We start from the raw sequence: 72,089 nt of genomic DNA on the forward strand, positions 1-72,089 counted from the left end.
TGATTTGAACCAAAGTGGGTCCGTCACATTCTGAGTTTGAAACTTTAGTTTGCCACTAGCCTTTTGTTATTGTTTTTCCGTTTCGTTTCGTTTCAAAGTTCTGGGGTATATGTGCAGGATGTGCAGATTTGTTACAAAGGTAAACGTGTGCCATGGTGGTTTGCTGCACCTGTCAACCCATCACCTAGTTATTAAGCCCGGCATGCATTAGCTGTTTTTCCTAATGCTCTGCCTCCCGACAGGCCCCAGTGTGTGTTGTTCCCCTTCCTGTGTCCATGTGATCTCGTTTTTCAGCTCCCATGATAAGTGAGAATATGGTGTGTGGTTTTCTTTTCCGGATTACTTTGCTGAGGATAATGACTTCACAGCACAAGTGCTTTTTTTTAATTTTAGAAAATAGTATTTTATTGAATAAGATTTATTCGCAGAAAAATAAGCTTTAATCTACAACGAATGCCAGGCTCTACAGCAGAAAGTAATTTTCTCAGCTTTCCGCACACAAAGGTTCCTACTAAGTGAAAAAAGCCATAAAATTTCATTCACAAATGTACTACTCTGTCTCAAAACATTTCACATAATCATTCACCGTGCTAATACAATTAGATCACATATTCAGTCAGGTTAAAGTATCCCTCTAATAACTGTTTTTTAAAATGCTATCAAAATCCACTCCCCAACAGTCTGCCACTGTTAATGGTGTACAGCATTATTGAATACAATGGAATTGATGAAGCCCATATCCAAGGACAAACCGTGACTTATCATGGTTTGATTTATGATTTTTCAACTTTGTGATGGGTATATGGGATATTAGATGAGTTTTTGAGTTACACAGTGTTTTTGAGTATTTGACCATGTACTCCAGAAATGGCTGCCTAAAGAAAAACAGGCGTACCTAATTAAAATATACTTAGTGGATGGGAAAAACCAATAGAGGTTTACAATTGATGGAGAATCATGAATGAGAGACAGCGGTAAATAGTAACAATAACACAATTTTCCGGAAACTGCCGAGGATTTCCCAAAAAAAAAACGCAGAATGTAGGATGCAGCTAAGGCCTATGAAGCAGAGAGGGCAGAAGGTGTAAGAGAGAAATAGGAGGAAGGAAGGAAGGAAGGAAGGAAGGAAGGAAGGAAGGAAGGAAGGAAGGAAGGAGAGAAGGAAGGAAGGAGAAAACACCCGGTGTTACTAAAACCAAAAAGAAAGAAAATGGTTTCCCACTGTGGGTATGGCTACAATGTGGATGAATGTTGAAAATATTGTGCTAAGTGTAAAGTCAGTCACAAAAGCTCACATATTGTGCAATTGTGTTTATATGAAATGCCCACAGTATGGAAATCTATGGATATGGGGTTGATCGCTCCATGTAGTTGTTACCTAGGGCTGAGGGTCAGGGAGAGGGTTTGAGAGAGAATGAGGAGTGACCAATGTTTACAGGGTTTTTCTCTGGCCGGTGGTGATAAAATGTTCTAAAATGGATTGCGAATTAAAATGGAATGTGCACAACCAGAAATACAGTAAAAGCCACTCAATTCATGACTTTTAATGGGGGAATCTTATGTGACACACTCTCATCGAGACCACGGCAGACAGAGTGAAAGAGGAAAAAGGTGAGTAAATATCTGAAACGGAGGCAGAAACAGAGAGAACGAATAGCCCTGTGAACGGAAGAGAGAGAGAAAAGGGGAAATGGCCTTATGTACAAATGACAGATCTGCAAGTGGGGCTCACATCAACAGTGTCACTGCCAGGGAGGAGGGTCGTGCTAGCCATGTCACCGGTAGTGTCGCCCGCAGGGACGCCGACATGCTGGAGGTTCGTGTCCGCATGATCTCTGGCAGCCACGTGGGCCAGCAGGAGGGTCCCGCTGCACAGCTGTGGGGTGAGGATAGCCTGGGTGGTGATATCGGCCAATACAGGGGCCTCTTCTGCTGGCAAGAGTGTGACAGTAGCAAGTAGATGGACAGGCCTGTGTGTGAGGGCGGAATGCAGGAGAGGCTCTTCTGCGGCTGGGTGTGGGGCCCGCACCAGAAATGTGGAGAAATGGCCAGGTAACTGCGTCATGTTGGCTAGTAGATTGGCCAGGGCTTCGAACTGAAGGACAATAACGGGGAGTAGCTGTCAGGCCCTGGGAGTGTCTGAGTGTAAGTGGAGATGGGTTTGGGGTCACTGAGGGATAGGTGGGAGCCATCCCTGTATAGATACAGGTCATAGGGAGATCGTCTCGTGAGGCCTGTGAGTGTCTAGGGTTCTCCTGGGTGCCTGGAGCTGACTGTGGCAGAAATCTGGGGAAGCCTGGAGAGAAGCTGGGAGACGCAGGAGAGTCCCTGAAGGCTGGGAGTGAAGAGGTGAAGGAAATGGGGGAGGGATGCAGTAAGGTCCGTGAGTCTGCAGGTGATTCCTGGGTGTGGGAAGCTGACTCCAGGTGAAATCGGGAGATGGTTGGAGAGTAGCTGAGAGAGACAGAAGAGTCCCTGAGGGCTGGAGGTGACAACATGAGCGAGAATGGGGAGTAAGTCAGTGAAATTGGTGAGTTTGGTGTTGTGTCCTGGGTGCCTGGAACCGACTCCAGCTGGAATCTAGAGAACTTTTGAGAGTAGCTGAAAGAGACACAAGAGTCCCTGTGGGCTGAGGGCAAAGACCTGAGAGAGACCAGGGAGGATCTCAGTGAGGTCTGTGAGTCTGTAGGTGACTCCGGAATGCAGGAGGCTGACTCCCGCTGGAATCTGGGCGTGGCAGGAGAGTAGCTGGGACAGACAGGGGAGTCCCAGGGGGCTGGGGGTGAAGACATGAGAGAGACAGGGGAGTAACTCAGTGAAACTGGGGAGTTTGTAGGTGATCCCTGGGTGCCTGGAACTGACTCCCGCTGAAATCTGGGCGTGGTTGGAGAGTAGCGGGGACACACAGGAGAGTCCCTGAGGGCTGGGGGTGAAGACATGAGAGAGACCGGGGAGTAACTCAGTGAAACTGGTGAGTTTGGTGGTGACTCCGGGGTGCCTGCAACTGACTCCAGCTGACATCTGGGCGTGGCTGGAGAGTAGCTGGGACAGGCAGGAGAGTCCCTGAGGGCTGGTGAAGACATGAGAGAGACTGGAGAGTAATTGAGTGAAACTGGTGAGTTTGGTGGTGATTCCGGGGTGCCTGGAACTGACTCCCGCTGAAATGTGGGCGTGGTTTGAGAGTAGTTGGGACCCACAGGAGAGTCCCTGAGGGCTGGTGAAGACATGAGGGAGACTGGGGAGTAATTGAGTGAAATTGGTGAGTTTGGTGGTGATTCCGGGGTGCCTGGAAGTGACTCCCGCTGAAATGTGGGCGTGGTTGGAGAGTAGCTGGGACAGGCAGGAGAGTCCCTGAGGGATGGTGAAGACATGAGAGAGACTGGGGAGTAACGCAGTGAAATTGGTGAGTTTGGTGGTGATTTCTGGGTGCCTGCAACTGACTCTCGCTGAAATGTGGGCGTGGTTGGAGAGTAGCTGGGACAGACAGGAGAGTCCCTGAGGGTTGGGGATAAAGACGTGCTAGAGACTGGGGAGTAACTCAGTGAAAGTGGTGAGCTTGCTGGTGATCCCTGGGTTGCTGGAACTGACTCCCGCTGAAATGTGGGCGTGGCTGGATAGTAGTTGAGAGAGACAGGAGGGTCCGTAAGGGCTGGGGGTGAAGACGTGAGAGAGACTGGCGAGGATCTCACTGAAGTCTGTGAGTTTGTAGGTGCTTCTGGGGTGTGGGAGACCGACTCCCGCTGAAATCTGGGCGTAGTTGGAGAGTAGCTGGGACAGACAGGAGAGTCATTGACGGCTGGGGGTGAGCTGCTGGATGATGGCAGTAGGAACATATGGTATATTATTGATGAATGAGGTGACTGTGAAGAATCTCCGGAGGAGGACACGGGAGAGCACAATGACGTGAGTGATTGTCCTGCTTGGTTAGGAAAGGGAAATGTAACGTTGTGAAATTCTGTGGATGACGGATGTGAGAGTGGTGAAGCCCTGCGGGATGATGTAGAGTACTTCCACATCCCTGGTGGGGAGCTGCCCCTTGGGTCTGAGTTTCTGGGAGGGGAGAGGGAGAAGCTGGGTGAGGCGGGCATGAATCCTGAGGCGTCAGGGATGGGGGACCGCTCACAATCTCCCGAAACCTGTGAGTCTCTGGGGGACTCCTGGGTGCATGGGGCTGACTCCCGCAGAAACCTGGGGATGGCTGGAGAGTAAGTGGGAGACACGGGAGAGTCCCTGAGGCCTGGGGTTGAAGAGATGAAAGACATAGGGGAGGAGCACCGTGAGGCCCGTGAGTTTGTAGGTGATTCCTGGGTGTGGGGGGCTGACTCCAGCTGAAATCTGGGGTTGTTTGGAGAGTAGCTGGGAGACACAAGAGTCTCCCCGAGAGCTGGTTGTGAGCTGCTGGGTGATGGCAGTAAGAACATGTGGTATATTATTGATGAACCTGGTGACTCTAAAGAATCCCCAGAGGAGGACACGGGAGAGCCCAAAGGCTTCATTGATTGCCCATCACGGTGCGGAAAGGGAAATGGGAGCTTGTGGGATTCTGGTGATGACAGAGGTGAGTGTGGTGAAGCCCTAGGGGATGGTGAATGGTAGCTCCGGATCCCTGGTGAGGAGCTTCCTCTTAAGTCTGAGTTTCTGAGAGGGGAGAGGGAGAAGCTGGGTGAGGCTAGCATGGATCTTGGGGAGTCCGGGCTGGGGGACCGTTCATAAGAAGAGCCAGACAAGACCCTACTGTTCTTAGGTGCAGACATGACTAGGAAACCTGTAGCTCCCAGGGACCCCTACCAATTTTCTAACCCGCAGAATGAACGAGTGTGTGTGTGTGTGTGTGTGTGTGTGTGTGTGTGTGTGTGTGTGTGTGTGTTTGTGTGTGTGTTGTGAGGTATGTGCTCCTCAAGAAAATGGAAATAAACCAACCAATGAGACACACAGACAGACAGACAGATAGACAGAGATACACTTACCCAAGTGTTCTGTCCTGTCCTCTGAATCCGCTTCCAAGTCGCAAGACGCTGTAAGCTCCAAGTCCACGCAGAGCCCGCAAAACGCTCCGGCCGCTGCTCCGCTCTGCGAAGATCTGAGTACAGGCCCGCCAGGGTGGGTTTAAATAGCCTCGGGCGCAGCCTAGCAGCGGAAAGGGCGGAGCTTCGCTCCTCCTTTCCATCAGTCACCCCCAACTTTCCCAGGCTACACCTCCTAGGAAACTCTTCTCCTGATTTGATTTCATGCGCCACATTTGGGACAATCTAAGAACTTACAAGTTTTCTTGGCCAAATATATTATGAATTAAATGCACTGAAACACTGAAAACCAACTAGTGGTTCTGTGGTTCTCACCTTGTGGTTTTGACACCAGCAGCGTCCTTGCAACCCTCAAACCCCGGAGATCCACAGGTCTGTGTTGTAACAAGCCCTCCCCCTGACCCTGGTGCATGGCAGTTTAAGAATTACCCGTGGAAGCGAAAAGACTTTGAAGAAAACGTGGAGATATGCCTTGTATAAACATTCCTTTGCTCTGGAACCACGTAGAGACTTGGGAGCCAGTTGGGTGGAGCATTCGTTGGATGAGGGTGCTCGGGTTAGGAACATCAAGGTGTGGCTCCGGATAATTCAATCACCTAATTAAGTTTCCAGCTATGCTAATCTCTTTTAAAATTCCGTTCATGTAAATTCCTTTACTCAGACTGAGAATGGCAAAGCCTCAACCCCAATTTCCAGGGAGGGTTGAGAGCCTCAGGTTGAGTTGCTCACCAATAGCCTATGGTTTAACCCATCATGCCTATAGAATGAGGTCTCCATAAAAACCCGAAAGGACTGGGTTTAGAGGGCTTCTGGATAACACTTCCAGGAAGGTAGTGCGCCCCTCCCCACATGCCGGGCCCAAAGTCTTTTTTCTGAATTTTTGGCAACATCCGCTATAATAAAATGGTAAATGTAAGTGTTTCCCTGCGTGCTGTGAACTCTTCCAGCAAATTAATGCAACTAAAACTGCGAGTGGTGGAAACCCGATTTATAGCCAGTTGCTAAGAAGCAGAGGTAAAACAACGCTGGGCTTCCCATTGTTATTAGAGTGGGAGGCCAGTCTTGCGGGACTGAGCCCTTTGGAATCTAATGCTGTGTCCCGGTAGATAGCGTCATCCTTGAATTACAAGACACACATAGGTTGAGAATAACTTTTCTAGTCATTTGCTGTATGTCTTATTTACAATATGTAACCAAATTCTTTATCCTGACCTTATGGCACCTGGGTTGAGAACCATGATTTGAACCAAAGTGGGTCCGTCACATTCTGAGTTTGAAACTTTAGTTTGCCACTAGCCTTTTGTTATTGTTTTTCCGTTTCGTTTCGTTTCAAAGTTCTGGGGTATATGTGCAGGATGTGCAGATTTGTTACAAAGGTAAACGTGTGCCATGGTGGTTTGCTGCACCTGTCAACCCATCACCTAGTTATTAAGCCCGGCATGCATTAGCTGTTTTTCCTAATGCTCTGCCTCCCGACAGGCCCCAGTGTGTGTTGTTCCCCTTCCTGTGTCCATGTGATCTCGTTTTTCAGCTCCCATGATAAGTGAGAATATGGTGTGTGGTTTTCTTTTCCGGATTACTTTGCTGAGGATAATGACTTCACAGCACAAGTGCTTTTTTTTAATTTTAGAAAATAGTATTTTATTGAATAAGATTTATTCGCAGAAAAATAAGCTTTAATCTACAACGAATGCCAGGCTCTACAGCAGAAAGTAATTTTCTCAGCTTTCCGCACACAAAGGTTCCTACTAAGTGAAAAAAGCCATAAAATTTCATTCACAAATGTACTACTCTGTCTCAAAACATTTCACATAATCATTCACCGTGCTAATACAATTAGATCACATATTCAGTCAGGTTAAAGTATCCCTCTAATAACTGTTTTTTAAAATGCTATCAAAATCCACTCCCCAACAGTCTGCCACTGTTAATGGTGTACAGCATTATTGAATACAATGGAATTGATGAAGCCCATATCCAAGGACAAACCGTGACTTATCATGGTTTGATTTATGATTTTTCAACTTTGTGATGGGTATATGGGATATTAGATGAGTTTTTGAGTTACACAGTGTTTTTGAGTATTTGACCATGTACTCCAGAAATGGCTGCCTAAAGAAAAACAGGCGTACCTAATTAAAATATACTTAGTGGATGGGAAAAACCAATAGAGGTTTACAATTGATGGAGAATCATGAATGAGAGACAGCGGTAAATAGTAACAATAACACAATTTTCCGGAAACTGCCGAGGATTTCCCAAAAAAAAACGCAGAATGTAGGATGCAGCTAAGGCCTATGAAGCAGAGAGGGCAGAAGGTGTAAGAGAGAAATAGGAGGAAGGAAGGAAGGAAGGAAGGAAGGAAGGAAGGAAGGAAGGAAGGAGAGAAGGAAGGAAGGAGAAAACACCCGGTGTTACTAAAACCAAAAAGAAAGAAAATGGTTTCCCACTGTGGGTATGGCTACAATGTGGATGAATGTTGAAAATATTGTGCTAAGTGTAAAGTCAGTCACAAAAGCTCACATATTGTGCAATTGTGTTTATATGAAATGCCCACAGTATGGAAATCTATGGATATGGGGTTGATCGCTCCATGTAGTTGTTACCTAGGGCTGAGGGTCAGGGAGAGGGTTTGAGAGAGAATGAGGAGTGACCAATGTTTACAGGGTTTTTCTCTGGCCGGTGGTGATAAAATGTTCTAAAATGGATTGCGAATTAAAATGGAATGTGCACAACCAGAAATACAGTAAAAGCCACTCAATTCATGACTTTTAATGGGGGAATCTTATGTGACACACTCTCATCGAGACCACGGCAGACAGAGTGAAAGAGGAAAAAGGTGAGTAAATATCTGAAACGGAGGCAGAAACAGAGAGAACGAATAGCCCTGTGAACGGAAGAGAGAGAGAAAAGGGGAAATGGCCTTATGTACAAATGACAGATCTGCAAGTGGGGCTCACATCAACAGTGTCACTGCCAGGGAGGAGGGTCGTGCTAGCCATGTCACCGGTAGTGTCGCCCGCAGGGACGCCGACATGCTGGAGGTTCGTGTCCGCATGATCTCTGGCAGCCACGTGGGCCAGCAGGAGGGTCCCGCTGCACAGCTGTGGGGTGAGGATAGCCTGGGTGGTGATATCGGCCAATACAGGGGCCTCTTCTGCTGGCAAGAGTGTGACAGTAGCAAGTAGATGGACAGGCCTGTGTGTGAGGGCGGAATGCAGGAGAGGCTCTTCTGCGGCTGGGTGTGGGGCCCGCACCAGAAATGTGGAGAAATGGCCAGGTAACTGCGTCATGTTGGCTAGTAGATTGGCCAGGGCTTCGAACTGAAGGACAATAACGGGGAGTAGCTGTCAGGCCCTGGGAGTGTCTGAGTGTAAGTGGAGATGGGTTTGGGGTCACTGAGGGATAGGTGGGAGCCATCCCTGTATAGATACAGGTCATAGGGAGATCGTCTCGTGAGGCCTGTGAGTGTCTAGGGTTCTCCTGGGTGCCTGGAGCTGACTGTGGCAGAAATCTGGGGAAGCCTGGAGAGAAGCTGGGAGACGCAGGAGAGTCCCTGAAGGCTGGGAGTGAAGAGGTGAAGGAAATGGGGGAGGGATGCAGTAAGGTCCGTGAGTCTGCAGGTGATTCCTGGGTGTGGGAAGCTGACTCCAGGTGAAATCGGGAGATGGTTGGAGAGTAGCTGAGAGAGACAGAAGAGTCCCTGAGGGCTGGAGGTGACAACATGAGCGAGAATGGGGAGTAAGTCAGTGAAATTGGTGAGTTTGGTGTTGTGTCCTGGGTGCCTGGAACCGACTCCAGCTGGAATCTAGAGAACTTTTGAGAGTAGCTGAAAGAGACACAAGAGTCCCTGTGGGCTGAGGGCAAAGACCTGAGAGAGACCAGGGAGGATCTCAGTGAGGTCTGTGAGTCTGTAGGTGACTCCGGAATGCAGGAGGCTGACTCCCGCTGGAATCTGGGCGTGGCAGGAGAGTAGCTGGGACAGACAGGGGAGTCCCAGGGGGCTGGGGGTGAAGACATGAGAGAGACCGGGGAGTAACTCAGTGAAACTGGGGAGTTTGTAGGTGATCCCTGGGTGCCTGGAACTGACTCCCGCTGAAATCTGGGCGTGGTTGGAGAGTAGCGGGGACACACAGGAGAGTCCCTGAGGGCTGGGGGTGAAGACATGAGAGAGACCGGGGAGTAACTCAGTGAAACTGGTGAGTTTGGTGGTGACTCCGGGGTGCCTGCAACTGACTCCAGCTGACATCTGGGCGTGGCTGGAGAGTAGCTGGGACAGGCAGGAGAGTCCCTGAGGGCTGGTGAAGACATGAGAGAGACTGGAGAGTAATTGAGTGAAACTGGTGAGTTTGGTGGTGATTCCGGGGTGCCTGGAACTGACTCCCGCTGAAATGTGGGCGTGGTTTGAGAGTAGTTGGGACCCACAGGAGAGTCCCTGAGGGCTGGTGAAGACATGAGGGAGACTGGGGAGTAATTGAGTGAAATTGGTGAGTTTGGTGGTGATTCCGGGGTGCCTGGAAGTGACTCCCGCTGAAATGTGGGCGTGGTTGGAGAGTAGCTGGGACAGGCAGGAGAGTCCCTGAGGGATGGTGAAGACATGAGAGAGACTGGGGAGTAACGCAGTGAAATTGGTGAGTTTGGTGGTGATTTCTGGGTGCCTGCAACTGACTCTCGCTGAAATGTGGGCGTGGTTGGAGAGTAGCTGGGACAGACAGGAGAGTCCCTGAGGGTTGGGGATAAAGACGTGCTAGAGACTGGGGAGTAACTCAGTGAAAGTGGTGAGCTTGCTGGTGATCCCTGGGTTGCTGGAACTGACTCCCGCTGAAATGTGGGCGTGGCTGGATAGTAGTTGAGAGAGACAGGAGGGTCCGTAAGGGCTGGGGGTGAAGACGTGAGAGAGACTGGCGAGGATCTCACTGAAGTCTGTGAGTTTGTAGGTGCTTCTGGGGTGTGGGAGACCGACTCCCGCTGAAATCTGGGCGTAGTTGGAGAGTAGCTGGGACAGACAGGAGAGTCATTGACGGCTGGGGGTGAGCTGCTGGATGATGGCAGTAGGAACATATGGTATATTATTGATGAATGAGGTGACTGTGAAGAATCTCCGGAGGAGGACACGGGAGAGCACAATGACGTGAGTGATTGTCCTGCTTGGTTAGGAAAGGGAAATGTAACGTTGTGAAATTCTGTGGATGACGGATGTGAGAGTGGTGAAGCCCTGCGGGATGATGTAGAGTACTTCCACATCCCTGGTGGGGAGCTGCCCCTTGGGTCTGAGTTTCTGGGAGGGGAGAGGGAGAAGCTGGGTGAGGCGGGCATGAATCCTGAGGCGTCAGGGATGGGGGACCGCTCACAATCTCCCGAAACCTGTGAGTCTCTGGGGGACTCCTGGGTGCATGGGGCTGACTCCCGCAGAAACCTGGGGATGGCTGGAGAGTAAGTGGGAGACACGGGAGAGTCCCTGAGGCCTGGGGTTGAAGAGATGAAAGACATAGGGGAGGAGCACCGTGAGGCCCGTGAGTTTGTAGGTGATTCCTGGGTGTGGGGGGCTGACTCCAGCTGAAATCTGGGGTTGTTTGGAGAGTAGCTGGGAGACACAAGAGTCTCCCCGAGAGCTGGTTGTGAGCTGCTGGGTGATGGCAGTAAGAACATGTGGTATATTATTGATGAACCTGGTGACTCTAAAGAATCCCCAGAGGAGGACACGGGAGAGCCCAAAGGCTTCATTGATTGCCCATCACGGTGAGGAAAGGGAAATGGGAGCTTGTGGGATTCTGGTGATGACAGAGGTGAGTGTGGTGAAGCCCTAGGGGATGGTGAATGGTAGCTCCGGATCCCTGGTGAGGAGCTTCCTCTTAAGTCTGAGTTTCTGAGAGGGGAGAGGGAGAAGCTGGGTGAGGCTAGCATGGATCTTGGGGAGTCCGGGCTGGGGGACCGTTCATAAGAAGAGCCAGACAAGACCCTACTGTTCTTAGGTGCAGACATGACTAGGAAACCTGTAGCTCCCAGGGACCCCTACCAATTTTCTAACCCGCAGAATGAACGAGTGTGTGTGTGTGTGTGTGTGTGTGTGTGTGTGTGTGTGTGTGTGTGTTTGTGTGTGTGTTGTGAGGTATGTGCTCCTCAAGAAAATGGAAATAAACCAACCAATGAGACACACAGACAGACAGACAGATAGACAGAGATACACTTACCCAAGTGTTCTGTCCTGTCCTCTGAATCCGCTTCCAAGTCGCAAGACGCTGTAAGCTCCAAGTCCACGCAGAGCCCGCAAAACGCTCCGGCCGCTGCTCCGCTCTGCGAAGATCTGAGTACAGGCCCGCCAGGGTGGGTTTAAATAGCCTCGGGCGCAGCCTAGCAGCGGAAAGGGCGGAGCTTCGCTCCTCCTTTCCATCAGTCACCCCCAACTTTCCCAGGCTACACCTCCTAGGAAACTCTTCTCCTGATTTGATTTCATGCGCCACATTTGGGACAATCTAAGAACTTACAAGTTTTCTTGGCCAAATATATTATGAATTAAATGCACTGAAACACTGAAAACCAACTAGTGGTTCTGTGGTTCTCACCTTGTGGTTTTGACACCAGCAGCGTCCTTGCAACCCTCAAACCCCGGAGATCCACAGGTCTGTGTTGTAACAAGCCCTCCCCCTGACCCTGGTGCATGGCAGTTTAAGAATTACCCGTGGAAGCGAAAAGACTTTGAAGAAAACGTGGAGATATGCCTTGTATAAACATTCCTTTGCTCTGGAACCACGTAGAGACTTGGGAGCCAGTTGGGTGGAGCATTCGTTGGATGAGGGTGCTCGGGTTAGGAACATCAAGGTGTGGCTCCGGATAATTCAATCACCTAATTAAGTTTCCAGCTATGCTAATCTCTTTTAAAATTCCGTTCATGTAAATTCCTTTACTCAGACTGAGAATGGCAAAGCCTCAACCCCAATTTCCAGGGAGGGTTGAGAGCCTCAGGTTGAGTTGCTCACCAATAGCCTATGGTTTAACCCATCATGCCTATAGAATGAGGTCTCCATAAAAACCCGAAAGGACTGGGTTTAGAGGGCTTCTGGATAACACTTCCAGGAAGGTAGTGCGCCCCTCCCCACATGCCGGGCCCAAAGTCTTTTTTCTGAATTTTTGGCAACATCCGCTATAATAAAATGGTAAATGTAAGTGTTTCCCTGCGTGCTGTGAACTCTTCCAGCAAATTAATGCAACTAAAACTGCGAGTGGTGGAAACCCGATTTATAGCCAGTTGCTAAGAAGCAGAGGTAAAACAACGCTGGGCTTCCCATTGTTATTAGAGTGGGAGGCCAGTCTTGCGGGACTGAGCCCTTTGGAATCTAATGCTGTGTCCCGGTAGATAGCGTCATCCTTGAATTACAAGACACACATAGGTTGAGAATAACTTTTCTAGTCATTTGCTGTATGTCTTATTTACAATATGTAACCAAATTCTTTATCCTGACCTTATGGCACCTGGGTTGAGAACCATGATTTGAACCAAAGTGGGTCCGTCACATTCTGAGTTTGAAACTTTAGTTTGCCACTAGCCTTTTGTTATTGTTTTTCCGTTTCGTTTCGTTTCGTTTCGTTTCAAAGTTCTGGGGTATATGTGCAGGATGTGCAGATTTGTTACAAAGGTAAACGTGTGCCATGGTGGTTTGCTGCACCTGTCAACCCATCACCTAGTTATTAAGCCCGGCATGCATTAGCTGTTTTTCCTAATGCTCTGCCTCCCGACAGGCCCCAGTGTGTGTTGTTCCCCTTCCTGTGTCCATGTGATCTCGTTTTTCAGCTCCCATGATAAGTGAGAATATGGTGTGTGGTTTTCTTTTCCGGATTACTTTGCTGAGGATAATGACTTCACAGCACAAGTGCTTTTTTTTAATTTTAGAAAATAGTATTTTATTGAATAAGATTTATTCGCAGAAAAATAAGGTTTAATCTACAACGAATGCCAGGCTCTACAGCAGAAAGTAATTTTCTCAGCTTTCCGCACACAAAGGTTCCTACTAAGTGAAAAAAGCCATAAAATTTCATTCACAAATGTACTACTCTGTCTCAAAACATTTCACATAATCATTCACCGTGCTAATACAATTAGATCACATATTCAGTCAGGTTAAAGTATCCCTCTAATAACTGTTTTTTAAAATGCTATCAAAATCCACTCCCCAACAGTCTGCCACTGTTAATGGTGTACAGCATTATTGAATACAATGGAATTGATGAAGCCCATATCCAAGGACAAACCGTGACTTATCATGGTTTGATTTATGATTTTTCAACTTTGTGATGGGTATATTGGGATATTAGATGAGTTTTTGAGTTACACAGTGTTTTTGAGTATTTGACCATGTACTCCAGAAATGGCTGCCTAAAGAAAAACAGGCGTACCTAATTAAAATATACTTAGTGGATGGGAAAAACCAATAGAGGTTTACAATTGATGGAGAATCATGAATGAGAGACAGCGGTAAATAGTAACAATAACACAATTTTCCGGAAACTGCCGAGGATTTCCCAAAAAAAAACGCAGAATGTAGGATGCAGCTAAGGCCTATGAAGCAGAGAGGGCAGAAGGTGTAAGAGAGAAATAGGAGGAAGGAAGGAAGGAAGGAAGGAAGGAAGGAAGGAAGGAGAGAAGGAAGGAAGGAGAAAACACCCGGTGTTACTAAAACCAAAAAGAAAGAAAATGGTTTCCCACTGTGGGTATGGCTACAATGTGGATGAATGTTGAAAATATTGTGCTAAGTGTAAAGTCAGTCACAAAAGCTCACATATTGTGCAATTGTGTTTATATGAAATGCCCACAGTATGGAAATCTATGGATATGGGGTTGATCGCTCCATGTAGTTGTTACCTAGGGCTGAGGGTCAGGGAGAGGGTTTGAGAGAGAATGAGGAGTGACCAATGTTTACAGGGTTTTTCTCTGGCCGGTGGTGATAAAATGTTCTAAAATGGATTGCGAATTAAAATGGAATGTGCACAACCAGAAATACAGTAAAAGCCACTCAATTCATGACTTTTAATGGGGGAATCTTATGTGACACACTCTCATCGAGACCACGGCAGACAGAGTGAAAGAGGAAAAAGGTGAGTAAATATCTGAAACGGAGGCAGAAACAGAGAGAACGAATAGCCCTGTGAACGGAAGAGAGAGAGAAAAGGGGAAATGGCCTTATGTACAAATGACAGATCTGCAAGTGGGGCTCACATCAGCAGTGTCACTGCCAGGGAGGAGGGTCGTGCTAGCCATGTCACCGGTAGTGTCGCCCGCAGGGACGCCGACATGCTGGAGGTTCGTGTCCGCATGATCTCTGGCAGCCACGTGGGCCAGCAGGAGGGTCCCGCTGCACAGCTGTGGGGTGAGGATAGCCTGGGTGGTGATATCGGCCAATACAGGGGCCTCTTCTGCTGGCAAGAGTGTGACAGTAGCAAGTAGATGGACAGGCCTGTGTGTGAGGGCGGAATGCAGGAGAGGCTCTTCTGCGGCTGGGTGTGGGGCCCGCACCAGAAATGTGGAGAAATGGCCAGGTAACTGCGTCATGTTGGCTAGTAGATTGGCCAGGGCTTCGAACTGAAGGACAATAACGGGGAGTAGCTGTCAGGCCCTGGGAGTGTCTGAGTGTAAGTGGAGATGGGTTTGGGGTCACTGAGGGATAGGTGGGAGCCATCCCTGTATAGATACAGGTCATAGGGAGATCGTCTCGTGAGGCCTGTGAGTGTCTAGGGTTCTCCTGGGTGCCTGGAGCTGACTGTGGCAGAAATCTGGGGAAGCCTGGAGAGAAGCTGGGAGACGCAGGAGAGTCCCTGAAGGCTGGGAGTGAAGAGGTGAAGGAAATGGGGGAGGGATGCAGTAAGGTCCGTGAGTCTGCAGGTGATTCCTGGGTGTGGGAAGCTGACTCCAGGTGAAATCGGGAGATGGTTGGAGAGTAGCTGAGAGAGACAGAAGAGTCCCTGAGGGCTGGAGGTGACAACATGAGCGAGAATGGGGAGTAAGTCAGTGAAATTGGTGAGTTTGGTGTTGTGTCCTGGGTGCCTGGAACCGACTCCAGCTGGAATCTAGAGAACTTTTGAGAGTAGCTGAAAGAGACACAAGAGTCCCTGTGGGCTGAGGGCAAAGACCTGAGAGAGACCAGGGAGGATCTCAGTGAGGTCTGTGAGTCTGTAGGTGACTCCGGAATGCAGGAGGCTGACTCCCGCTGGAATCTGGGCGTGGCAGGAGAGTAGCTGGGACAGACAGGGGAGTCCCAGGGGGCTGGGGGTGAAGACATGAGAGAGACCGGGGAGTAACTCAGTGAAACTGGGGAGTTTGTAGGTGATCCCTGGGTGCCTGGAACTGACTCCCGCTGAAATCTGGGCGTGGTTGGAGAGTAGCGGGGACACACAGGAGAGTCCCTGAGGGCTGGGGGTGAAGACATGAGAGAGACCGGGGAGTAACTCAGTGAAACTGGTGAGTTTGGTGGTGACTCCGGGGTGCCTGCAACTGACTCCAGCTGACATCTGGGCGTGGCTGGAGAGTAGCTGGGACAGGCAGGAGAGTCCCTGAGGGCTGGTGAAGACATGAGAGAGACTGGAGAGTAATTGAGTGAAAGTGGTGAGTTTGGTGGTGATTCCGGGGTGCCTGGAACTGACTCCCGCTGAAATGTGGGCGTGGTTTGAGAGTAGTTGGGACCCACAGGAGAGTCCCTGAGGGCTGGTGAAGACATGAGGGAGACTGGGGAGTAATTGAGTGAAATTGGTGAGTTTGGTGGTGATTCCGGGGTGCCTGGAAGTGACTCCCGCTGAAATGTGGGCGTGGTTGGAGAGTAGCTGGGACAGGCAGGAGAGTCCCTGAGGGATGGTGAAGACATGAGAGAGACTGGGGAGTAACGCAGTGAAATTGGTGAGTTTGGTGGTGATTTCTGGGTGCCTGCAACTGACTCTCGCTGAAATGTGGGCGTGGTTGGAGAGTAGCTGGGACAGACAGGAGAGTCCCTGAGGGTTGGGGATAAAGACGTGCTAGAGACTGGGGAGTAACTCAGTGAAAGTGGTGAGCTTGCTGGTGATCCCTGGGTTGCTGGAACTGACTCCCGCTGAAATGTGGGCGTGGCTGGATAGTAGTTGAGAGAGACAGGAGGGTCCGTAAGGGCTGGGGGTGAAGACGTGAGAGAGACTGGCGAGGATCTCACTGAAGTCTGTGAGTTTGTAGGTGCTTCTGGGGTGTGGGAGACCGACTCCCGCTGAAATCTGGGCGTAGTTGGAGAGTAGCTGGGACAGACAGGAGAGTCATTGACGGCTGGGGGTGAGCTGCTGGATGATGGCAGTAGGAACATATGGTATATTATTGATGAATGAGGTGACTGTGAAGAATCTCCGGAGGAGGACACGGGAGAGCACAATGACGTGAGTGATTGTCCTGCTTGGTTAGGAAAGGGAAATGTAACGTTGTGAAATTCTGTTGATGACGGATGTGAGAGTGGTGAAGCCCTGCGGGATGATGTAGAGTACTTCCACATCCCTGGTGGGGAGCTGCCCCTTGGGTCTGAGTTTCTGGGAGGGGAGAGGGAGAAGCTGGGTGAGGCGGGCATGAATCTTGAGGAGTCTGCCCTGGGGGACCCCTCATAATCTCCCAAGACCTGTGAGTCTCTGGGGGACTCCTGAGTGCATGGGGCTGACTCTCGCAGAAATCTGGGGATGGCTGCAAAGTAATTGGGAGACACGGCAGAGTCCTTGAGGCCTGGGGGTGAAGAGATGAAAGACATAGGGGAGGAGCACCGTGAGGCTCGTGAGTTTGTAGGTCATTCCTTGGTGTGGGGTCTGACTCCTGCTGAAATCCTGGGTTGTTTGGAGAGTAGCTGGGAGACACCGGAGACTCCCCGAGAGCTGGGGTTGTGCTGCTAGATGATGGCAGTAAGAACATATGGTATATTATTGATGAACGTGGTGACTCTAAAGAATCCACAGAGGAGGACACGGGAGAGCCCAAAGGCTTCATTGATTGCCCATCACGGTGAGGAAAGGGAAATGGGAGCTTGTGGGATTCTGGTGATGACAGAGGTGAGTGTGGTGAAGCCCTAGGGGATGGTGAATTGTAGCTCCTGATCCCTGGTGAGGAGCTTCCTCTTAAGTCTGAGTTTCTGAGAGGGGAGAGGGAGAAGCTGGGTGAGGCTAGCATGGATCTTGGGGAATCCGGCCTGGGGTACCGTTCATAAGAAGAGCCAGACAAGACCCTACTGTTCTGATTTGCAGACATGATTAGGAAACCTGTAGCTCCCAGGGACCCCTACCAATTTTCTAACCCACAGAATGAAGGAGTGCGTGTGTGTTTGTGTGTGTGTGTGTATGTGTGTATTGTGAGGTATGTGCTCCTGAAGAAAATGGAAATAAACCAACCTATGAGACAGATAGACAGACAGAGATGCAATTACCCAAGTATTCTGTTCTGTCCTCTGAATCCGCTTCCAAGTCGCAAGACGCTGTAAGCTCGAAGTCCTCGCAGAGCCAGCATAACGCTCCGGCACCTGCTCCGCTCTTGGAAGATCTGAGTACAGGCCCGCCAGGGTGGGTTTAAATAGCCTTGGGCTCAGCCTGATGTCGGAAAGGGCGGACCTTCTCTACTCCTTTCCATGAGTCATCCCCACTTTCCCAGGCTACACCTCTTTGGAAACTGCTCTCCTGATTTGATGTCTTGTGACACATTTGGGATAATCTAAGAACTTACAAGCTTTTTTCGTCAACTACATTATGAATTAAATGCACTGAAACACTGAAAACCAACTAGTGGTTCTGTGGTTCCCTCATTGTGGTTTTGAGACCAGCAACGTCCTTGCAACCCACAAACCCCGGAGATCTCAGATCTGTGTTGTAACAAGCCCTCCCGCAACCCTGATGCATGGCAGCTTAAGAATTACCCTTGTAATTGAAAAGGCTTTGAAGAAAAATTGGAGATATATTTTGTATAAACATTCTTCTACTCTGAAACCCCGTAGAGACTCCGGTGCCAGTTGGTTGGAGCATTCATTGGATGAGTTTGCTTGCGTTAGGAATATCAAGGTGTGGCTCCAGATAATTCAATCATCTAATTAAGTTTTCAGTTATTGTAATTTGTTTTAAATTTCAGTTTGTGTAAATTCTTTTACTCTGAGAATGGCAATGCCTCACCCCCAATTTCCAGGGAGGCTTGAAAGCCTCAGCGTGAGTTGTTCACCAATAGCCTATGGTTTAACTCATGATGCCTGTATAATGAAGTCTCCATAATAACTGAAAAGGACTGGCTTTAGAGAGCTTCTAGGTAAAACTTCCTGGAATGTAGTGCGCCCCTCCCCCCATGCCGAGCCCCATTAATCTTTTTTCTGAATTTTTTGCCATATTGGCTATAATAAAATGGTAAATGTAAGTGTTTTCCTGCTTGCTGTCAGGTGTTCGAGGAAATTAATGCAGCTAAATCAGGAGTCGTGGAAACCTGATTTATAGCCTCTTGGTCGGAAGCACAGGTAAAACAACCTAGGACTTGCCATTTGTATTAGAGTGGGAGGCCAGTCTTGTGGAACGAAACCCTGTGGAATCTAACGCTATGTCCAGGTAGATAGCCTCATAATTGAATTAGAAGACACCCAACTGATGTCGAGAGCAGAATGCACTGTGTGCTTGACTGACCGAGAGAAATCCCCGGACCTGTTGACACAGAAATCTTCTTTGTTAATTGTTGTGATATGAGAGTGGAGGAAATACAGTTTTTGTTTTTTTCACTCAGCCTAAAATGTAAACGGGTCTATTTTCTCACACTATTGAGTTTCACTTGATTTACAATAAAAATGTTTAATCTTTGATATATAAAAAGGATGTTGGTTTTCATTTTATTGCTAAGAATCAAGGTGGTCATAGTTGATGTCTTTTACTAATTTTTCTTTTCACTGCCTTGTCGTGTCTTTCACCCACTTTTTAGTTATTTAATTTTTAATTTAAAAAAATCTTTTATGCCGGGAGCACTGGCTCGCACCTGCAATCCCAGCACTTTGGGAGGCCTAGACAGGCGGATCACGAGGTCAAGATATCGAGACCATCCTGGCCAACACTGCGAAACCCCGTCTCTACTAAAAATTCAAAAATTACCTGCGTGGTAGCTGGCGCCTGTTGTCCCAGGTACTCAAGTGGCTGAGGCAGAAGAATCGCTTGAACCTGGTAGGCAGAGGTTGGAGGGAGCCGAGATGGCGGTATTGCACTCCAGCCTGGCTACAAAGCTAGACTCCGTCTCAAAAATTAAAAAAAAAATAGAGACAACTTCTTGCTGTGTCATCCACGCTGAACTGTAGTGGTCCAATCACAGCTTACTACAGCCTCCAATCCCTGGGCTCAAACAGTTCCCCTGCAACAGCCTCTTGAGTAGCTGGGACCACAGGCAAACACCACCAGGCCTAGCTTTTCATCCATTTTCAAGTGTTCGTTATCCCCCCTTCATTGTTTTGTGACCATTTCCTCTTAAGGAAATTAGCTACTAACCGTCTTATGTGTTGAGAATAATTTTTCTAGTCATTTGCTGTATGTCTTAATTGCAATTTGTAATCAAATTCTTTGTCTTTACTTTATGACACCTGGGTTGAAAACCATTATTTGAACCAAAAATTTGTCTGTCACTTTTTCATTTTGAGACTTTATTTTACCGCTAGCGTTTTGTTTTATTTTTGAGTTCTGGGGTATATTGGCAGGATGTGAAGATTTGTTACATAGGTAAACGTGTGCCATGGTGGTTTGCTGCACCTGTCAACCCATCACTTAGGTATTAAGCCCAGCATGCATGAGCTATTTTTCTTAATGCTCTCCCTCTCCCAACCCCACCCCATGACAGGCCCCAATGTGTGTTGTTCCCCTTCCTGTGTCCATGTGTTCTCATTTTTAAGCTCCCACTATAAGTGAGAATGTGGTGTTTGGTTTTCTGTTCCTGGATTAGTTTGCCGAGGATAATGACTTCACATCACTAGTGTTTTCTTAAATGTCGGCATATTTCTGGGACTTCATTTCTCTTTTAGCTAATGCAAATTACATGCATGTTTAAGATAATATTTGCTTATGTTTTAATTTTTTAAGTTAAAATGAATGTCCTCATTGCTATATCAACCTCTTCTATCTTGTTACTTTCATTTTCCTCCCAAAATCACCGTTATTAATAATTTCACCTTAGTTGTTTCCGATCGGTTTCTATATATTTACACACATATTTGTGTATAGTTAGGAATAGAGTTTGGGGTTTGTGTGTTTGTTTTTGCTTAAGTGGTGGACGCCTGTCATCGCAGCTACTTGGGAGACTGGGGCACTAGAATTGCCTCAACCTGGGAGGTTGAAGTTGCAGTGAGCCAAGATCACATGCCACTGCACTCCAGCCTGGGTGACAGAGCAAGACTCCATCTCAAAACAAAAACAAACAAACAAAAAAACCTGGCTTGTATTAATCCTTTTAGTCTTTTTCCATCAGGCGAACAATTATGGCATTACATTATGTTAATTTTTCCATGTAGGAGATATTGGCCATCCTCTTATTTTTTGAGACAGTATCTCACCCTGTCTCCCAGGCTTGACTGCAATGATACAATTACAGCCTCAGGCGATCCTCAGTCTCTTGAGTAACTAGAACTACAGGTGTGCACCACTGCACCTGATTACTTTCTTTTAAATTTTTTGTAGAGTCGAGGTCTCACTATGTTGCCCAGGCTTGTCTCAAACTCCTGGGCTCGAGCTCTCCTCCTGCCTTGGCCTTTCAAAGTGCTGGGATTACAGGTGTGAGCCATCTCTCCCTGCCTCTTCATCCTCCTGTAAGCTTATTCCTTTGTATTCCCCTTGCTATTTACTCCTTGTTTCTTTCTGTTTAGGTATTCATCTTATTTATGAACTCTTTGTGTGTATTTTTTTCTAGGTTTTGATCTTTTTTCTTCTGTTATATGTATTAACAAGAAATTTACTTTTAACCTGTTGATTGACATTTGTTTTCATGGTGATATGTTTTAGAAAGTAATATTTCTTAAAAAGATGAATTATATTGCTAAATGAAGTAATGATGAATTTCCATGCATTACTGTTGTGCTGTAATAATTTTAATATGTTGACGGATTTTGTTTACTGCTTTTCATAAAATTTTTCAGTTCTATTCATTGAGACATTTTCCTTTAGTTTTCTGGCTTTTTTGTTTTTTTTTTTGTTGTTGTTGTTATTGTTGTTTTGTTGTTGCTCTGTTAGGGTATAATTTGGTTATCAAGATTATACTAGGATTTGTGGAAGTAATATAATAAGTTAAGAAGCTCCTAACACGTTCTGCTCTCTGGAAAAGTTTATTCTAATAATCATCTCGTTGTAGGTTTGTGTATTTATCTCTTAGAGCCTTCAGAATGGATTTCCTATTTGTGGATGAACCTTAGGTTTCTTCTGAGGTTGTTGTTTTATTTAGCATTTATACTGCTTGTTAAATATATTTGTGTTCTCTATATATTCCCTGAGTATTACATTCTTCATTTCACCTCTGTTTCTTCTGTATTATCTGCTTTCCACTTTCTCTAGTTTTGTTTTGCTGCTGCATATCTGAGACATAGATAGTTCAGTGTTAAGGGCATGGGGCCAGGCACAGTGGTTCATGCCTCTAATCCCAGCACTTTGGGAGGCCGAGGCGGGTGGATCGCGTGAGGTCAGGAGTTCAAGACCAGCCTGACGACCTTTGTGAAGCCCCATCTCTACTAAAATCAAAAAATTAGCGGGGCGTGGTGGCTCAGGCCTATAATCACAGCTAATTGGGAGTCTGAGGAAGGAGAATCGCTTGAACCCGGGAGGCAAAGGTTGCAGTGAGCTGAGATAGTGCCATTGCACTCCAGCCTGGGGAAAAAGATCAAAACTCTGTCAAAAAAAAAAAAAAGCTTGAGTTCTGGAAACTACCTCTCAGTTTGTTGTACTAGATTGTTTAGTAATTGGTCTGCCTTTTACTAGACATGCTGTTCTCTGTACCTCAGTGTCCTCATCCATAACATAGCCATATAAAAGTGCCCATTTTATAGCGTGACAGGAGAATTAAATGAAGTAATACACATGAAAGACTTAGAACACACAAACCCTCAATGCATATCAGCTACCACTGTTATTACCACTTTCTCGAAATGGAAGTTAAGTTAATTTATTTTCACTCTTGTGTTTCATAAATTTAACCAATGTTACAAGTTTTCCTCCGAGTATGATTTTAAGCTATTTTCCACTGTTTTGGATATGTACTTCTTTTGTTTTTATTTATTTTCAAATAGTATGTGACTATTATTTTGATTTCCTCTTTAATCCAAGCCTGCATTTAAAGAGTGTCCTCAGGTTCCTTTCAATCTTGAGGTGAATAAATAACTTACAGACCACTCTTTATGTCCTTTTGTGAATTTAATTGCATTATGATCAATGAATGTGACCTACATGGTTTCTGTTCTGGGACAAATGTTATCTATTGCACTCAAAAACTGCCATTTGAGCCAGGCGAGTTGGCTCAGGCCTTTAATCCTAGCAGTTTGGGAAGCTTAGGCAGTGGAGTCCGAGACCGGTCTGGGAAACATGGCAAAACCCTGTCTCTACAAAAAATACAAAAATTAGCTGCATATGGTGGCATGCACCTGTAATCCCAGCCACTTAGTAGGCTGAGACAGGAGATTCCTTATCTCAAAAACAAACAAACAAACAAAACAAAACAAAACCTACTATGTGTTTAACTCATGATTCTATAAATCAGTAGTTTGAGTGTGCCTCAACCAGGCTCACCCATGCATCTGAGTCAACTTCTAAGTTAACACTGCATATAATAGAATTCACTTATCATTGTCAACTGCACCAGCTGGGCCCTGGGGTGGGGTGGGGCCCTCAACTGGGATCTCTGACCCACTTGGTCTTATTCTCCAGCAGGTCACATGCTCATGAAGTCATAGCAGTCACAATGGCCCAAGAGACTGAACAGAGGTGTGCATTCTGTCAGATAAAACAAGTCACAATGCCAGCTTTCAAGGGATGGGGGAATAGACTTCAGCTCTTGAAGAAATAAGGAGCTACAATGTCACATTGTCAAGAGTGAAGGATTTGGTCACTTCTGCAATCTCCCACAGAAAATAATTCTTGAGCTGTCATATGTAGTCTATATTTTGTTCTTCATCTTAGTTTCTCAGTGCTTTTTAATGCATGTTTGATAACTATATTAGTTTCCTCAGGCTGCTGTAACAAAGTACCAGAAACTGGGTGGCTTCAAACAACAGAGATTAATTCTCTCACAGTTCTGGAGAATAGAAATCTGAAATCAAGGTGTCAGCAGGGCCATGCTCTCCCTAAAATCTCTAGAGAAGAATTCTTCCCTGTCTCTTCCTAGCCTCAGTTTCCAGCAATCTTTGGCATCCCCTGGCTTGTATCACTCCAGTTTTTGCCTCCATCTTAACATGGCAGTTTTCCCTCTGGGTGTGTCTGTGTCCAAAGTTTCTTCTGTTTTTTAGGACAGAAATCATTACATTAAGGTCCACCCTAAGCTAATGTGGTCTCATCTTAACTTGATTATATCTGCAAAGATCCTGTTGGTCAATAAAGTCATGTTCATAGGTACTGGGTGTCAGGACTTGAACATATTTTTGGGATGGGCGGGCACACGATTCAACCCACAGCAAAAGCCATGCATTTTTTTCTGGTCTTTGTGATATAAAAATTACATATACGTGAATATTTACTGCATTTTGTATTTCAAAACCTTTGTATCTTTTCATTTTATGTCAATGTCTCTGTCACTTTTGGAAAGCAAATGATGTTCTTCATCCTATCACATACATCCTCCTCCACGGCCATTCACTAGTCCTTATTTAAAAAAAAATCAAAACCTCAGTTTCGATGATCAATCTGCAACCCCATCCCTGAAGTTTATGCATCCTTCCCTCTGGTATCCCAACTCCAGCAATACCATTTCCTGAGGGAAACTTCAATTCATAAACTCATGAATTTCTATGACTTTATCACACACCTCATGTTCACATTTTTTTCTCCATACCCAATCCATAGTGCATTATAACCACAACCTTTTATATATCCTGAGTTCTCATTCCATGATCTCCGTTTCTTTTGTGGCAAAACTCTTATCCTTATGAAATGCAAATTTTTATCACAAACTTGTTGGTCATGGTGGCTCATGCCTGTAATCCCAGCAATTCTGGAGGCTGAGGTGGGTGGATCTCCTGAGATCAGGAGTTCGAGAACAGCCTGGCCAACATGGTGAAATCCCATCTCTAGTAAAAATACAAAAAATAGCGGGGCATGGTGATGGGTACTTGTAACCCCAGCTCCTCAGGAGGCTGAGACAGGAGAATCACTTGAACCCAGGAGGCAGAGTTGCAGTGAGCTGAGATAGCATCATTGCACTCCAGCGTGGGCAACAAGAGCAAAAATCTGTCTCAAAAAATCTAAATAAACAACAACAGCAAGAAAATGTATCACAAACTTACCTGAGCAGAGGCTGGAGAAAAAAACACACAATTGTGCTACCTGGTCTTCCTCTAAATTTCAGGCCACAGACAATGAGCTAATGCTCACTGCTTCCAGGCAATCTCCCTTCTAGCTCATGATCTTGCCTCTCCTTTCACTGAGAAAATAAAATCAATCAGGAAAAATATTCCACCTTCTACCATGAAATCTAGCAAATTTCTTGCACTGAATCCCCATTTGCCTTCATGTCACCATGGCTGGGCTGTGCCTTTTTCTAACTGTAATCCCCTCAGCTTGTGCCCAAGATCCCATCTGTTCTTGCCTAGTCAAGTACTCTGTTCCTGCTGCTGCCCCTTCAATTCTCCAGCATTACCAGCATCACTCTCTTTCAGTGCATTTCCATCAACTTAGGAACTTGGTTAACATCTCCAGTCTTGGTAGGCATTGAATGGTATTTGATTCCATCAGCCTTCCTAGCTACCCTCCCTCCTTTCACTTCTGTTCTTGACCACAAGTTGTCAAGAGACACTGCCTCAGTTTCTCTCCTCCAATTCTTTTAAAACTCACTCCATTCATGCTTCCCACAACCTCCACATCATCTTGTCTGGCACACACATTTCGCCATAGCTGCTCTAGTTAAGATTACGTAGCCAAATCCAGCAGTCAGTTTTCAGCGTCTCTCATCATACTTGACCTACCAATAGCATATGACACCACTTGTATCATTAGTGTGGATGATTGTCTTCATTAGTTTAATGCAACATTGTCTCAATTAGTATAATTATATTAATATGCATTAATATAAATTCTCTTAATTTTATTCACTATAAAGCCATGTGGGAGGTTATGATTCTACTGCCACTCATACAGTTTCTGTTTTCCTGGTGTTTCTAAATGCTTTTTGGTACATTATATATAGTTATTATTTCTCCAAGTTTTCAGTGTTTCAAATATGCTCTATAATGTATGGAGTCTACTTTTTCCAGATTCCACCTTCCTGGATCCCCCCATCTTTATCCTTCCTTGAGGAATGATGATCATCTTGGCCTGATTACAGTCTGGTTCAGTCTCCCAGGACTTCCTTTCGCTGTGATCCAGCAAAAAATCCAGGGTCGAATTTCCCACCCCCTAGAGGCTAAGTCTTCCTCTTTCTTAAATTATTACCTCATTTGCTGCATCGCATAATCAAGTAACAGCATGAGGGTTACTTCTCCTAAGAGTACATAAACAGTACATAGGAAGTACATTTTCTGAATCCCAGTATTTTTCCATTTAGGCAATTTAAAGTTTGCATAACTGTTTCTGGGTCTAAGTTGACAATCATTTTATTTCAGAATTTTAAACAAAAATATGAATTGATGGGCAGAATAATGGGTCCATATTGCTGAAGGTGCAAATTAGTGAGCTGAAAGATTAGGCAAGGGATTATTCCAGAGAGTAATGCAAGAAGATGGCACATTAGGATATATGATGGGTATATGATGGATATAAGGAGACATGAAAGAAGGAACCAACATATGGATAATAAGAGTATCACAAAGGTAGGCAATATACAATAATGGGGAGGAAAACCTCAAAAGAAAAAATAAAATAAAATATCCCAGAGCTGGAGGAGAGATTTGAGATTCTTATTGAAATTTCCTGCTGAGTGCTTAACAGGAAGAAGCAAAAACCTCATCAAATTAAATTATGGTAAAATTTCAGCTGATAAAGAAAAAAATCCTAAATACCTCAAGAAAAAAAGTAAAACCCAAATATTACCTATTAGAGATTGAAGAATTAATTTGGTATCAGAGTATTCATCAGTAATAAAAACTAAAAGAGAGAGAGATAATGTTTCAAAGTTATGAAGAACTGTAACTTGTGTCTAAGTATTATATGCCCAGGCAAGCCAACATTTGCTGTGAGGGAAGAATGAAGACATAAGACAAAAGGACGCAAGGAACTTACCAACTTCAGACTGTCTGAAAAAACTTCTTAAGAATACTGTCCAGAAAAACAAATAAATTCAAGTTAGAGGAAGATGTACAGTATGTACAACAAGCAAGAATACACAGTAAATCTTAAGGTTAAATCTAAATAATTGTTATATGTGAGGAAAAAAGAAAATTTAGTGTTAAGATTCTAGAAGACATAAATATTGGAGATGAGAGGGGAAGAAAGGAAGAAAGCTTATTAAAAACATTTTTCTGGGCCAGGCCTGGTGGCTCACGCCTGTAATCGCGGCACTTTCTGAGGAGAAGGTGGGCTGATCACGGGGTCGGGAAATTGAGACCATCCTGGCTAATACGGTGAAAACCCATCTCTACTAAAAATACAAAAAATTAGCCGGGCGTGGTGGCAGGCACCTGTAGTCCCAGCTACTCGTGAGGCTGAGACAAGAGAATGGCGTGATCCTGGGAGTCACAGCTTGCAGTGAGCCAAAATCCAGCCTGGGCAAATGAGCAAGAGACTCTGTCTCAAAAAAAAAAAAAAAAAGAAAGAAAAAAATAAGGAAAAAACATTTCTGGCCAGACATGATGGCTTTTGCCTGTAATGTCAACATTTTTTCAGTCCAGGGTGGGAAGATTGTTTGAACACAGATGTTTCAGACCAGCCTAGGGAACACAGTGAGACTCTATAAGAAAATATTTAAAAATCAATTAGGCATGGTGGTGCACACCTGTAGTTCCAGTTACTTGGGTCACTGAGGTGAGAGGATTACTCATGCCCAGGAAGCTGAGGCTGCAGTAAGCAAAAGAGCAAGACCATGCATCAAAACAAACAAACAAAAACCAAAACAATGAACAGAAAACATTTTTTTTTAATTTGGAAAGATGATGTCAACACTGATGAACTCTAACTTTTAATTGAGGAATTTTATCACTTATATTTATAAAACATCATATTATGTTGCTATAAACGTGTGTGCGCTATCTTTTTCATATAATGACTTCTTTTCCTCTGGATAGATACCCAGTAGTGGGATTGTTGAATCAAATGGTAGTTCTACTTTTAGTTCGTTAAGGAATTACCACACTGTTTTCCATAGTGGTTGCAGTAGTTTACATTCCCAGCAGGAATGTAAAAGTGTTCCCTTTTCAGCACAGCCCCACTAACATCTATTATTTTTTAAATTTTTTATTATGGCCATTCTTGCAGCTGTAAGGTGGTATTGCATTGTGTTTCTCATTTGCATTTCCCTGATCATTCGTGATGTTGAGCATTTTTTCATGTTTGTAGGCTATTTGTATATTTTCTTTGTAGAATTTTCTATTCATGTCCTTAGCCCATTTTTTGATGGGATTCTTCATATTTTTCTTGCTAATTTGTTTGAGTTCTTTGTAGATTCTGGATATTCATCCTTTTCAGAGGTATGGATTGTGAAGATTTTCTCCCCCTTTGTGGGTTGTCAGTTTAATCTGCTCAGTGTTTCTTTTGCTGTGCAGAAACTTTTTACTTAAATTAAGTCTCACCTATTTTTCATTTTTCTATTGAATTTGCTTTTAGGTTATTGGTCATCAAGTCTTTGCCTAAGCTAATGTTTTGAAGGGTTTTTCTGATGTTATCTTCTAGAATTTTTATGGTTTCAAGTTTTAAGTTTTTGTTCCATCTTGAGTTGATTTTTGTATAAGCTGAGAGATGAGAATCCATTCACATTCTTCTACATGTGGCTTGCCAATTACACCAGCAACATTTGTTTGAATAGGGGGCCTTTTTTTTTTTTTTGAGACGGAGTCTCGCTCTGTCACCCAGGCTGGAGTGCAGTGGTGGGATCTCGGCTTACTGCAGGCTCCACCTCCTTGGTTCAATCCATTCTCCTGCCTCAGCCTCCCGAGTAGCTGGGACTACAGTCCCACGCCACCACGCCAGTCTAACTTTTTGTATTTTTAGTAGAGACGGGGTTTCACCGTGTTCGCCAGGATGGTCTCCATCTCCTGACCTTGTGATCCACCTGCCTCGGCCTTCCAAATTGCTGAGATTACAGGGGTGATCTACTGCACCCGGCCTGAATAGGGGGTCTTTTCCTTACTTTATGTTTTTGTTTGTTTTGTCAAATATCAGTTGGCTGTAAGTATTTGAATTTATTTCTTGGTTCCGTATTCTGTTCCATTGGTCTTTGGTCTGTTTTTATGCCAGTACCACGCTGTTCACGTGACTATAGCCTTATGGTATAGTTTGAAGTCAGGTAATGTGATGTCTCCAGATTTGTTCTTTTTGCTTATTCTTGCTTTGGCTCTGTGGGCTTTTCTTTGGTTCCATACGAATTTTAGAATTGTCTTTTCTAGTTCTGGGAACAATGATGGTGTTATTTTGATGGAACTTGCATTGAATTTGTAAACAGCTTTTGGCAGTATGGTCATTTTTACAATGTTGATTTACCCATTCATGAACATGGGATGTGTTTCCATTTGTTTGTGTCATCTATGATTTCTTTCAACAGTGTTTTATGGTTTTCCTTGTAGAGGCCTTTCACCTCCTTGGTTAGAAATATTCCTAAGTATTTTTTTTTTTTTTTTGCAGCTATTGTAAACGGCATTGAGTTCTTGATTTCATTCTTAGCTTGGTTGCTGTTGGTGTACAGCAGAGGTATGATTTGTGTACATTAATTTTGTATCCTGAAACTTTGCCGAATTCATTTATGAGTTCTAGAAGCTTTTTGAAGGAGTCTTTAGGGTTTTCTAGGTATATGATCATATCATCAGCAAACAGCAGCAGTTTGACTTTCTCTTTACTGATTCGATCGTTTCTTTCCCTCCTTTTATTTGATTGAGGTTGTTGTTTTTCATTTTCTTTCCTTTAGAGCAATGATTTTCAAGAGGTTACTGTTGGGTGTTCTGAGTGGATGACTTCTTTGTTGAGAGAATTAATTTACAGATGCAATATGTTTAGCATTCCTTACCTCTGCATACTAAACTCATATCCCAGTCACTGGAGCAAGCAAAGATCACTCACACAATTCAAAGGAGTCTTAGGGAGGCTATTTCCTTCCTCCTTGAGGGTCACTGTCCTACTTTTTCATTTTCTTTTTCTTTTTTTAGGCATAAAATCTCATGCTGTCACCCAACCTGGAGAACAGTGGCACCATCATAGCCCACTGCACCCTGAACCTTCCAGGCTCAAGCCATCCTCCCAACTCAGCTGCTTGATCAACTAGGATTACAGGCCAGAGCCACTGTTCCATAGTTGGGAAATAGGAGAAGCTCCTAAATCAATTATACAAGCACTTTCTCCTTTGTTCCTAACACACCAATTTAAGTGTGTATTTTCAGACTAAAGACAAGCTCTTAGATTAGGTAAAAGTAACATTTAAAAATAACTATAATAATAAAGAGTACATAAATAACAAGGTAAAAAATGCTAATTTTAGGACAAAGTGAAAAATAAATACTAGATGAAATCTAATGAAAAGAAAGCACGTCGGCAATGAAAAGTAAACTCAAGGTGAAAATAAAAAGTACTTAAAATTTTAATAAAATTTTTGGTCCATCAAGAACATATGACCATTATGAAACTTACACAGGGTCAGCATCACTAAATTTAAAAATCCAAAATATTCCACAATCTGAAACTTTTGAAATGTGAACATGACACCAAAAGAGGAAATTTCCACACCTGAAATATTTGCTTTCTTCCTCTTCTTTTCATTAATTGATTTTTCTTTGATCATACGATGAAGGCAATCTTTGCTTCTGATGGTTCAATGCACACAAAGATTGTATACAAACCTTGTGAACAAAATTAATCAAATAATTCTATAAAATTAATTTCAGGGAAAGTGTATAAGGTGTATAGGAAACACAAATGAATTTTGCTTTAGACTTGGGTCTCATCCTCAAGATATCTCATTGTGCATATGCAAATATTGCAAAATCTGAAAAAAATAAAAAATCTGAAACTCTTCTTGTCCCAAGTGTTGCAGATAAGGAACAGGCCACTTCCATACCTAATAACACGACTTTTGAAAAGTAAAGCCGCTTGTATACGTAATAACACGACTTTTGAAGAATGAAGTAGGCTGGGTGCGGTGGCTCACGCCTGTAATCCCAGCACTTTGGGAGGCAGAGGCGGGCAGATCACAAGGAGATGGAGACCATCCTGGCTAACACGGTGAAACCCTGCCTCTACTAAAAATACAAAAAAATTAGCCGGGCATGGTGGCGGGCGCCTGTAGTCCCAGCTACTCGGGAGGCTGAGGCAGGAGAATGGCGTGAACCTGGGAGGTGGAGCTTGCAATGAGTTGAGATGGCGCCACTGCAATCCAGCCTGGGTAACAGAGCGAGACTCAGTCTCAAAAAATAAATTAAACAAATAAATAAAGCAAATTCTATGGAGAGAAAAATGACAAATTTACCATTACAGAATTTTTTTCTTTTTCTTTTTCTTTATTCCTTTTTTTTTTTTTTTTTTGAGTCAGAGTCTCGCTCTGTTGCCGAGGCTGGAGTGCAGTTGCATGATCTTGGCTCACTGAAACCTCCGCCTCCTGGGTTCACGTGATTCTCTTGTCTCAGCCTCCCAAGTAGCTGAGACTACATGTGCTTGCCACCATGCCTGGCTAATTTTTGTACTTTGAGTAGAGACGGGGTTTCACCATCCTGGCCAGGGTTGTCTTGAACTCCTCACCGCATGGTCTACCCACTTCGGCCTCCCAAAGTACTGGGATTACAGGCTTGAGCCACCATGCCCAGCCTGGGTGCCTTTTGACATGAACTTCTCAATCATTGACAGATGCATAATGAAAAAATCTAAGTAAGCACGAATAAGCATGTAGGAAATTTAAATAGAAACAATTAACAAGTCTGGTGAAAATATAAATGTATGCATATCCCTCTGATAGAGAACACACATTGTTTTCCAATAGACACAGATGTCACAAAAATTTACCTTGTATTAGGTCAAAAATAAAAATGTTCCTGAACTCGGTTTTTAAAATTCAAGTATGTCAAATTAAATCAAGTAATCCTTCAACTTAGAGCAATATATAAGAACATCAAACATGTAAACATCAAAAGACAGAGATAAGCCAAAAGAATTGCACTGTCCCTTTATGTGCCCTAAGTTGCAATGTCAAGCTATAGTTGGATATTATTCAACCATTTCCTACCCATTGCCTAGAGGTGGGGGTCTTCACTTCCCTGTCTATTCTAGGACTGGAACTGCCTCACGACCTCTACAGCTTGAGGATGAGTGGAAAACGGAATGCTAGCCAGATATTCCAAGCAGAGCCTCTGCCAGGAGGACCAGGCGACCATTCCTAGGACAGAGATTGTTCTCACCCATTATCAAAGCTTTCCTCCAGGCTAAAACTGTGGGTCTCTAATGGAATTCTTATTCAATTTTCTTACCCCATTAGGGTACCCAAAATTTTCTTTAATAGAAATCTTAAATTTTTAAAATTTTATTATTATTATACTTTAAGTTGTAGGGTACATGTGCGCAACGTGCAGGTTTGTTACATATGTATACATGTGCCATGTTGGTGTGCTGCACGCATTTAGCATTAAGTATATCTCCTAATGCTATCCCTCCCCCTTCCCCCACCCCACAATAGACCCCACTGTGTTATGTTCCCCTTCCTGTGTCCATGTGTTCTCATTGTTCAATTCCCACCTATGAGTGAGAACATGTGGTGTTTGGTTTTTTGTCCTTGCTATAGTTTGCTGAGAATGATGGTTTACAGCTTCATTCATGCCCCTAAAAAGGGACATGAACTCATCATTTATTATGGCTGCATAGTATTCCATGGTGCATATGTGCCACATTTTCTTAATCCTGTCTATTTTTGTTGGACGTTTGGGTTGGTTCCAAGTCTTTGCCATTGTGAATACTGCCGCAATGAACATACGTGTGCATGTGTCTTTATAGCAGCATGATTTATAATCCTTTAGGTATATACCCAGTAATGGAATTGCTGGGTCAAATGGTATTTCTAGTTCTAGATCCCTGAGGAATTGCCACACTGACTTCCACAATGGTTGAACTAGTTTACAGTCCCACCAACAGTGTAAAAGTGTTCCTAATTCTCCATATCCTCTCCAGCACCTGTTGTTTCCTGACTTTTTAATGATCTTAAATCTTAAATGCAATAACATAAAGTAAAATAAAGCCTAAGTCCCAACAAGGGGAAATTTTCAGAAAGAATCTGAAAACTTCCCGCGTTTTCTTGTTATGTTGTAACGAGTACTCCTGTAATTCCCCTATTAAGGATTCAGACAATGGTAGTTAATTCATTCTGCTTCTTCTGAGACTAGGAAACAAATTACAGGGTATGTTATATTGCAAGTGTAGATTATGCAGTCTTCATCAACAGAAACAAAACATGATGGGGGGCGGGGATGGAAATATTTAAGTGAATTTTAATTGAAAAGTCTCGTGGTTTTAACATTAAAAGACATGCCTATAAAATAAGCACCTACAAAAGTCTTCACTAAAATGGTAAAGTGCTCATTTCCAAGTAGTAAAATATTGAAACTTTTTCTTTTCATCGTTGATAGTGATTTATTTAACATTTCAATACTTTATCGTTATTATGATTGTCATTATTTTAGACGAATGCACGGAAGTCAAAGGACTTCCAAATGCACGGAAGTCAAAGGCTACCTTCACCCTGGTAGCCTTGCGAATGTCCACTGCTGCGCGCGGGGCTTTCTGGGGATTGTAGTCCATAGGCCTCCTTGCGCATGCGCCATGGTACCAGACGCTAGCTGCGGGCGACATTTTTTGGGATGCTGGGGTGAGTCCCGCGTGGACCGCGCCCCTCTCGGAAGCGTAGCCAGGAATAGGGCTGCAGGATGTGCAGCTGTGACCCGTCCCTGTGGACTGAAGTAGGAGGAGTGGAAGAGGGGACTGGTGACCAATGATAAGGCCTCGTGGGTGGGGTAGGCTGAGGAAGTTCAGCGGCCCCTACCTACCCGGGTTGGGATGGGAAGCGCGTGGGCTCGGTTTGGGGAGCAGCCCTGGGTTTGACAAAACGTGCATCTTCACGTTTCGTGACAGCGACTTGCGCTGTGCCACCTTGGGTCGAGGCTTAGGGTCCAGTCTTGGAATGTGCATCTCTGGATGAGGGCAGAGGGGCGCTGGCTCAGAGTTTGGGAGTAATGGCTGGGGCTGTGCCTCCCTGAATGGGATGAGGGATTTGCTTAAGCAGCTTTTCTCTGGAGATAGAGGATGGCTTGGGCTATTCTCGCTCAGTTTGGCGAGGGCGATTCTGGCTCAGCACCCCTAGGTTCTTGGATGGGGAGTTGTCTTGGGTCTGAACTCTGGATTTTAGCAGCTCTGACTCCATTGGGGCATTTCTGACTTCAGGGAAGAGGTTCCGGCTTCTGGCAATAAGGAAACAACTCAGACTGTAATAACTCAGGAGTTTAATATCACCGCATACATTTTGAAAAGAACGGTCCCAGGCCTGGCGCGGTGCCTCCCTCCTGTAATCCCAGCACTTTGGGTGGATCACGAGGTCAGGAGATCGAGACCATCCTGGCTAACACGGTGAAACCCTGTCTCTACTAAAAAAAAAAAAAAAAAAAAAATTACAAAAAATTTGCCGGGCATGGTGGCGGGCGCCTGTAGTCCCAGCTACTCCGGAGGCTGAGGTTGGAGAATGGTGTGAACCCGGGAGGCGGAGCTTGCAGTGAGCTGAGATCGCGCCACTGCACTCCAGCCTGGGCAACAGAGCGAGACTCTGTCTCAAAAAAAAAAAAAAAAAAAGAAAAGAAAAGAAAAGAACTTCCCCAAATTATTAACTCCATTCTCACCTCACATGCTGTGAGCCAGGGAGTACGGAATTTGAGTATTATAAAGCACATGAGCAAAAGTAAGTGTTAAATTACACTCAACAAATTTGAAATTTCAATGTTCTCTGTATATTTGATAAAGTTAGAGATTTAGTGTTAATTATTTTAGGTGTAATGGCAGCTTTTATTACATTTCTGATCGTGTTTCTGAACAATTGCAGTTCCAGATTCAGCTGCACTTTTCCTCTAGGTCTTCATTCGCTGAAGAGGTTGATATGGGCATCTGGTCTCATTCGTGATGTATTCCTCAGATCAGAGTAGTTGTCAGGTTGAGGGATGAGAAAGGCATTTGTGTGAGAGAGCTGTGTGGACTTTGGCAGATAGGGAAAAAACAAGAGTCCTGAGGTGCCACGTGTCCCATGCCTTTGGCTCCCCACCTTTTCCACCCTGCTGTCTGCCCTGAAAGGCCGCCATTGCCTTCTGGCATTGCTTGTCTTTGGCCAATGGGAAGTCTCAACAGGAAGGTTTGGAGAGAGGAAGAAGTGTGAGTTGGAGGATCTTGTCCCCGAGTTCTCTCTCTGCAGGATTGTCACAGATTAGCTGCCCTTCTAAACAACAGGTCATGGTTTTGGTGGTCCCGGCCACACAGTCCTCTCAGTTCCAGGCTCCAGGGACTGCTCCCTCCCCTTACCTCTTAAGGCCCAGGTAGTATAATGGCACCTCCCTGTCACTTCCCAGGATAGAGCCTTATCCACTCTGATTTCCTTACCCCCAGCCAACACCATTGTAAGCCGTCTGTTTATTAAACTCACCTCAAATTTGAATGTGCCATCTGGTTACTGCCATGGCCCATAGTTGACACAGGCAGAGAGTGTCTGAAGCCAGAAATTCAGGAAACCAAACCCTCAACCATATATGTGTGACTGCATGTGTGGAGATGTGTGCTTGAAAATAAACCTGTCCCATTATTGGCTCTGAAGTGAGAACAGGTACTGGAAGTAGAGGGTGAGTTTATGTCTTTGCACGTGCATGTAATGTATAATATCCAAGCCAATTCTATTTGTGCATTTGTTAATATTAAGAAACACTGATTGAGTGCTTGTTAAATGATAAGATCCTTAGCAAGTACAGTGGATAAAAGACTACGGCTTGTTTTTGTTTGTTTGTTTGTTTGTTTGTTTTTAGGATTTGTAGTTTTTTGACAGGGGAAAGGAAGAGTGTTTCCTTGGTAGGTTTTAACTATTTTCAAATGAGGTAATTCATGCTGTATTAATGACTTGAACATTCCTTATTTTGGCCTTTGTTGGAGCCCAAAATAAGAAGTGATTAATGATGTCTCTTAAAGGTAGTAAAAGAGAGAAAGAGTCAAAGGATTTACCCTAAAGACATTTCATATTCTATTAACCTGATTCTATAACCCTGTGAGCTGCAATTCAAAGGGTAGCCAACAGACCAGTGCCAATAAATGATATTGGTCTGTGACCAGATAATTTGAGAACTTAAGTGTAGATGTTTAAAATTTTGTCTTATTGATTAACATAATAATAACAATTGGGCTTTAATTTGCATACCTTCTTAATTTCCTTTTTCCAGTAATTTCTTTTTACTGTATCTTACCAAAATATCAGTCTGTGACAGACTGAAAGTAACAGCAATAATAATAATAAAAACTAGTCTTTTATGACAGATAGTGTGAGAAGCACTATCTTAGAAGGCAGAAACCTGGTTTTTGGCTTTTATTTTTTAATCTTTGGAGTTTCCACAGTGCTTAAAGTGGCAATTTTATTCAGTAAGTTTCTCCACAAAGGCGAGAGGCAATTGTGTTTACAGGGTTTATCTGATGGAATCCCAATAAAAAATAGACAGAACACTCAAATGGGGTAATTTGAGAAGAGCTTAATAAAGGGACAATCTATAAAGTGGTAGGCAGGCTGTGGTAATCAACAAAGGGTATGGCAATATTTAAGAGCTAGTGATAGCAGGGTAACTTACTGCCTTTAGGACTGAAGGGCTAAGGGAGGAGGCAGTCGCTAAAACCTGAAGAAAGATTCATTGGATGACAGCTGCCTGATGGTGGCCATGAACTTTGGTCAATGGATATGGAACTTAGCCATTCCACAGCAACCTTTAGGGAAAAACCTGGGGGAATAAATATTCTGACTTCACTCTTGTCCCTTCCCTGGATCTCTTGCTGACTTTCCCCATTGGCTGAACCCAACTGGAATCTAATTGGCAAGGGAATTCACTGATATAAGCAGTACAGGAAGGGGCTTTAGTGTATATGAAGTGGCGAGCTTAGAAGGTCTGTCTATCTACTTTGCTACTTGCTGTCTGAGAGCATGTATAGTTCAGTATACCATGAGCATTTCCAGAGCAGAGGATGTGTCTTATATGTCATAGGTGTGTCATCAATATTTGCAAAAGCAGTGGATAGAATGGCTGCTGGAGAGATAGTTTAGGAAGCCAAGAGTCAAGGTGTAGATGTTTAAAAATTTGCATTATTGATTAACATAATAATAAAAATTGGGATTTAATTTGTATATCTTGGCTAATTGCAAGTTCTTTAGACCACAGGCCTGGCCATACAAGGTCAAGTCTTGCATGTAAAAGTGGATATAGCAGAAGGCCCCTGTCATCCTGAGATTTCTCTCTTTTTTTTTTCTTTTTTTTTTTTGAGACAAAGTCTGTCTCTGTTGCACAGGCTGGAGTGCAGTGGTGCAAGCACAGCTCACTGCAGCCTCTGCCTCCCAGGTTCAAGTGATTGTCCTGCCTCAGCCTCCTGAGTAGCTGGGACTACAGATGCCTGCCACCAATCCCAGCTAATTTTGTATTTTTAGTAGAGACAGGATTTCACCATGTTGGTCAGGCTGGTCTCAAACTCCTGGCCTCAAGTGATCTACCTGTCTCAGGTTCCCAAATTGCTGGGGATTACAGGCGTGAGCCACTGTGCCCAGCCCTGAGATTGCTGCTTTATTCAGCAATTCTGGAGCCTTTTTTCCAGCATAATACAGATGTAGATTATGTCAGTTCATTCACAAATCTGAGAAAAGGAAAAGAATGTGCAGGTTTTGACCCAAAAGCTTGAGGAGAGAGATAGGAGTTACACAGTGGTCTGAGATTGAGGGACTGGGGACAAATCTAGGGAAGTCTTGAGGAGGTGGGAGTTCAGTCTGTTCAGAACGAGAAGAGACGATATCTAGGGAGAGAAGGAACTGAGAGAAATTTGTACAGATAAGGAAGGAACCAATGTTGATTTATAACTTGTTGAATCCATGATCTCATGGATTCTTTCTTCCTTGCAGTTCTGCTTTTCCAGAATCCTGCCGTTTCCAAAAGGAAGATGGTATGATTAAGTTCCAGGTAAGTTAAGGGGTTCTTTCTCTTTAAATATACTGTTCATTCTGAGGAACCAGACACTTCTGCTTTCTGAAAGGAGGTCAGCATTTTTTTAATGACTACTATGTATTAGGTACTTCATCTTGCTCATAATGACTTTGTGAGGCAGATGGTTTGACTCCCTTTATAGAAGTGAAGAAACAAACTCACAGATTTCAAGATGTCTACTTTGGTGCTACTCTAAGTGTGGTTCATGTAGCAGTACCAGTCCATGAACTGCTTATCACTGCCCCATGAGGGAAAAAGAATCAAGAGTAAGTTCAGAAACTTTTATAGCAATTTGGTGTTGCCGCAGCATCTGAGTGCATGGGCAGCATATACATGACTATACTCTAAATGTCACTGGTCTCGTTCGATAAGTAACAAGATTTGAATGGGTATCTATTGGTCAGAGTTCAACCAGCAAGGCAGAACCAGTAAGAGATATATATTAAGAGATTTATCTTAAGGAATTGACTTATATGATTATGGAGGCTAACTAGGCAAGTCCAAAATCCACATGGCAGTCCCTCAGGAAGGATGGCCAGAACTCTTAGACACAGACTGAAGCCGCTGTCTATGGGTGGAATTTCTCCACCTCTCAGGGAAGCCTCAGCTCTGCTCATAAGACCTTTTAGTTTTTTGAATCAGACATACTCAGATTAGTTAGAATAATCTCCCTTAAAGTAAACTGATTATGGACTTTAATCACATCTACAAATTATCTTCATAGCAATACCTAGATTTGTGTTTGATTCAATAACTGAGGACTGTAGCTTAGCCAAGTTGTCACATTAAAAAGACCATCACAGTGTGGAGGAAGGATTTTCTTTTAATCATGAACAAAATTAATTATGAAAGTACACAGAAAGAACAAATGGTATTATGAGCCTCCATTTGCAATACCCATCATGCAATTTCAGTGATTAACTTTTTGCCAAAGAGATTTGCTTAATCTCTTTTTCATTTTTTTCTTTCCCAGAGTATTTTAAAGAGGCATGTTATTTTACACTGTATTGGTTTTTCTCTGAGCACATCACTTTTGTATAGTACTTTATTATATATGCAACTAAAATGAATGAGCTCACACTTTTATCCTTCTGCCTGGAAACCATCTTGCCCAAGTCCAAGATTCATTAGGTAAATTTTCTATCTTCTAAATTACAGCAACAGTTTACCAAATGTTCACCACTACATCCAGGTCACCATTTTTCCAACCTCCTATAACAGTGTCCTCAATGGTTACGGCCTGGACCTAAAGCAGATGCCATGAATATTTGGTAGCACTCTGCTGGTTTTGGTTAGCTTGGGTGTGCCCTCATAGTGAAGAGAGAGGGACAAGAGAGCAAGTGAACGCGTGAGATCTGTCAAGGCCCAGGTTAGAACTGGCACATTTTCACTTCTGCTTCATTTTGATAGCCAGAGTAAGTTACATTGCCAAGTCAAAACTAAAGGGGTAAGAAAACACACTCTGGTCCTTTAGTGGGATTAGTGAGTATGGAAGAGGATATTTCTAAACAGCAATCTAATTTACCACATTCTCTATGTATTTCAGTATATATTTCCTAAAATATTGACTAATGAGATAATCAATAATTATTTGGTATTATCTAATACCCAGGCAATAACCAAATTTCCCTGATTATCTCAGAAAATTTTTTAACCGTTGGTTTGTTCAAATGGGATCTTACCAAGGTCTATACTATCATATAGTTGGCTGTTGTGTCTCATAATCTCTTTTAATCTAGAGAAATTTGCCCCTATACTTTATTCTCTCCTGCTATTGACTTGTTGTAGAAACCAAGTTTGGTGTCCTGTGTTCTTTCCTATGTTTGGAATGTATTTGTTTGCTTCCTTTTCTTATCTTTCAATGTGTTATCTATCCACAGTATTTCTTGTAAGTGGAAGCACCAGATGCTTGAATAGATTCAGGTTAAAGGTTTTACAAGAATACTTCATAGATGGTTATACAAGAATACTTAAGACAGGAAAAGATTTATAGATTTTTGCAAGTGTTTATTTGTTGATAAATTTGGTTTCTTAATATTTTGGGGCTCTCCTTGTATCTGCATCCTATGACAATCGCTGCTTAGGCTTCCTACAAGGCATCCATCCAGCTACAACGGTGGTGGAGAAATGAGTGTTTTGTTTTCCCAGGCTCTATAGTTGAGGCAGAGAAGGGAGAATGGGGCGTAGGCTGGGTGAACCTCTATCCCTAACCCCTTCTCCCTACATTTGAACACCCCAAGTAGACTTCAGGGTATCTGTATTTCCTCAATGATTAACTCAAATTCGATTTTATTGCCTCCCACAGAAGAAGGTATACAGTAGTGTTACTGAGAGAGTGATGCTATTAGGACAGCCGTGCTGACTCCCCTAGATTTTGATTTTAATCATTGTCAGATTTGGGTAATTGGACAATTGTTAGGAACATATTCTTTGTGACGTCCTTTGTAACCGCTTACAACTTTCCTTTGAAAGCTCTGCATTATTTAGAGATGCGGAGTCTATTGAGAGAACATATCTGTAAATACTTAACTCTGAGCAGTGTGATATATGCAGCGATAGAAATATTTTATGTAAAAATTGGTTTCTTGATTAGGAGATGGTTATTAATATCAGATTATTCCCCACATCCTTTTGTTTTGAGAAATTTCAAATTATGAGGAAAATGAAAGAATAGCATAATGTGTAATATTCACCTAGATTCACCAATTGTTGACAATCACCCACAAACATATGCATAATATACGTATATACACACATATCTATATTGTATTTTGATGACCCAGTTAGGGATAAATTGCAGGCATTATTATAATTCATCCCTAAATATTTCAGCTTGTATCTCCTAAGAGTAAGAGCATTTTCCTACATTTCCACATTACTGCTAACATACTCAAGAAATTTCACATTGATACCACTATTTTTTAATACCAAGTTGATATCCAAGTGTTCTTAATTATCCTAATAATCTCCCTTTTCTCTATTGTGTTTTTTGAATCTAGGAGCCAGGCTTTTAGTTACCCTGTCTTCTTAGTTCCTTTTAACCTGATAAAAATACATTAATCTGCCATGAAAAAGTGAAAATACCAAATCTTGGTGTGTGATGAGAAATGAACTCATGGAACAGTACTAGACTTGTGTATCAGCACAACACCTTAGTATAGATTTATATGTGACTATTTCCTGGGCTGTATTTTATAATTTGATTAATATTGTCCTTTGGGAATCCCTGATCCAATAGGATTAATATCCTTGTGAGAGATCCTCAACAGAGCTTGCTCTCATTCTCCCTCTGCCATGTAAGGACACAGTGAGAGGACAGCTGTCTACAAGCCAAGAGAAGAAACCTGAATGAAACCTATCTTGGTGGTACTTGATCTTAGACTTTCCAAACTCCAGAACAGTAAGAAGTTAGTTTATTGTTTAACCTAATCAGACTGTGGTATTTTATTAAGGCAGCCCAAACAGACTAAGACCAGTCATTTGCGTGGATGATTGACGTGGCATGTGGTTGATGTTTTAGGAAAGGGTGACATTCAAGGACATGGCTGTTGTCTTCACCACGGAAGAGCTTGCTCTATTGGATAAAACCCAGATAAACCTGTACCAAGATGCGATGCTGGAAAACTTCAGGAAACTCATCTCAGTGGGTGAGTAACTGAGCATCAGACCACTGGACCTGTGTCCTGAAATCGTCATTTCATACCAGATAGAAAACTCCAGTTAGATCACAAAGAGAAACTTTGACTACTGGAAAGAAAACTCCTAAGAGATGCATGTGCAGGTTAGAACCCTGCAGTTAATGAGTTTTTACAGATCAGTGTGAGGATCTGGCCCCTTGTGATGGGTTTGTGAGGGAGCTCTCCCCAAATCTCATACCCCTGGCCTGTGGGCATTCAATGCAGTTAGTAATCACTCCCTCCCCTAATCACACATGTAGGCTCTCATTCTTTCCTTGTATTTCTCAGAATGAGACTTATAAAATTCACACATCACCAAGAGCCTTGATCTATGGGTTGCTTCTGCAGAAAAATCAATGTTTATCCAATGTTTTGGATAAATCAGTGTTAAAGGAACCAAGGGAGAACTTTGGTTTGGTTGGCAGTTACCATAGCCAACACTTACTTGTACGTAGTAAGTGTAACCTAAGTGTTGGCTTATTTGATTACTTTTTGATAAATATCTAACCTCGTTTTCATTTCTCAGAGGTTCATATACCTTTATGTGTTACCTAAGTTTAGTTTATGAGATAGAGATATGGTTTGGCTATATCCCTACCCAAGTCTCATCTTGAATTGTAGCTCCCATAATTCCCACATGTTGTAGGAGGGGCCTGGTAGGAGGTAACTGAATCATGGGGCAGGGGTCTTTCTCATGCTGTTCTTATGAGAGTGACTACGTCTCATGAGATTTGATGGTTTTATAAATTGGTGTTCCCCTCCACAGGCTTTCTCTTTGCCTGCCGCCATGTAGGATGTCCCTTTGCTCTTCCTTCACCTTCTGCCATGATTGTGAGGCCTCCACAGCCATATGGAACTATGAGTCAATTAAACCTCTTTCCTTTATATATTACCCAGTCTTGGGTATGTCTTTATTAGCAACATGAGAATGGACTAATACAGATAGTTACTGTTATCATCCCCCTTTTATGGACGTATTACTCTCTTTTCACACTGCTGATAAAGACATACACGAGACTGGGCAATTTACAATAGATAGAGATGTATTGGACTTACAGTTCCACATCCCTGGGGAGGCCTCATAGTCATGGTGCAAGGTGAAAGTCACGTCTCACATGGTGGTAGACAAGAGAAGAGAGTTTTTGCAGGGAAACTACCCCCCCACCCTTTTTTTTTTCAGTCTGGCTCTGTAGCCAGGCTGCAGTACAGTGGTGCTATCTTGGCTCACTGCAACCTCCAACTACCAAGTTCAGGCAATTCTCCTGCCTTAGCCAACCCAGTATCTGGGAATACAGGCATGCGCCACCATGCCCAGCTAATTTTTGTATTTTTTAGTAGAGACGGGGTTTCACCATGTTGGCCAGGATTGTCTCAATCTCTTGACCTCCTGATCAACCCACTTTGGCCTCCCAAAGTGCTGGGATTACAGGTGTGAGCCACTGCGCCCATTCAGAATCTCCCTTTTAAAAACCATCAGATCTCATGAGACTCATTCACTATCATGACAATAACACAGGAAAGACCCGCCCCCATAATTCAATCGCCCCCTACCGGGTTCCTCCCATGACACATGGGAATTCTGGGAGTTACAATTCAAAATGAGATTTGAGTGGGGACACAGCCAAACCATATTATCCCACCCCAGACCCTCCCAAATCTTATGTCCTTACATTTCAAACCAATCTTGCCTCCCAACAGTCCCACAAAGTCTTAACTCATTTCAGCATTAAGTCAAAAGTACACAGTCCAGTGTCTCATCTGAGACAAGCCAAGTCTCTTCCATATATGAGCCTGTAAAATAAAAAAACAATGTATTTACTTCCTAGATACAGTGCAGGTGCAGGCATTGTGTAAATGCAGCTGTTCCAAATGGGAGAACTTGGCCAAAACAAAGGGGCTACAGGCCCCATGCAAGTCTGAAATCCAACGGGGCAGTCAAATCTTAAAGATCGATAGTGATCTCCTTTGACTCCATGTCTTGCATCCTGGTCACGCTGATGTGACAGATAGATTTCCATGGTCTTGGGCAGCTCCATCCCTGTGGCTCTGCAGAGTATAGTCTCCCTTCCGGCTGCTTTTGTGGGCTGGTGTTGAGTGTTTGTAGCTTCTCCAGGCACACGGTGCAAGCTGTCGGATCTAGCGTTCTGTTGTCTGAAGGACAGTGGCCCTCGTCTCACAGCTCCACTAGGTAGTGCCCTGGTAGGGACTCTGTGTGGGGGCTGTGACATGTGGGAATTATGGGACATGACACCTGGGAATTATGGGAGTTACAATTCAAGAAGAGATTTGGGTGGGGACACAGCCAAACCATATCAATGGACGAAACAGCTGAGTCACAGAATTCATAACTTGCCCATGATCACACAGCTTATAAGAAGAACTAGGACTTGAGCCCTCCTAATCTTGCCCTAGGTCCTGTGTTTTTAATAAATAACCTCGTGAAACCAAAGTGTAATCTGTAAACACAGGACCTTCTACATAAATCTGCATATCCCTGCAGTTGTTTCTCAGACTGCAGGATAAAACCCTCTTGGTGAGTCCTGAAATCAAATTACTGTGTCATAACTAGCAATTTTTAAAAAGCAAAATAGATTAATAGAACAGAAAACAAAAGAATTTATCAAAGTTCATTGCACATTGTATGTAAGTATCAGCTGATAAAACTTCTGTTTTAGTGAGCAGTCTGTGTTGATGTTCGTGCCTATTCCTACTGAATCACAGTGCTGATTTTATTGTGGGTTACAATCAGAACAATTGGGAAACCACTGCTTAAAGCCCATTTGGGGCTGCTCATGGTCTCCCTTTCCCTGATACTATCTTATAAACTAAAGTCACTTTCAATAAAACAACCCAGAAAGGACCTTAAACCAGAAGCAGTATCCAGTGGGAGTTGACCATGATATTCATGCCATTTTGAAACCCATCGTAGGGTCCCAAAAATATGATCATCCTCTTCTGCCTCAGCCCCCCGTTTGTTATATACCACAATCTTGCTTCCCTGGGTGCCAGGCCTTTGACAATCCACAGTATCTGTTCCCCATTCTCATAGTCATGGCTGTTTGAGATTCTGCAATAACTTAAAAGGTAAGAACTTAAGGAAATGGATTATGGGATCTGAGTGGTCTCTATCTTTTCACGAAGACAAAGAACCTCGGGGAACATAAAAAGGCTGTCTCTTAGAGCTTGTCTCAGAGGTTTACATATGCATCCCCGCACAATGCCAGGACGATGTTTCACAGTGTTTATCCCTATTTCAATCCCCATTGCCTTTTTATCCCCGTCCCCTTAAGGCTCACCATGTACAGTTGTGCAGTCTGTACACAAACATACATCATAGTCCTCCATATGACAGTGATGTGAAGGAAGGGAAGCCATCAAGAGATAGAACCTGTTTGTTTCTGAAACCTCTTGTGACCCTTTGTGTCCCTTACTCTGCCCAACATATGAAAAACACTCCATCAATATGTATTATTTCTATACACACATATACTACATAAAATGGGAGCCTTACCCATACTTTTTGTAGCAAGATTATTAAAGTCTTTTTATTGACTACTCTTATAGCAGGGAGGTGAATTTCTTCCTTCATAAATTTTTCCTAAGATTTCCTTTAATTCTTTTTTGCTGTGTGGGGGTTGAAAGGTCTTGCCGTTTCACCCAGGCTGGAATACAGTGGCACAATCTTGGATCACTGCAGCCTCTGCATCACAGGATTAAGCAATCTTCCAACCTCAGATTTCCAAGTAGCTGGGATCATAGGCAAAACCGAGACAATTTTTAATTTTTTTGTAGAGATGCGATCTCACCGTACTGCCCAGCCTGGTCTTAATCTCCTGAACTTGAGTGACCCTCCCACCTCAGCCTCTGAAATTGTTGCTATGACAAGCATAAGCCACTGCACCTGGCCAAGATTTCTCTTAATTTCCCTACAATACTTGATTTCTAATTGGCAGCTCACAGGTTAGAATTATTGTTGCTCTAACTGTTTCACATGTCAATGGAAGCCAGGGACAACTTCCCACCCCATCATATTTCATTTTCTCAAAACCTCTGGACAGGTGATTCACAAATTCTCTTTCTTCTCATGGGAGATGGGATAAAAAAACATTTTGAATCTTCAGGAAAAGGGGTTAAATTGCCTTTCTCAAGAAGTGCTTCATTGCTGGCAGATTTGGAAACAAAGGATCCGAGATTTAAGTGTGAGTCAGGATTATATCATGAACCTTCAAGAACAGTGTTCCCCACATTTAGAAGATGTTTACCTCTGTGAAGAGTGGGCAGGCATGTCTCTTCAGATTTCTGAAAACAAAAACTATGGATTAAATGCCATTATCAAAAATCGAGATATCACAGCATGGCAAAGCCTGACACAGGTTCTTAACCCAGAATCTTGGAAGAAAGCCAACATAATGACCGAGCCCCAGAAATCTCAGGGAAGATATAAGGGAATTTACGTGGAAAAGAAATTCTACAGACGTGCTTGGCATGATGACAGCCTCAATTGGACCTCACGTGATCATCATGAGTCCCAAGAATGTAAAGGAGAGGACCCTGGTAGACACCCCAACTGTGGGAAAAACTTGAGTATGAAACCAACAGTTGAACAACGTGATGCGGCCCATGCTTTACCACAGCCTTTCACATGTAATAACTGTGGGGTGGCCTTTGCAGATGATACAGATCCTCGTGTCAATCACAGCACTCACCTAGGAGAAAAATCTTATAAATGTGACCAGTATGGAAAGAACTTAAGTCGGAACCAATATTTTATCATTCATTGTAAAAGCCACTCAGAAGAGACTCCCTATGAATTCTACGAATGGCCTACAGGCTGCTAACAGAGCTCAGACTTTCCCAGATGTCAGAAAGTCCCCTCAGGAGACAATCCCTACAAATGTAAAGAATGTGGCAAGGGCTTCAGGTGCAACTCCTCCCTTCACAACCATCATCGAGTCCACAAAGGGGAGATGCCCTACAAATGCGACTTATGTGGGAAAGCGTTTGGATTTAGGTCACTTCTTTGTATTCATCAGGGAGTACACACAGGGAAAAAGCCCTACAAATGGTGAAGAGTGTGGGAAGGGCTTTGAACAGTACTCCAACCTTCTTATGCATCAGAGAGTCCACACTGGAGAGAAGCCCTACAAATCCAGTGAGTGTGGCAAGTGTTTTAGTTCAAGCTCCGTTCTTCAAGTCCACTGGAGGTTTCACACAGGGGGGAAACCTTATAAGTGTGGTGAGTGTGGAAAGGGCTTCAGCCAAAGTACACAGCTTCACATTCACCAGAGAGTCCACACAGGGGAGAAACCATACAAATGCAATGTGTGTGGAAAGGATTTTGCTTATAGCTCTGTTCTTCACACTCATCAGAGAGTTCACACTGGAGAAAAACCATATAAATGTGAAGTGTGTGGAAAGTGCTTTAGTTACAGTTCATATTTTCACTTCCATCAGAGTGATCACACCAGAGAGAAACTATATAAATGTGATGAGTGTGGTAAAGGCTTCAGCCGGAATTCAGATCTTCATGTTCATCTCAGAGTCCACACAGGACAGAGGCCCTATAAGTGTAAGGCATGTGGTAAGGGCTTCAGTCGTAATTCACACCTCCTTGCCCAACAGAGAGTGCATATATATGAGACACAGCACACACATTGTGAGCATGGCAAAGACCTTCTGACTCATCAAAGACTACATGAGCAGAGAGAAACATTATAAACGTAGTAAGTCAGGGTTAAATTAGGAAAACAGAAGCCACACTGTATTCCAGATAATAGAAGCTTACTCAGCCTGTGGGAGGGCTGGGGGAGCAAAAGACAGGGACAATGCCATCGACAATGTCAGCCCGCAGCACTGGGGTGTGCCAGGCAAGTATTGTGGATTTCAAGAACTTCTGTATGCTACAATGGCAAAGTAGGTTACTCTTGACAAATGGGTGGTTTGTGGTAGTGTTTGTAGTTAGAGGTCAAATTTCCATTAAAGGGTGTATCCAGGAAAAAATTCTAATTGGGATGATTATGGTAAGGTCTTCAGTTTAGCCAAAGTCCCTAGATTTTTTTTAGTCCCCAACGGAAAAATATTCTCTGTATGAAGAACATTCAAAAGTGTGCTCAGAAATGAAACCAATGCTCTTACTATGAAAGAATATTAGTACTCAGGTTTTCTATGAGATTCTCTGCACAGGCAAGAAGCTCTGCAGAAGTGACATTTGAAGGATGCGGCAAAGGCAGTGCTGTATTAATCACACTGGTTCCATTTCCTTGCAAATAAGAAGACTCTATTCCTCAGTAACTCTTGCAGTTAAGAGTGTGCCCATGTTTGAGTTCTAGCCAATGGAGTATGAGCAAAAGTGATACAAGCCACTTTCAGGTCTAGCCTTTATAAACATCCTCAGGCTTCTCTATCCCTGCCAAGGTGACCTTGGAGGCTGCTTATTCCAGACTGGGTCGATAGAAGGTCGCTATCTGATCTGTGTTGGATTTCTTTTTAGAGTAAGAAATAAAAATTCATTGTGTCTCACCACTGAGAGTTTTAGTGGTTTAATTTTTACTGCAGCATTACCTAGGCCATCCTGACTAGCATGGAGGGATTTTATAGCAATATGTCTCATTGTCATTGGAGTCCACATACAGAAGCAACATTGTAATTCAGAGTTCAAAGCTTTTAAGACTTTAAGGCTTGATGTGGCAGTGCAACCATCTAAAATGGTATGGATGGGACTTCTCCAGTGATAACCTTCATTCTTTGGTGTGTACACCAAAAAGAAATGTTCAAGATTATATAGCTGTGGTAAAACTTTACTGAAAAGTACAACCCACAGACGTAAGAAATCTCATACAATAGAGAAACTCTGTAGTGTGGGAGCTGAATAAATTTGTCAGCTCACACATTAAATGCAATTAAAAATTAACTAGAATAGGTGTTCTGTGGTTAGTCTTAATAAAATTAATTGAATAAAGCTAACATTTACTAAAGTGAGCAATAACATGTAAAAAACCAACAGTGTTCATTTCAGACTGATGCAGTCTTCTTCTCAGCAGACTTGTATAATAATGGGTTTTTAAAGGGTGCTCTTTCTGTCAGCTTCCTCCCAAAATTGTCATTTAATTGGGGATAACAGATGAATTCGAGAGGCGATCTCTTTGCTCTTTTTTTTTTTTTTTTTTTTGGAAACAGGGTATTGCTCTGTCACCCAGGTGGCTGGAGTGCAGTGGCCTGATCATGCTCACTGCTGAAGCCTTGAACTCCTGGGCTCAAGTGATCCTCCTGCCTCAGCCTCCTGAGTAGCTGGGAGTACAGGCATATACCACCATGTTCAGCTAATGTTTTCTTTAAAAAATTTGCTTGTAGAGATGGGGTCTTGCTTTATTTCCCAGGTTAGTCTCATTCTGGTTTCAAGTGATCTTCCTACCTCAGCTTCCCAAAGTGCAGGGATTACAAGTGTGGGCCACTGCACTCAGCCCACAATGTCTTTTATTTTTTCTTCAAAAACAATGTCCTTTTTTGTTTTAATTGACTTATAGGTTTCTTCATTTGGTTCATGGTTTATTCCTAGTTTTTCCTTCATTACATTTTCCTGCCAGTTATAGTTTGTAAATAGAATAGGCAGTCAAGTGCAAATAAAACCGTCCCTGAATTGTCATTTTCTTACTGATCAGGTGGATAAGAGTGAAGTATTTTAAAAATTCTATGTCAGCAGAAATGAGGAAATGAGTGTTCTTACATAAGTTGGTGGGGAAAAAAAACAGGTACAAAGTTGCTGGAGAGGATCTTGTCTATATATATCAGATGTACAATTTGCATTGTCTTTGAGCCAATGATCCTCCTCAGAATGTATTTTTAGGATGTAATTACATGAGTGGAAAAATATGGTTTCAGAAAGAAATATATTCTAAGAATTTTGCAATGAGAAGACCGTAAACAACCTGAAGCTTCATGTGTAAGAATTAAGTAAATTAAGGCATCCCATATAATGGAATAACATGGCTCCATCAACAATGATCTAGATCTATAAACATGTCCACATATTATTGTCCATGTCCACTACATACTCCAGTCTTCCTACGCAAACAGTAGGTTAGAGAAAAAATCTGGGATACACATTATCCCAGGAAGCTTTTGGGGTTTACAATGGGTGCTACATTCCCTCATGACAGACTCAGCCCTCAGCCTTGGTGGAGGTGTCCCAGGCAATCCTCCAGTTTGGTCAGGAGCAGCCCTTGCATATCACATTAAGGTTTTTAAATATATGATGCTAACAGGATTGTCTCCCTACTTCATAACATTGTTTGCTTTTCCTATTGTAACAAAGTAGCATGGAAAAAGCAGAACTTAGTCTAGCACCCAATCAGTGGGAGACAATCTCATTTACAAATGTAGATGCAGAGATCCTAAATCAATATGAGCATGTCAAATCCAATGATTTGATAAAAGTATAACAGACTCTGCTCATGTATAATTTATCCTAAATATGCTTATCAGCTTCTGCCTCATAACACACACAAGAACTGAGTAGCTCTAAATACAAATTTATTTAGCTCATGATGTGTGAGCTGGCAAGTTCAGTTGGCCTTAGCTGAGCAGTTCTGTTGTGGGACATGCTAGATTACCTTAACTGGGCTTTGTGCATGCATCTGCATTCAGCTGATGGCTCATCTGGGCCTGGCTGTTTTATGATGGTCACAGATGAGACAATGAAGTTCTCTCTGTCATCATGGTCTCTCATCCTCCAGAACACCAATCTAGGGTTGGTCCCATAGTGCCAGGGTTTCAAGAGCAAAAACTGTGATCTCTTAAGGCCTCATCAGAGAACAGGCTCAATGATACTTCCACCACATTCTCATGATTAAAGCAAGTCACAACACTGGCCTAGATTCATGCGGTGGGATTGAGACGAGATAAAAAATGTTGAGACATAATCATTGGAAGGAAAACGAAGGTATTATTTTTATGTTAGAGAATAATGTTATTTACTCATAAAATTCAAATTCGCCTGTAAAATGTGACCAGTTGAAGTCTGTTTTAAAATTATCAGGTCAAAACATTGGTCTCACACAAAATTGGCACATGAAAATTCATAGCATCACTATGTAAGTGTCTTTTATAAAATGTAGCCAAAATGTTTCATTCACAATAACAATTGTGTGCAAAGACCAGAATTGTCCAAAGGTAATTCTGGGAGTTCCCTTTGGGATGCCTAGGTGAGGAGCTATCTGGAGCCTCAGACTCCCACATTCTTCAGTGGGAAGGGCTTTACATGAGCTCAACTTCCCAGCGGCTTTCTCTTTCTGATGGGAGGTGTTAGAACCTGGCTATCTCATGCAACTTCTGTGAAGCTCTGACAACTAAAGCCAGATTGTCTGTTTTAGTCAATCTGTCGGATCAGTTAGTCATTTGATCTGACAACTAAAGCCAGATTTTCTGCTTTAATTTAGTAGTCCAGATTACCTTCATAGTCAATTTGTTCCCCCACCAACATGGATGCCTTCACAATTGCTCTTTAAGAAGGATAAAAGCATAGGGGTGAGGTGTGGTCTATCCCCTGCTTCACCCAGGCCCTGGTGATTCTTCAAGTGGTGAGAGAAATTGTGGTCCTGTGCGTTCTCTTCCAGACCCTTAGCTTATATGTTTTCCCTATAAAACCTCATCCTAATCCCACCACTTTGGGAGGCCGAGGTGGGTGAATCACGAGATCAGGAGGTTGAGACCAGCCTGGCCAACATAGTGAAACCCCGTCTCTACTAAAAATACAAAAAATTAGCTGGGCATAGTGGCAGGCACCTGTAATCCCAGCTACTCAGGAGGCTGAGGCTTGAACCCAGGAGGTGGAGGTTGCAATGAGCCGAGATCGCACTACTCCACTCCAGCCCAGGCGACAGTGAGAGACTCTGTCTCAAAAAAAAAAAAAGTCCCTTATGTGTGATGATAAAATTTGATGAAGAGCAACATTTGTGGACTTACACTACCAGAGATCAGCATTTATTATAAATTTTCTATAATTAATACAGTGTAGTTTTAGCTCAGGAGAGAAAAAATAGATCAATGGAAAAGAATAGGGAGTCCAAAAAGAGATCCACATGTATACAGTGAGTCAGTTTATCAGCCTTGAAATATGTTGGAGAAATAATAGTCATTTTAATAACTGATGCTGGATTCACTGGCTACTTAACACTAGTTCTTCATAAAACTGCAGGTAATAAATACAAATAACATGCACCTGGAAGACTGGGATCAGTGGCTGCGCCTCCACTAGACTGCCCACAGAAGCACATAGTAACAGCTACCAAAGGTATCTGATCTGTCTTGTCATTTTTTTAACTCATTTTTTTCAGGTATAATTTACATAAAGTGCAGATTTTAACAACATTTGTTTTAAAAATGTACATATCCTTGTGAATAATGCCCATTCAACAGTTTAAACATTTTCTTTACCCCAAAAAGTTCCCTTGTGCCCCTTTCCCTTCATTTCTTTCCAAAAAAGGATATAATCACTGTTTTGGTTTCTATCACCATATGTTGGTTTTGCCTATTCTTGAACTTTTTATAAATTAAGTCATACTGTAATATACTCTTGTATTTGGCTTTTTTTTCATTCAACATGGTTTTCTAAATTAGTAATTTATAATAAAGCGTATTGCATATTTTATTATTGTTTATAAATTGTGTTCTAAAAACATTCTATGTTAGTAAAATTTATAGTAAACTTCTATAATGTACATACTTTTCTTTCTGGAGGGCCATTTATTAAACATTTATTAGCATACCACCAACAGAGGAGATGTAACCCCAGAATTGGCCTTTTTCTTCTGAAGTCAACTGGCTTTGAATTAGAATGTAGCATTAGTTATTATTCCTCATTCCCCACTCATTCTCTGTATCTACTTCCCTTATTTTTTTCTTTCATTTTTCTGCAGACACTATGGTTACTTAAGTATCTACTTCTCTTTTTCTGCATGTCTTTGAGTGGAGACACTGGTCACCTTTGTTCCCCACTGTCTTTTCAAAGGTGCATTTTAGGAAACAAAAATATAGTGTCTCCCTCTAGAGCAGTAGATTTGTTTATTGCCCACTCTAGTGAAGACAGTGTCTCCCTCTAGGGCAAAGGGCAGTGGTTTTGTTCCCATGGGCTATGATAAAAGATTCAGGTTTCCTAAGCTTAGGGTTCTATTCTTACAACGCAGCCCGCTAGGCCTGCAGCACCTGGCCTTCCATGTCACTCTACGGGATTAGAATGCCAAAAATCATTGCAAAGAATGACACTCTGGCTACTGCTGTGGTTGTGACTAATAAAGTCCTTTGTCTCAGAGCCAGGAGTCTCTTGTCTTGTGCCAGCATCTGTGAGACTGTCAGGCTAACTTTTGAGCTCATAAATTGGTTACTTTCAGATCCTTGGTTTTTGATGGAAATAAATGTCTCTTAATCTTAGATGCAAACTAGAGCTACCTGGAATGCTTTCAGCTTTTTACAATTTTTTACTGGTGAAATATACATAACATGAAATTTACCATCTTCACCATTTTTAAGTGTATATCTTAGTAATGTTAAGTACATTTACATTGTTGTAAGACCAGTCTCCAAAACTCATTTTATCTTGCAAAACTAAAACTCTATCCCATTCAAGAGCAACCCTCAATTTTCCCCTGCTCCCAGCCACTGGCAACCACTATACTTTGTGTATCTATGCATTTGACTTCTCTGAGTCACATAAATGGAATCATACAGTATTTGACATTTTTTTTTTTCTTTTGAAATGGAGTCTCGCTCTGTCGCCCAGGCTGGAGTGCAGTGGTTCCATCTTGGCTCACTGCAAGCTCCGCCTACAGGGTTCACGCATGCCATCTTCCTGCCTCAGCCTCCTGAGTATGTGGGACTACAGGCACATTCCGCCACGCTCGGCTAATTTTTTGTATTTCTAGTAGAGATGGGGTTTCCCCATGTTTGTCAGGATGGTCTCGATCTCCTGACCTTGTGATCCACCCACCTCAGCCCCCAAAAGTGCTGGGATTTTACAGGCGTGAGACACCACACCCGGCCCAGTATTTGCCTTTTTGTTACTGGCTTATTTAACTTACCATAATGTCCTTAAGGTTTATTTGTGTTGTAGAATATGTCAGAATTTTCTTCCTTTGTACACTTGGGTTTCTTCCACTTTTTGGGTACTGTGAATAATGCTGTTATGAACATAGGAGTACAAATATCTCTTCAGGACCTTGCTTTCAATTCTTTTGAACACATACCCCGAAGTGGAATTACTGGATCATATGATAATTGTATTTTCAATTTTTTCAGGATCTGCCATTCTGTTTTCGATAGAAGCTGCCACCATTTAACATAATGATTTTAACTTCATTTATATTATTATGCTTGTCATCTTCTTTTTATGTTCAGAGTAATCAGGAAATTACCAGTTTGCCCATTCTCACGTTGGTGAACATTTGTTTCCAGGTTTTGGAAATTTTGAATTAAGCTACTAAGAATATACTTGTATTTGCGTTTTTGCAGACATATGCTTTGATTTCTCTTGGATAAATACCTAAGAGTTGAATTGCTGTCATAGGCTAAGTGTATGTTATTTTTATGAAGAATTGCCGGTCCTTGTCTATTAACTTAAAGAATGAGGTACTTTACTGTTCACTTAAATTGTTTATGTGGTTGGGCTGTGTGGGCTGGCATATACCTATAACATACCTGTAGTCTCAACTACTGGGGAGGCAGAAGGATGACTTGAGAGCAGGAGTTTGAGGCTATTGGGTGCTACAATCATGCCTGTGAATAGCCACTGCACTGTAGCCTGGGCAACTTAGCTAAAAAAATTTATGTGGTTAAAATTTCAATATGTTTATGAAATTTTTGTATAATGATTTTGTAAAAGAAAACTTTCCCATACTCCCAGGCACTAATTATTTTCAAAACATGAAGAATATGTTTTAAATGGTGTCAGGCACAAGTCTAATTTTAATTTTTTCCAATTGGATAGTCATGGCTTTCAACATTTATTGAGAAGTCCCTTTTTTATTTACTGATCTTAAAGGTCACATTTATACTACACTAGGTATATCCATTCCCAGATTCTCCTATCTTCCATGTTTATTACTGAAATCTCTGACCTTTTTTTTTTTTTTTTTTTTTGAGATAGAGTCTTGCTCTGTCACCAGGATGGAATGCAGTGGCATGATCTTGGCTCACTGCAACTTCCGCTTCCTGGGTTCAAGTGATTCTCCTGCCTCAGCCTCCTGAGTAGCTGGCATTACAGGCGCCCGCCACCATGCCCAGCTAATTTTTGTATTTTTAGTAGAGAGGAGGTTTCATCATGTTGGCCAAGATGTTCTCCTGACCTCATGATCCACCCACCTCGGCATCCCAAAGTGCTGGGATTACAGGCATGAGCCACCATACCCAGCCCATTTTTGTTTATTCTCAAACCACTATCTCACATCTTTAAGAATTATACTTTTGGTACAAGGCAAGTAACAGTGAATATGCTAAGTGTCTGTTTAACTTTACCATTTCTAAAAATGACTATACCACTTTATACTTCCATTAGCAATCAATGCAAGGTCACTTGTTCTACATGCTAACCAACACTTGGGATTTTTAGTCATTGGGATTATTTGTAGTGTTATCTCACTGTGGTTTAATTAGCATTTCTCTGATAAGTAATGATGTGGTTATCAGTCATTTTATCATGTGTTGATTGGTCATTTTATATCTTCTTTGGAAAAGAACTTTTGAAAGTTTTGCTTGTTTTTTGTTGGTTTGTTTCCTTATTGTTGGGTTGTAAGATTTCTTAATATAGCCTAGATACCAATTCTTTCTCAGAAAAATACATTATGAATATTTTTCCTAGTCTTGGGTTGCCTCTTCATTTTGTTAATGATGTCTTTAAGAGAGGAAGTCAATTTGATGAAGTTCTGGTTTATCTTTTTAAATTAGATTTTGTGCTTTTTTTTACCTACCTATGAAATCTTTTTTTGCCTATCCCAAGGTTTTGAAAATTTTCTCTTATATTTTCTTGTATAACATTTGTAGTTTTAGCTTTTCATTTAGGTCTGTTACCTATTGTGAGTTCTTTTTGTGTATGATGTGAGGTAAGTGTTGACGTTCATAATTTTCGAATAGATATCCAGATGTTCTGTGCTATTGGTTGAAACAACTTTCCTCCATCGTATTATTTTTGTGGCTGCACCGAAAATAAACTGATCATATGTACTTGGCTCTATTTTCTGGAATCACTTCTGTTCCACTGATTTATATAAATATTATTAAGCTATTACTATGTTTTGACTACTGGAGTTTTAGAATAAGTTTTGAAATCTGATACTGTTATTCCTCTAATGATGTTCTTCCTTTTCAAAACAATTTCGACTATTCTAGTTTTTTTAGTTGGCTGTTTTTTGCATTTCAATGTAAATCTTATTATTAGTTTCTGCAAAAATCTGCTGTAAATTTGATAAATATTGTGTTGACTTTATAGATCAGTTTTGAATTCTGGTTCTGGGTAAGATGGAGTAAACCAGTGGCTGGAAAATTCTGGCCTAATGGCTAAATATGGTGTACTGACTGTTTTTGTATACCCCCGTGAAGTAATAATGGCTTTTGCATTTTTTATTGAGACAGAGTCTCACTCCATCGCCCAGGCTGGAGTGCAGTGGCATGATCTTGGCTCACTGCAGCATCAACCTCCCGGGATCAAAAAATCCTCTTATCTTAACTTCCTGAGTAGCAGGGACTATAAGCATGCACCACCATGTACAGCTAATTTTTTGCATTTTTGTAGCGATGGGGTTTTACCATGTTGCTTAGGCTGGTCTCCAATTCCTGAGCTCAAGCATTCTGCCCTCCTTGGCCTGCCAAAGTGCTGGGATTACAGGTGTGAGCTACCACACCCAGCCTACATTTTTAAATAGTCAAAAAAATCAAAAGAAGAATATTTTATGACATATGATAAGTATATAAAATTCAAATTTCAGCATTCATAAATTTTGGTTGAAACAGTCATGCTTATTTGTTTACATATTGTCTGTGGCTATTTTCATATTATATTGGTACAGTTGTGTACTTATGATAGAGACAATATATAATGCTCTCATCACTTCCTACTGCTACTCAGTGTATCATAAATCACAGTAACACAGTTATTACAAGTTAACAGATTTTTGAGTGCCATATGTATCACTCTACTATGATATTTTATTTATTTTGCATATCCATCATGTCAAAACTAGAAGAGAAAATCAAATTTTGAATGTTATGCTTTTAAGGTATAGTAAAGTGTAGATTATTTTGTTATAGAATCAGACGGCTGACTTTTGTGTTTGTTATGCAGTGACAGCTGCACAAGAAGAAAAATTATAACATTAATACTGCCAGATTAAAACCTTATCCCAATATTTCCAAATCACAGATAATTATGACCAAAAATAAAAAATTTAAAATGGAATATCTTATGAAAGCAGAATTACTTTTATAAAATAACAAATGAAAATGAGGCTATAACCAAAGTAAATTTTAGACTGGCTAATCTGTTAAGCAAGAAAAGTTATTTACTGATGATGAGTTAGTTGAATCGTATTTTGTAGCAGCTGAATAAATGTATCATATAAATTTGTCTAAGACTATAAGCCTTTTGACAAGGATAATTTCTGAAAAAGTTGAGAACATTGGGAGCAACACTGATAGTCAATTGAAAAAGAAGATCATAAAAAATTCCCAATTATTGTTGCCAGTGGTGAAAATTTATCAGCCATAAGTGAACACAAAACAAAAAAAAAAGAAAGACAAAATTAGAAGAAAATTAAAATGAGAAAAACAGAGGATCAACAAATTTCTATTGCCACTTTGTTTTTACCTCTGAGAGCCAAGAGACAATGCAACTGGGCTTAAGACCATCACTGAGGTGTATTTTTCTGGTGACAAACATCACCTGGATTTGTTACATCAATCTATTTGGCATCTCTGTGGGACCCCCAAAACTGTTAACAAAATAATTTTCAAAAAATAAAATCATAACTCTTACACAGGTATGAAAAGACCACCTAGGGAGTGATAGACTATTTGCAAATCATATATGTGTAAAAGTCTTGTATAGAGAACATATAAAGAACTCTCAAAACTCAATAAGAAAACAATCCAATTTTTTAAGCTAAAAGATTTAAACAAACACTTCACTGAAAAAGATATACGTATGACAAAGGGGCACATGCAAAGGTAATCAACATCATTAGTCATTACGGAAATATAAATCAAGACCACAATGAAATATCACTACACATCTATTAGAACAGCTAAAATTAAAAATAGCAACAATGTCAAACTCTGGCAAGGACGTAAAGAGACTGGAAGTCTCATAAGTTTCTGTTGGGAATGTAAAGTAGTAGAGTCACTCCAGAAAACAGTTTAGAGTTCCTTAAAAAATTAAACATATCCTTACCATACCACCCCATAACTTCAATCCTGGACATGTACTCCAGAGAAATGAAAACTTACATACACAAACAAATGTACACAAACCTGCACATGAATGTTCATAGTAGCTTTATTCATAATGGCAAAAAACTGGAAACAACCAAAATGTTCCTTACTATGTAAATGTTAAACAAATCGTGGTACATCCATACCGTGGAATACTACTCAGCAATAAAAAGGAATGGACTATTGATACACACACAACTTAGAGGGATCTTAAGATAATTATGCTAAGTGAAAAATGTGATTCTATTTTATGGTTCTAGTTGTATAACACTCTTGAAATGACCAAATTATAGAGATAGAAAGCAGATTAGTTGATTCTAGATATCAGGAATGGTGGAAGGGTGGAGACTGGGTGTGACTATCAAGATGTAGCAAGAAGGAGAGCATTGCAGTGTTGGAATAGTTATTTATCTTGATTGTGGTAGTAGCTATATCAGTCTACAAGTGATAACATACAACTACACATATTCATGGTATCAAAATAATTCCCTGGTTTTGATGTTGTATTTTAATTAAGGACAGTATAATCATTGGGTGAAAGTGGTTGAAAGTTACGTGGGACCTCTTTTTACTATCTTTTCAATTTCATATGAATCTGTGATTATTTTAAAATAAAAAGTTAAAAAAATAATTGGATGGCTAGGATCTCTATAGAGGATTTTATTTATTTATGCCAGATTTACAAGCAATACAGGGTCAGGGATGGAGTTGACTTGGATTTGGATTTGAATACCTGCCAGGTTGGACCTACTTCCCATTCAACTTTACTCCTAGGATGCAGCCCTTCGGTGTTCCATACACAAAACCCAAGTGATTTTTTTTTTTTTTTGAGACGGAGTCTCCCTCTGTAGCCCAGTCTGGAGTGCAGTAGTATGATCTCAGCTCACTGCAACCTCTGCTTCCCGGGTTCAAGTGATTCTCCTGCCTCAGCCTCCTGAGTTACTGGGAATACAGGTGTGTGCCAACACAATCGGCTAATTTTTGTATTTTTAGTAGAGACAGGGTTTCACCGTGTTAGCCAGCATTGTCTCAATCTTCTGACCTCGTGATCTGCCCAACTTGGCCTCCCAAAGTTCTGGGATTACAGGCGTGAGCCACCGTGCCCCAAGTGATTTTTTAAACCATGGTTATCCACCCCATCTTTGGCAGCTCCTAGAATCCAACTATCAGCTTCTCAGGTTTCTACCTTAAGGAATTGGCAAATTTCACCTCAAACTTGTTTTGAGATAAAAGTAGTCTCAAATACCTAGCTTACCTTAATGGATTTTTTGCAGAGACAAGGTCTCACAGTATTGCCCAGGCTGGTCTCAAACTCCTTGGCTCAAGCAATCCTCCCACCTCAGCCTCCCAAATTGCTGGAGATTATGGGTATGAGCCATTGTACTCAGTCTAGAATCTGATTTGTTATGATGGTTTCCATATTCTAATCTGTCTCTTTTTGCATATTTGCTGTTATTTATTTTTGTCTTTCTCTTCAGAGGGAAACTTGCTGAGGATTTTCATTGACTTTAGTGGAAGAGAATATGATTTCTGTTTCAAATATTTCCAGTCCCTTCTATGAAGTACTGCAAAAACCAATAACTTGTATTTAATGTAGACTTTACATCAAATTTCTACTTTACAGAACATTTAAAAGAGCAGAGGAAAAAATATGGGGATGCCTTTAGACAAATCCAGAATTTAGACACCTAATTTGACATTTTTGTTTCCCCAACAGTTCAAGGAAACAAAAAATGGTGGTGATAGTGCTGTGTGTGGGAGGGTCGGGGTGGAGGCATAATTTTAGAGTAAATGAATTCCTGGTGAGATAAAAATCAAATACAATGAATCAAAATATTCGGATAATGACTGGAATAAACCAGCTGTAAAAGTATTTCTTCCCCAAAAAAACAGGATTCAAATTGGGATGCATATTAGATAATACTAAGAGTTGCTAATTTTATTTCATAAGGTAACGATTTCATGGTTATGTTAAAACATCATTATTTTTAAGTGATACAGGTAGTATTGGGAAGGGACAAGGCCAGGGATCTGCTTTAAAATATTTCAGTAACGAAATTCAATAGTCATAGATATTGCCTGTATGGCAAAATATTGGAAAGTGTGGAAATTAGGGTAGGCGCATTTGGTGTTTCATGTTATCATTTTCTTTTTTTCTTTTTCTTTTTGTTTTTGAGATGGAGTCTCCTCTGTCACCCAGGCTGAAGTGCAGTGGCGCAATCTCAGTTCACTGCAAGCTCTGCCTTTTTGTGTTAATATCGAAAGTTTCGTTAAAAAATTTTTTTCCTGCCCAGAAGGAAAGTGGTAAGTACATACTTCCTGTAGGTTGACTTGTTATAGTTATCTGGAGTCCGTCTCCCATCTCAACGTACCCACCTCTTCCTGAATAACAACAAATTCACATGGCTTAAACAGATTTGTAGAAAAGATACGTTCATGTTAAATATATGAGGTCAACTGGCAACAGAGGAATAGCCAATTCCAAGCCCGATTTGAAAGCGAAAAATTTCAAGACAGGAGCCATTTTCCATATCATATTTTCTAAATTTCCTGCCAGTACAGCTTCCTTCATTTTTCAGATACAACTTTCTCTTTCTGTGCTTGGTTTCATGACTGATTTGTCCTCGGAATTTATTGTGGATTCTTGGCATCTTGAAATAAATTGTCCATGCCAGATAGCATAAGCAGAGGTCTAGATGACTACAGGCACATATAAAGAGGTAAGAGAGGTAAAACACGTCTGAGATTCCGTATTCCTTAAGGTTATGTCCAGTGGACAGCCCAACTCCCTTTTAGAATCTTGTTTTTTTCTCATACTCATCACTTTTCCGCTAAAGTGTGTTTCTTTTCATACTAAAACCTTCACTTTTATCCCCAAATAGTTATATTTTCTTTATATTTTCACATATTCGTTTTTTCTTGAGGAAAAAAAATTACAAAAATAAAAAGCCCAAGCGCTAATCGCGATACAGAAGTGACCTTCAGTTTGAACGCACTTAACCAACAGAATGAGCTGTAGGAAGGCAGAAGCACTAGCGTGATGAGTATTCTGGGAACTGTAGTCGGAAGTATTTTCGCCTAGGCTGATGGAGTCCTTGTCGTCGTTCCGCTTAAACATTCTGGGAAGTGTGGATCAGACGTTTCATAGAGTCCACAACACTTCCTCTTCGGGAGTACAGGGTGTGGCCCTGTCGTGTGACTCCGGACTCTGGGACGTGAGTCGCAGGAACTTGCGCTCCAGGGAAAGTTGCAGCCATCATGCTGCATGCGAGACTTGAGCCCCAGCAAGGCTTCTACGCCTCCTCACCCTGGGTGAGGGACCAAAGATGGTCAAGGCCCTCTGTCTTGAGGAGGAAAAGTGGCAGCCGGCGGAGGATTAGGATTGGAAGTGTTTGTGTTTCCCTCAACTAAGTAGAGCTTTCTAGTGTTAGGGGAGTTTCCTGAGTCCCGGGTTGGGGAATGAGGCAGGGTTTTCATCATTGGGTTTGATAGTTTCTTGGGTCCTGTACTCCCGTAGCCCTTGTGTTGGACACACTAACCATCATTGCCGCTTCCTAGGGAAGTTTTTGAGACGTTGGAGATATTCTGTAACTTGATTGTGTTGTTAGTTACCTGTCTGTACATATTTGTTAAAAGTCATTGAACTATATTCTTAACAGTAGTAGACTATAATGTATGTACATTGCACTACAATAAATGTGACTTTTTAAAAGTCTCTGGAACTTTATTTTTTTAAGTGGCAGGACCTCATTACAAGTAAGTTCAGAACTAAGTTAGGACTTACTATAATCCTACTAGCACCACCCTCATGTAAACATTTTCATTTTGGTTTATTTTATACTTATGTAGATATTTGCTTTTTATTAAATAATGTGTAAATTTTAAATTAGTATTTCAGTTAGTAATATACCATAAGTTAATTTTGCTGTTCCCCACATTCTTCATAAAATTCATCTTTAATGATTGTGTTGTATTCTATTGAGTGAATGTGCACTTGTTAAACCTGGGCATCTGGGATGTGTTCAAAAATTATTCTCATAGTTTTAAGTATATATGAAATGTTTTACAATTTAAGAGATATATGCTGACTTCCATGCCTCTGGTCATCTTTTTTGTCTATCCTACTTGGGGTACTCATTTCCATGGTCATAATATAGGCCTTAAATTAGCAATAGCTGCAATCCCTCCATAGTCTCCATTTAAGGCATTACACTCTGCTCTACATATTCTCTTGCCAGATCTTCGTATGGTTTACTGTGATATTGACGTCATCAATTTCTACAATTCATTGATCCTATTGCATTTTCAATATCCCTTATTGATCTCATATCCTCAATACCAACCAAATCTTTTCTCTTCTTTCTAGTATAAACAGAAGACTTACACTTACATCTAATTGTTCAAAATATTGTCCCATGACAACCGTAGACTTAAGGAACATTAAGAAAGTATTTTGATTTTCCCCCATGATTTTATAGAAGAGACATGCAAGGTCAAAGGGATTATGAATGGATGCTCTGTTTGCCAGTCAATAGAATATGTCCCAAAGGCTACAGTTTAAATATATTACCTGGCCCAGCGGCTTTAAAATCATCTTTTGGTCTCCTACTCTGGACAGCAAACTTCAGTTCAGGCACCAGTGATGCTATTATGTGAGGAATATTGACTTGCCTCTGTTTTTGTTTTTAAATAACATCAGATTTGGTATCAGTTATTACTTAAAAGTTATTTGTGAGACACTTTCTCAGTGTATGTGACCTTGGCTGGGAAGCATTGCTTTATAGGTACAGAGATCAGATAACTTTGATAAGTCGGTATGTGTAACGGTAGAAGTATTTTAAACATGCCATGCAAGGGAATATTTCAATTCATAGCATCTATTTTTGGGGAAAAGATTCCCAAATACTATTGGCTCAGTCAATCAGATCACTTGTTTGGGGATAAGGTTGGTAATATGACTCTATGCACTATGCATACTCTTAGATTCAAGGGTCCCCATTCAAGGAATTTATATTATGGTAACACTCATTTAAAGATCAAGAACAAATGGACGTGAGTGTTCACTAGAGCATACTTTTGTGAACTCTAAAGTATGTGAGACAGGTCTCAATCAATTTAGAACATTTAGTTTGCCAAGTTTAAGTACGCACCTGTGACACAGCCTTAGGAGGTCCTGACGACATGTGCCAAAAGTTGTCAGGGCACAGCTTGATTTTATATATTTTAGGAGAAATCAGGCATCAAACAGTATGTGCAAGTTATACATTGCTTAAGTCTAGAAAGGCAGGACAATCTGGAATGGGAGTGGGAGCTTCTACATCATAGGTAGATAAGAGACAAACAGTGGCATTATTTTGAGGCTCTGATTAGCCTTTTACTGAATACAAAACTCACACGTGAGAGGAGGGTAGACGAATAGTGACTTAGGTCTTAATTTTGCTTAGTGAATATGCATTATTACAGAAACAATAGGGAAGAGGAAGCAATCAGATATGCATTTGTTTCAGGTGAACAGAGGAATGACTTTGAGTTCTGTCTGTCCTTTGTCCCACACCTGTGAATATAAGCTATCAATTTACATTACCAGGGTGAAATTCAACAGAAATACTTTTGGATAAAGATGTTCAGGCCCACAAGGAATTTCCTTGTCGACAAATCGTGAAGGAGGTATGTAGCTTTTTCTTCTTTATAGCTTTCTTATTAAGTAATAAAATGGGAGGTTTTCCTGACACAGTTCCCAGCTTGACTTTTCCCTCTGGCTTAGTGACTTGGGGGTTCTGAGATTTATTTTTCTTTCACACTTTGCAAGACTATGGATGCTTAATAGGATGAGATTAGCAATTGGAAGAGAAAAAATTTTGATTCTTAAAATCTTCACCTTTTCCCTCAAAGTCTTTGAACCTTGTTCTTCTTGTAATGGACATTTGTGTGCATGATGGAGGTGTAGTATCTTAGGTGCTGTAGGAAACAGTAATATTGAAGAATGTGCTGTGATCTGCACTAAGGAGAAGGTGATGCTACTGAACAAGGCCAGAATAAACCTATCTATGGGGAAGTATTCTTGCCGAAAATGATGAACCTTAATCTCATCTTCTCTCTAAATCTAAATTGTAGTTTACCAGAGCCACAGGAGATATTCAAGAAAATGTTAACTGGCAGCATAATGAAACATTTTTAAAAATCCAGAATGTGGGACATCTTACTTGACAACTGACCTGATGTCTTCTATAGGCCAAAAGCATGAATTTAAATAGGATCAAAGGGGAGATACTCTTCCAGATTGAAAGAGACTCAAGAGAGAAAACAACCACATGCAAAGAATGGGTATTTTTGAGATGAATGGAAATTTTGAAGTTTTGTTTTGTACGGTATAAAATAATATTAAGGAATTATAAACTTTCTTCACTGTGATAGTTGTATTTTTGTTATATTAGAAAATGTAATTCTTTGAAGTATGCATGGGAGTGTTTGGGGGAAAATAATACAGTGTCATGATTTTGTTTTAAAATTACAATAGCAAAAAGGGCAGAAAGACAATATTGATAGATAAAGGAAGTGTGGCAGATGTTGAAAATTGCTGAATCTGGGTGACGAGGTGATGGAATACTTCACTCTTTACTTCTATCAATGTTTGAAATTTTTCATAATATAAAGGTGTGAAAATGTTTAGTTCTGGTCCAGAAGAAAAGTGGTAAGCAGAACCTTCGGGTATTTTTATTTGTTGGATTTTCTGGATTTGCATCCAACTCTCAATCGACTCACTTGAATGAAATACAGTTATTATTGTATTTATGATAATAAGAATAGGGTGGAAGTGGGTGATGTGATATTTGAACTTGAACAAAAAGAAATTTTAAATTTTTATATATTTATCTCTTTTCATATTATAATAATTCCTCCACATGAACACACCTCGTTTCATTCGCCTCATGAGCCACTTTTTACAATGAACAATTAAACTCAGGGAACACCCAAAAGCTTTTGCTGCTTCTGCTTTATACTTTAAAAAACTTTGCATGACCTTCTTGTGGGTTCTTGTATCATGGAATGAATAGCTGATATCAGATAACACCGCCAAGAGTTCTAGATGCATCCAACACACATGGATTAAAGTAGAAAATCCAGTCAAAGTAGGTTTGAGATCTTGTGTTCCTTACATTCGTGCCCAGTTTCTAACTTCTGCATTTCTAGCTCACACATATCTTCCCTTTTATAATTTATGCCTCCTTTTCATTTCAAACTGCATTCTCTACTAAAGGGAAATGGGTGGGGGACAGGGTGGGAGGGGCGTTCAAATACATTTGTTTTGTCACATGTGAAAGAATAAAAATGAGAATAAGGGAAAAGAATGCTGAGCTTGACCAGTGAGATAGAATGATTCGGACTGAACCCGGTTATCCAAAATAAAAAGGGAAACGCTGGTGAGAAGTGCTACCTGAAGAGGATTCTGGAAACTGGTCCAAAAGATTCATGGCGTCAAAAACACTTTTGTTCCAGGAAAGGTAGCTTTAATGATTGGGCTTCTGGGGGAAATATTAAGTAAAAATTAGAATCCTGTTTTTGGAGACATTTTGGTTCAAAGAGGACAGTGCTGACTTTGCATTCTGCTCTAGAATTGTATGACATACATTCCAAATTCAAAGGGTAGTAGCCAGCCTTCCGCCAGAGAAAGGCAACGACATTGCCAATTCTTTGCGAGGATTCTGGGAGCAGTAACCTTCGAGCTCTGTGTAGGCGGCCGGGCTTCCTCTACAGGAGGGCGTGGCTGTGACGATTATCTCATTGGGAATTCTGAGGTTATAATCAAGGAATTGTGGGTAACTACAGTCACTTCTGCTCCATGAAAGTGATGTCATCGTTTCTTTCAGGAAGTTGAGTGAGGCCTGAGACAGCAATGTTTTGTTTAGCCTGGCGGTGGCCCTCCTTGTCTTCAAGAAGAGCGTCTGCGGCTAGCAGTGGAAGATGGGGTTGGGCCCCAGGTGAGTGAGCCTTTGTCGAGTTTGCAGCATTTGGTCTTGGTGGGGTGAGGATCTCTTGTATTTTGTGCGCTCTCTTCCTACTCCAGGACTGACCAGGAAGTTCTGCCATCTTCTAGGGGTGTGAAATTCGGAAGTAATTCAAACTGTATGTGCCTAGCATTCCTTTTATGTAACATGAGGGGAATAAGAGTATCAAACCAATGCAGTTCAGTGGAGAATTAAATGAGATAGTCACAAGTAAAAGGTGGTAAGTGTGGTTCATTTTATTAATTTTTTTTAATTTCCCAAGAAGCCTCAGTTACCTGAAAGCTTCTGTGAGCCTGGGAAGGGATCACAATTCCACCTGCAGTGCTATTTTGCCCCTTTTTTCTGATCTGTACAGGAAGCAGGATGATTCCTGGATTCCCTTTTTAAAAAAGTGGTGGTGGGGATGGGGGTGCGGGGGTGGGGCGGGAATCACTCCAGGCTGTTGTATGGGGATGTCCTCTGTGATTCATGCAGGAGGGAGACACAGTTCTGATTTCTTGCAGATGGTCACATGAATGAGGAAAGAATGACTCTTCAGCTCCTAGCAGCAGAACCTTAACTGAGTATGACTTAGCATCCTTCTTCTTGCCGTGTCATCTCTCTTCTCAGGGCAGAAGATATTTACTAATTAGCACATTCTGCTGCCACATTTGTGGGAAAAGGTAGGAAGGAAGGAGGGAGGGTGGGAAGGAGGAAAGAAGATCCACTCCTTATACTAGAAAAAAGGAGCAATATACTTTTCCTCAAAATGAGAAGTCAAGCCCAAAAGAATTCTGTACAGACAACTTTAAAATAACATCTTTCAAGCCTTTCCACATGATTTAGTTGCTTCTTTAAAAAAAATTAATTTATTTTTATTTTGTAGAGTTGCAGTCTTACTGTGTTGCCCAGGATGGTCTCAAACTCCTGGCTACAGGCTATCCTCCTGCCTCTGTCTCCCAAAGTGCTGGGATTACAAGTGTGAGCCACCAGGCCCGGCCTAATTGCTTCTTAACCACTTACTATTCTTTGTTCACTACAATGTATACATAACTGACTGTTTCTTTGGAGCTTCATTTTGTAATGAAGGCTCTGGTCACATGTAAAACTTGTATTAAATAAATTTGCCTCCTGTTCTCCTGTTAATCTGTGTTATGTTAATTTAATTCTTGAGCCCAGCTGGGTACTGGGTCCTGGAGAGGATAGAGTGAAGTTTTGTGGCAGCTACATAAGTCAATGAAATTGGAAACAGAAAAAAAACCTTTAAAAATCAACACAATCTTAACCTTATTCTTTGAGAAGTTCAATATAGGTTATAAACCTTTCAACTGACTCACCCACAGGGAAAAAAAAGAAAACAAAAATCAGGAGGGAGGGAACATTATTACAGATTTTGCAGATAATAAAAGGATTATAAGGGAACATTACAAACAACACTTTGTCCATAAATTCATCAATTTACATGACATGGAATATTACTTGAAAGGCACAAATTACCAAAGTTCACTCAGAAAGAACGGATAACCTAGATAGTTGCATGTATGTATGTGTGTGTGTACATACAATTTTTACACACACACACATATATATATATGCACAGTTAATTTTTTCTCTTTTGTAGAGATGGGTTTTTACCATGTTGCCTGGGCTGTTCTTGAACTCTTGGGCTCAAGTGCTCTGCCCACCTTGGCCTCCCAAAGTGCTGGGATTACAGGCTAGAGACACTGCACCTGTCTGGCCTGATATATATTTCAAAACTTATTTAATAGATAAAGCCTTCCAACAACAGCAATAAAAAAACCAATATTGAGATTACTTCATTGGTGGATTCCAACATTTAAAGAGTAAAGATGTGAATTTTAAATAAACCCAGAAGCAAAAAGAGAAGGGAACACCCACCCACCCCCAGCTTGTCTCATGAGGCCAGCATTAATCTAATAATACCAAACAAGACAAAGAAATTATTAGGAAAGAAAACTACCGATTAATATCCTTCATGAACTAGGTGAAAAAATCCTGAATACAGTAGTCCCTTGGTATTGGCGGGGAATTGATTCAGGGACCCTTATGGAAATCAAAATCTGTGGAAGCTCAAGTCTGTTATGTAAAATGGCCTTAATATTCTCATGTAACCTTTTCATATAGTTGTCATAATGTATTGCATTTTTATTTGTGTTATTTTTATTGTTGTGTTGCTAATTTGTATTTTTTTCTGAATATTTTTGATCCCTGTTTCATTGAATCTGTGGATGCTTCTGTAGTATCCACTGGCATGAAGATCTAGATGACAGAGATTGAGGTGACCACAGGACCTGGAAAGTGAGGGAAGAAATCCTAGGAAAATATGTCAAGCAAAGAATTGCCCCTTATTCTACATTAAACTCTGCCCAAATTTCAGACTGACTGACACCCAGATTATATAAAGACTTGTACAATACAATATTAAAGAGCCCAGCATCTCAATTATAATGGGCAAAATTTGAACAGTTACTTTACAAAGGAAGACATACAAATTGTTAATATAGCCCGTGAAGAAGTGTCACATTATTGCTCATCAGGAAAAAGCAAATGAAAACTGCAGACAGACACAACTACACAACCACCAGAATGGCAGATATTAAGAATACTGATAATAGGCCAGGCGCCGTGGCTGACAGTTATAATCCCAGTATTTTGGGAGGCCGAGGTGGGCGGGTTATCCAAGATCAGGAGTTTGAGACCAGCCTGGCCAACATGGAGAAACCCTATCTCTACTAAAAATACAAAAATTAGCCAGGCATGGTGTCAGGTGCCTGTAATCCCAGCTACTCAGGAGGCTGAGGCAGGAGGATGGTTTGAACCCAGGACGCAGAGGTTGCAGTGAGTCAAGATCACGTCACTGTCCTCCAGCCTGCATGACAAGAGTGAAACTCCATCTCATAAAAGAAATACTAATAATAGCAAATGCTTATTAGGATTCAAAACAATCAGAAATTGCATATATTTTGGAAGACAGTGTAAAATTAATCTTTTGGGAGATTATCTGGTGTTTTCTTAAGCAGTTAAACACACGAAGCAATTCTAATTATAGATATTTATTCCAGAGAAAAGAAAGCATATGCCCACAAAAAGACTTTTATAAGTATGCTGCAGGATCTTTATTCATAAAAATATTTAGACAATTAAAATGTAAGCAAGTTTCCAAAGACATATATTCATGCAATAGAACATCACTCAGTAATAAAAAGGATCAAATGACTGATATGTGCATCAACATGGATGGATCAGAAAAACACTATATTCAAAGAATTGTAATGCAGAAGAGTTCTTACCATATGGTTCCATATATTTCATATTCTAAAATTAGTAAAATTTATGGTGAAAAAGTGGAACAGTGGTTGCCACTGGGGGAAGGGGTTAGAGACTGACTGGTAAGTGTCATGAGGGAATCTGTTGGGTAATGCTAATGTTCTGATGGATAAGTAATAAGTAAGATAGCTAGATGGATGATTAAGACATAAATGTTGCTAATTTTAGCATCTAAGCTGAGAATATATGGGTGACTACTGTATAATTCTTCCAACTCTTCTTTATGTCATAAAATTTCAGAGCTAAGTACAGTGGCTCCTGCCTATACTGCCAGCACATTTGGAGGCCAAGGTGGGAGGATCACTTGAGGCCGGAGTTTGAGACCAGCGTGGGCAACATAGTGGGACCCCATCTTAGCAAAAAAAAAATAGCCAGGTGTGGTTGGGCACACCTATAGTCCCAACTACTTTGGAGGCTGAGGTGGGAAGATGGCTTGAGCCCAGGTGGTCAAGGCTGCAGTGAACTGTGGTCATGCCATTGCACTCTAGCCTAGGTGACAAGGTAAGACCCTGTTTCAAAAAAATATTTTTTCGTAAAATATTGAGAAAAACATTGTTTTGAGTGACAAATTTAACAGTTTTATAACACAAGACATATGTATGCATCCCAAATTCCACACATTTTGCTAAAAAGACATACCAACAACAGGCACACATTAAACAGATCGACCTGGCTACTGATTCTACAGGAGAGAAAATGAGAGTGGGTAGTGGGGGATATAATGGAACAAATAAATAATAAATTTGTTTTTTTCTTATTAATATGTATGCCCTCAAACATTCCCCTATTCAAATAAATATTTTTATATTCACATTTTATTCAGTATTTCTATGTAAATAAACTAGGAAGATGGTCTGTGGAAGCTTTATCTGTGTTGTTGCCAAAGGCCAGTAATATGTCTTGAAGAATATTTTCTAGAAAGAATTTAGAAGTGATTTGCAACTGAATCTTGTATGCCAAGAATAGTAGACATGAACAAAATATTCTCTGACCATAGAAGGATCAATCTTTTCATCTCAAAATCCTATAGATTATTTTTATATTTTATTACTGCTTTTGATGTTGCAGACAATAATTAAAATGAAAAGCTTATTTTTTCATTCCTTTGAAATTGACTCAATTCTTTAGTCTTCGGCCTTACCATTAAAAAAATTTCTCAATGTCTACAAGTGCATCTCTAGGAGTCTCTTCCTCCTTTTTCTCTTACTCTTCCTCCTCCTACTTCTCCTCCTACACACCCTGGCCTTCCACCCACGTCTCCTCCATCTTCTTCTCCTCCTTCCAATATGCGATTTTGCCCATTTGGATAAATTGTTTATTCTCTCTTAATGATTTATTTATTACAATCTGCTTCTTTCGCTAATCCTTATTTTTTCTCATTAGCTTATAAGATACACCTGATCAATATGTTCATATTCATTTTAGAGTTCCTTATTATTTTTAGCCCTTCCCTCTAAGTTCTGAATAAAGTTCTATGCCATATATTCAGTTTCCTTTGAAATATATCATTGATTTTTTAAAATAGACTTTATTTTAAGAGCTGTTTTAGGGTTACAGAAAAAATTGCAGACAAAGTGTTAATATTTCCTGTATACTCTCCTTTCCCCGGCCCAGTTTCTCCTATTGTTTGCATCTTGCATGTGTGTGGCATATTTGTTACAACTAATGAACCAATATCGATACATTATTATTAACTAAAGTCTGTGGTTGACATTAGGGCTTACTCTTTGTGTTGTACATTCCATGGGTTTTGACAAAGCATAACGTCCTTTATCCACCATACCATATCATACAGAATAGTGTCACTGCTTAAAAATACCCTGTGCTCTACCAATTAATCTCCCTGAACCTCTAACAACCACTGATCACTTTACTGACCTTTAGTTTTGCCTTTTCCAGATTATCATATAGTTGAATTACAGTATGTAGCTTTGACAGACTGGCTTCTTTCCATTAACAATATGAATTTAAGGTTATTCTATATGTTTTCATAACTTCATAACTAATTTCTTTTTATGGCTGAATAATACTCTATTGTATTGATGTACCACAGTTTGTTGTTCATATATCATTGATTTTTACAGATTGAAATATCACTTACATTCAGAAAAGTGTCCAAATCATAAATATACATGTGAAAGTATGAACATAAAATGAACAGCTGTATAATCACCACCCACAACCAAAAATGGAGCATGGTAGAATTGCACACACCCCACTCTCACAGCATCATGATGCTTTCTTCCCCATGAAAAGAAACCACTACCCTAAGTCTTAAGGTTCCCTTGCTTTTCTTTATATTTTTACTATTTAAGTGTCCAAAATCATGCTACTGATGAATTTTGCATGTCTAGTGAACTTCGCACAAGTGGAATCACACTGCATCTACTGGGTTTATCTAGTTATTTTGCTCAACATATTTATGGGAGTCATCATGGTATTGCATGTACAGCTAAAGTTTGTTCAATGTCCTTGCTCTTACCTTGTGTAAATAACAAAAAATATTTATCCATACTATCATCGATAGACATCTGGAGTATTCTCAGCATGTCATTGTGATGAATGATCCTGCTATGAACATTCTTATATGTGTATTTTGGTACACATTTCTTATGGGTTTATACACTGAGTAGATTTAAGTGTCATAAGAAATGCTTTTCAAATTGGGCTCTACAATCCACCAGCCTTAGATTGTTGCATATAGTGGGAGGTATAGGTCAATTTCAGTTTTATTTCACAATACTCAATTTAACAGCAACATGTATTGAATATTTTCCCTGTTCCCATGGTGCTGCAGTGCCACATTTGTTGCAGATCTGAAGTCAACATGAGCATGCATATAAAATTCAAAAGATCTACACATAAAATATAAAAATTAATTAGATTAGTTGGCAAGATTGCAGGATAAAGGAGCAAATGTGGTATTTAGTAGAAATGGTTGGAGTGGACATCATTATTTTGTTACCCATCGTAGAGGAAATGTTTTCAATATTTCACTATTCCTTTTGATATTTGTTGCCATTTTTGTAGATCTTTACTATTGCTTAGTTG

The 72,089-nt window shown here is 41.5% G+C and overlaps 1 long non-coding RNA gene and 1 pseudogene across 2 annotated transcripts; both read left to right on the forward strand.

Annotated features, from left to right (window-relative positions):
* The first annotated feature begins 33,123 nt into the window (after positions 1–33,123).
* On the forward strand, positions 33,124–48,411 carry LOC129055009 (zinc finger protein 285-like; annotated as a pseudogene).
* Positions 48,412–62,289: 13,878 nt separating this feature from the next.
* LOC129055010 (uncharacterized) lies at positions 62,290–66,836 on the forward strand. Of its 2 annotated transcripts, XR_010136480.1 has the most exons (4): positions 62,290–63,372; positions 63,820–65,684; positions 65,771–66,373; positions 66,577–66,836. It is a non-coding gene; the product is annotated as an uncharacterized LOC129055010 (long non-coding RNA). The 2 variants fall into 2 exon arrangements; XR_010136481.1 differs by lacking the exon at positions 62,290–63,372 and having other exon boundaries at positions 64,976–65,931; positions 66,215–66,373.
* Positions 66,837–72,089: the final 5,253 nt, after the last annotated feature.

This window comes from Pongo abelii, chromosome 13, assembly GCF_028885655.2.
Source record: "Pongo abelii isolate AG06213 chromosome 13, NHGRI_mPonAbe1-v2.0_pri, whole genome shotgun sequence".
NCBI classification, from domain to species: domain Eukaryota; kingdom Metazoa; phylum Chordata; class Mammalia; order Primates; family Hominidae; genus Pongo; species Pongo abelii.